At 38.3% G+C, this 72,089-nt stretch overlaps 1 protein-coding gene across 3 annotated transcripts; it reads right to left on the bottom strand.

Annotated features, from left to right (window-relative positions):
• Positions 1-32,320: 32,320 nt before the first annotated feature.
• Positions 32,321-65,706, bottom strand: LOC142336130 (uncharacterized). 3 transcript variants are annotated; one of them, XM_075384701.1, is made up of 5 exons: positions 65,635-65,706; positions 65,002-65,252; positions 55,827-61,574; positions 52,871-53,070; positions 32,321-33,345 (listed from the first exon to the last, which is right to left on the bottom strand). In XM_075384701.1, the coding sequence occupies exons 2-5, from the start codon at positions 65,240-65,242 to the stop codon at positions 32,455-32,457; spliced, it is 7,080 nt and encodes a 2,359-aa protein (XP_075240816.1). In that variant the 5' UTR covers positions 65,243-65,252; positions 65,635-65,706; the 3' UTR covers positions 32,321-32,454. The 3 variants fall into 3 exon arrangements, with proteins under 3 accessions (XP_075240816.1, XP_075240817.1, XP_075240818.1); XM_075384702.1 differs by having other exon boundaries at positions 65,002-65,243; positions 65,635-65,705; XM_075384703.1 differs by lacking the exons at positions 65,002-65,252; positions 65,635-65,706 and adding an exon at positions 64,858-64,988.
• Between the last annotated feature and the right edge of the window lie 6,383 nt (positions 65,707-72,089).

Below are 72,089 nucleotides of genomic sequence, written 5' to 3'. Positions count from 1 at the left end.
GTTTAGACACCAGAGTTAGGGTGTTGTTTCGGTGCAAATGGACAGTGTTTTTCTGTGCATTATTGGGTAGGGGAATGTATGTTGCAGTGTTTGTTTGGATAGAGGACGGAATGATGGGAAGCTCAGGATTAGCTAATGTTTTAAGCAAGATTTAGGGTGGCGGTTTCTCGAGTGGTTCCGGAGGTGAAAGAACCTTTTGCTTGGGATGGGTAATAGGGAGTTGTGATTCAAATGGAATGTTACTTCGATGTTGATTCTGTTGTTGTAGAGCACGAGGGTTAGAAATATGAAACTGACCAGGCATACTAGAGCTTTTCGGACCCAAGCGTCCAGTGGGTTGATCCATGGTATGATTTGGCTGTGGATTTTCTGAAACATCAGGTAAAAATATGTTAGTGTTCGTTGGTGCCATAATGGTTGTCGGTGGCCGGGTAATTCGCATAGGTGACCGAAGTGGTGGGAGTGCGACATTCTGTACGTCGCCTGGAACTTTGTTCATCGCACTTTTACCTGAGGCCTTCCATGTGCCTGTTCCAGCCTTCGATCACCTAGAGCTTGCTGCAGTTGGGCCTGGAGCTGTTCCCGATACAAGGCTCTGCTGAGCCATACAGATTGCAACTCCTAGTTGCGGGTACTGATATAGCCTTTCAAGGTGATTTTTAGTTTACGTCAACTTTACTTGAATTTTCTGGGGAGTTAAGGGCGTATACCGAACGGGATGGTCTGCGGTCGCTGAACCAGGACGAGAAAAATTTAACACACTTGCAGCAGTCAATGAATTACCGAGTTGAAAAGAATTGACCCAATCATGAACGAATTTCTGACTTCTATTTGATCCCTTGTCAATAAACAAATTTAGTTCACTAGAGCAAAGAATGAATATCCATTAAATCAACCTCATCTGTTTTAGCTGCGGCAACACGCTGGCGGTGGTCTTCCTTCAATTCTTGACGTGCCATCTGCTCCATTTGTATCTGAAGCTCTTTTTTTGGGCATTGCAATTTCGTGTTTTTGCTTAGCGAGGCGCATGGCAGCTTTTTCTTGTTGCTCAGTCTCTTCGGCTTTTAGTTTGGCCATGAGAAAGTCATGTTTATACTAACTAGACATTGATGACGTAGTGAGGCGAGAACTGCTCTTATTCTGGCCTTGAGTATTAACGCCCTCGCATACGTTGTCTCGGTCAGCAACTGAGTCAATATAGCCTCTAGCCGCAAACAAGAAATTATCATTGTTCGTAGTTACATCATCCTTACATTGCTCAAGGACAGAATAAATTGAATCTGGGTTCACGGTTTTTTTGGCCTAGTCATAGAATTCTTCATTCTTCTGCACCAGTTTATTGAAAAAATCCTGCAACTTAGAAACCAACCGCTCAACTTTATCCCTCCGGTCCTGCCGATCTATGGCATCAGTAATGTCCTTTTGGATGGCACACAACTCGGATTCTAGATAAGATCTTGCATTATAGAACTTTTTCGATTTTTCTTGCTATTCGGTCATGATCTTGAGATTGCTCATTTCTCAAGGTAATGAAAGTAACTTCCAAACGAACAAGTGGAGTGTGGGTTATACCAAACCCAAATGACGACGACTTGATAATCAAGACGCCAAGGTGCAGTAAAGAAGGAACCGAGTAACGAATTACTCGGCGAAGGTACGTAACAAAAGTGAGAGAACAGCCAACGTGCCTTTTACCAACGTGAGACTATACAGGAAGACAGTCGACCAACTAAAGAGGGCCAGGTGAACGAAGCATGACGGAAAGGAAAGGGAAACAGAACGAACGGGGAAGGAAGGTCCGGGGACCAACACGCAACGAAACAGGAAACGGACGGAACGGCTACGCTGAGCGAGCGACGCACGACAAAACAAGTAACGAAACGTACAGAACGGGAAATGTCGGGCGACGGGCGCTCAACTTGGCGGGAAAACAGACAGAGTGAAAGGAAACGTTGAGCGAGTAGCCCGCAACAAAACGGGAAGACGGGAAAGAAAGGGCGGAAAGCAAGCGAGCAGCGAGCGGGGAGTTGGCAAAGCATTATGCTAGCAGATCATAGCGACAAGCTAAACCAAACAAACTAGCCGTAACTCTAGAATAACCTTAAGTCACACTCTAGGAAGGTGTAGAGAAGCAACTGTAAGACAAACTAGCACAATACATTATGGGGTTTAATATACTTATAACACTTAATTTGCGGCAACGCAGTAGCATACCAAAAAGATGCAGAGAGCAAGAAATTTACTAGCCATAACTCCACAATAAACTTAAGTCACACCCTAGCAAAACCCAAATCTAAACAACCAATCAGCAGACTAACAAAAATAAACAAACTGCAGCAAAAGTGAAATAAATTACAGTAGTGTACTTGTAGACTATGACAGCTAGAAATGTCAGGGAGCGGTCCAGAGGTAACTCCAGAATAAACTTAAGTCACAGCAAACCAACTAGCAATCATACAGATACACACGAATATACAGCAGCAGAAGTTAATATGCTACAACAGGAGAGCTAGTAATTTAGTGAAATTGAAACAGTCAAGAGACGCTCCAGCCGTAACTCGTGAATCACTTAAGTCTCACCCTAGACAGCTACAAGACCAAAACAACAGAACAGCAAACTATTATAAGCAACATACTGCAACAGAAACAAAAATATACTTCATCAAATATGACAACATACTACATAGAGGGAACAAAAAAGAACAAATTACGACGTTGAACCCAAAAAAAACGAAAACATTGGATACGAAAATGAAAAACGAAATTTTGGGAGGCATTTTTATGGAAAAGTAAATGGAACACGGATATTTGGAAACTTAAAGGACGAAAAATACGCAGTTGGTACGATAATGAATCGAGCCACGCGAAAAACATGGCAATGCAATTTTCTTCTTAGGCCAGAGGTTGTGAAATTTTTTCGCACCTTTCTTGAATTGAGTTTCGCTCAATTGACGAACCTTCAAGTTGGAAACGAGGTAATATTGATAATTTGTCAAAAACATACTTTTTGCCCCATTTTTTCTGTTTTTGGTCAATTTTGTTGCAAGTCCTTGGATACGAAACGGTAATCCATTAAACTGAACGGTCTTAGGCTCAAAAATACTGTTTATCAATAATCGGTATTGATTTTCTAAATCATTTAGAATTGCATCAAAATGGATCAAAAATTTTCAAAATTGGTCAATTTGGCACTATATTCTTTCATCTTTCTCTTAACTAAGGTTTATTTTTGTTATACAACCCAAAGTAGACAAATTTTTGTCAATTTTCTAAACTCTCCCAGAATTATCTGATTCAAATTTTTCTCAAAAAATTTTGTTTAAGGGGATTAATGGTGACTGGTAGCTATGTTAAACCAAATATTGCTTCTTTAGGAAATTTGATTTTTAGGGGGATGGTTTTGCCGTCTAAAATAGCTCAATATCGATTTAAGACATGCCAAATTCAAAATATTTCAAGTCAGTCTTACAGTTTTTTTGAGGTATTTGTATCCGGATGGTGTATTTATGGTGATTTGCCAATGTCTTGCAACCATGCTAAGTTCTTATATCATGAGATTGCCCGTTTGTCCGTCATTGCTAAATCTTTCTAAAGTTTTTGTGTGTGTGTGTGTGCAGTCTTTTGCGATCACATGTGGGCCGCCGTGTTCTTAGATCTTCGTTGAATTTAGGTTCTCCATTACTAGCACTATTTGCGACACTTTTCACGGCTGCCGATTTTTTTCAAGCAGTCAGTACAACGGCTGCTCGGTTTACAATTTCAGCTGCGCAATGAGGAATGACTGTTCATAAATTAAGTACCCTCCAATTTTTCTGCTTGTACGTTGTAGTTATGATGATGTAGACTGCTGTTTGAGGTAGACTGTCGAGTGGAATATATATTTGCCGAGGATTGCAAAGAGACTTCGGACACGAAGTCGCTTTGGATACGGATTTTTCGGGGTTCTTCAGCGGGGTTTCCAGTAGGGTTTGACTCGTAACCGTGAGAGAGCGTTGTTCTTTGAGTCTCTTCAAGCGTTCTCTTCTTCTCAGGTTGTGACTCACAATCGGACATCGGACATGATTTGAGAGGGTTTTTTGTCGAAACGGTGTCTCGAAGATGGAGCGGCACCAATATAAAGGTGCAAAACACTCTTTCACATAGATTCAATTCAGTTTTGCTGTAGTATTACAGCGGTAAAGCCACGTATAAGAACACCGTATTAAGATAACGACGATCGAACTAACAAATGGTTTTTCAGACGGCAATTTTGATGCTCATTTGGGCGGTACTTTGTCTGATAACGAATCAGTTCAATGAGAATCGCCCTTTTGTACCGTTAATTCTAAAAACCCGAAAAAAATAGAGCCGAATCTTGTCTCATTTGATAGATTTTGTGATTAGCATTACTTAAAATTATGTTAAACGAACAATTTCCGATCACTCTACGTATATTAGAACGCATTTGATTCTTATTTTATAAGCTAAGAAATACTCGATTCCTATTGGATAATAATCTCTCGCCTACGTTTATTTACTCGGTAACAAGGTTGATGTAAGTCAACTTCACTCTAAGTTAAATGCTCCGACCAAGCAAACAACCTTTTTAGGTGTAGAAACATCAGACAACTTGATTTGGACAGGGCACATCAACAAAGTTGAACAGAAAGTTTTCGCCCTAAAGGAATCAGCTGTAAAAGCCTAATCAAACTATACAAGATGACTATCAGACAAATCATGGAGTACGCCTCACCAGCCTGGGCCAATGCTCCGAACTCAATCTTACAAAGACTACAGATATTACAAAACAAAGCACTGAGGACAGCACTATATCTATCAAGTTGGACATACTCGAAAGAAGTACATAGCACAGCTAACATACCGACCATAACTGATTACTTAACCAGACGCAACATCGACTACTTGAAGAGAGCATCGAAGCACAACTCCTCTATAAGAGAACTCATCCAAGATGAACTGAAGACAGTACAGGCAGACAGAAACCTCAGGACTCCGATACAGACGATACTGTTCCAAACAGCACTTGAGCGGCTTACGACTCATCCAACTGACGTTGCAATTAATGGTCAAACCTACATATCTTTAAAAATTTAATTCAACTTTTTCTTTTCGACTGTGATACATATGGATACCTAAATATATATCGAAACCTTTATGTGTACTAAATTATTTACCCTCTATATATATAGTTATATCATGTGTTTTATAAACTAAAAGTTATGACTTCGATTTATTCACCTATACTAATATTCCCGATAGTCTACTAAATTATTTCATATTTTGTTCATATCGATTTATTACTAGTAATCATAATCTCAGTTAGTCAAGCTGAATTCAAGTTACTCTGCATTTGTTCTTCATAATCCTAAGTTAATCTTAGCAGTGGATCCGCGTCGCGTTTCCAATAAACATAATTTACGCTACACAAGTAATTGTGTATTTGACTAGCACTTGCTACTCAATTAGTAAGACAAAGCATTCGCACCGCGAATCCTAACCTATTCAGTAATAAAAGATATAACATGGCGCAGTCAGCGACAAAGGACAGCGGCAAATCCCCACTTGGAATTCAACCCTTTTGGGAAAAGGCGACACTAGAACCCCCAATTTGCTGGGAGTTTTGGAGAAGACAATTGAAACTCGCAATCCTCGCTAGAGAAGGAATTGAAGTGGATCTTCTCTTGGTAGACCCTCCAGAACATGTGCTCCTGCCTCCTGAACCAGCATATGAGGATGCAGTGGACAATCCGACGGCGCAATCAGAACGAGACCGACGTACCCGCAATGAGCAGGCAAAAACAGCGTGGAAAAACCAATGTCAACGTGTCATGACAATCGGTGTACTTTGTGGTGATAAACCATGGAAGTTATGTGATCGAAAAGCATCCTCTCTGATGTATTTGAGCTTAGGCATGGAGGGGCGCCGTGTATTCAACTCAAAAAATTCAACCATTAACCTCGAAACAATCTCAACGAAGGATCTTTGGGACGTTCTAAATACAACCTTTATTCGGATCCATAATATAACCTTCGATAGATACCTCTTCCTCACAAGAAAACAACAAAAGGGAGAACCTATTGAGAAATTCTATGGACATCTCAAAGAACTTTCGGAAAACTGTGACCTAGGAGATAAAGGGGACACTATCATTCGGGATGTCTTTATCGCGAATATGCAAAATGAAGACATTCAGAAGGAACTTCTTAAGGAAACTGTAGACCCAGAAAAAGCATTGGCAATAGCAATTAATATTGAGATGGGAACACTCAACCAACTAAAAATGAACGCAAGCAAAACTGAATCACAGTTAACGGTTAACCAAGTACAACGGACACGTATCGCAAATGCTAACCCCTTCTCCAATATGAATACAACCGCACGAAAAAAGCCTACAACCTGTCATTTCTGTGGATCTAACTGGACCTCTGACCATCGCAATAAATGTCTCGCTCGGGGAAAAAGATGCAACAACTGCGGTATTGAGAACCACTTCGCAAAGGTCTGTCGCAAACCTAAAGATCCCAATTCGTACTCAAAACCTAGACCGCGAGTCAATAACGTAGAAAAAGACGATCAAAATGAAGATGTCAATCAAATTTCGGCCAATTTTGATCCCGATTTGGAGTCAAACTATTCTTCAGATGAAGATAACTGTGTAGCAGTCATATCTTCAACGGATTCCGCAACTTCGGTGGACGCAACCAACCTTCCTGTAACTCTCGGCAATACACCAACAAAGGTTTTGGTGGATTCGGGTAGCGTATGTACAATAATCAATGAATCCTTGGCGAACTCAATCATTTCCCATGATCCAAAATCAAAGTGGATACGCGAAGCGAATCCTAAACAATTAAAAACATTTTCAAATGAACCTATTCACACGGTGGGCATCCTCCAAACTTCCATTCAAAGCAGCAATTGGTACGCGAATCCAATTGAAATTCAAGTAGTGGCGGACGGACATCGCTCTCTATTGGGTAGAGATTTGTTTCCAGCTCTTGGAATTTCAATACATCAATCTAGTAATCAAGTAACAATCAATCAGGTTGATCAAGAATATTGCCCAATCAAAAAACAGATTGCTATTGATTACCCTGACTTAATCTCCAGAATTGGTAAGTCTAAAGTACATACAGTTCGTTCAAAATTCCACAAGCATTATACCCCATCACATCAAAAAGGCCGACGTGTCCCTATAAATTTATTGGACAAAGTATCCGCAGAACTAAAGAAACTTTCTGAACAAGGACACATTGAAAAATTACAAGAATGTTCGGATAAAAACTTCATTTCTCCCATTGTAATTACGGTCAAAAAGGACAAATCTGTAAAATTAGCTCTTGATTCGAAAATATTAAACAAAGCAATCCACAAAAACAAGTATCAAATGCCAAACATAGATAGTCTCATTGATTCAATTTCACAACATATTAATAACTAAAATCTGGGAGATAACGTATATTTTTCAACAATCGATCTAAAATACGCGTATAGTCAATTAAAGCTACATCCCGACACGGCACGCCACTGTAATTTTAACATCATTTGCGGCGAAGCAAAAGGTACGTATCGTTTTAAAACGGGATTTTATGGCCTTACAGATATGCCGGCCGAGTTTCAAAAGGCAATGGATTACACATTGGTTGGGCTGTCTAACACATACTGTTTTCTGGATGACATAATCGTAGTTAGCAAAGGCACCCAGGAATCGCATCTCAAATACGTATACAAATGTCTCCAAAAACTTGAAGCAGACAACCTTAGAGTTAACTTAAGTAAATGCCACTTCGCAAAACATCAAATAAATTGGCTTGGTTTTACATTTTCACAAAGTGGTGTTAAACCTATCGAATCTAAAACAGCGGCAATTGCGGAAATTAAAGCCCCAAAAACATTGAAACAACTACGGTCATTTTTAGGTAGTGTTCATCATCTAAGCAAATTTATACCTAATCTTGCCAAAATATGTCACCCTCTTCGACCCTTATTAAAGAAAAACGAAAAATTTATTTGGAATGAGAATCACCAATCACATTTTGAACATATCAAAACTGTTATTGCAAACGCTACGGAAAATACTCATTTTAAACCAACACTGGAAACGCGCATCAAATGTGATGCATCCCGCCAAGGTTTAGGCGCTGCACTCGAACAATTAGATTGCGAAGGGTGGAAAACAATAGCTTTCGCATCTCGTTTTCTTAATAGCAATGAAGAACGTTATAGTGTAAATGAACTCGAATTACTTGGGGTGGTTTGGGCCATTGAATATTTTAAATATTATTTATTTGGGAAAACTTTCACAGTTTTAACAGATCACAAAGCACTTCTTTCCGTCTTAAAATTACACCGCTCTAATAAATCTTACAACAGTAGATTAACACGACGGATTGACCGCTTGTTACCATTTGATTTCAATATTGAACATATTCCTGGTACCCGAATGGGCTTAGTTGATTACATTTCGCGACAACCAAATCAGAACGCTAAAAGTGTCAATCAATATGATGAGGAATTTATGGTAGCAACAATTTCCCGTATTCGCGACGCGATTACATCTTTATTTAGTAACGCAAATAAAATTCCTTTCCAAAAGCGGCACATAACTAGTAATTATAAGCAACAAGTACATCCGACGCGAGTCCACTCTTGCAAACCTGCTAAAATTAGCGCGCATAATTCAAATGCCTCAATTAATCCACTCATTCCTCGAGCACAAGTAAACAATTACAATTCTGAATTCATTTCTAACTTTAATTGCCGTGCAAATCAACTGCTTCAATCTGATACCACACCCGCAGCAAAATCCAGTCGCAAAATTCTAATTGCAATTTGATAGCTAGCTCCACACAACAAGTACTCCATATCAACATGTCAGCAAAAGAGGCACCACAAAGCAACCCATCAACTTCACCACACACCCCAAGAGTGACATTTCGCACCCAATCCACCCCCATTTCATCTACCAGAGCCGGACCCAGCAACACCCAAGCATCATCATCACCAGAGGACTATGACATTGAGCTTTCACGGGAAGAGGTATTCGAAAACAACCTAAACCAACTCTTCACCAAATCCTTCCTGGCGGTACTCACAAGCAAAGACGCGGTGCTGAAAGAGATCCGCGATTGTGTAATGCAGGATGACGAAGCCCGCTGTAAAGAAGTGAGCACATACATCCACTCCTTCTGGAAGGATCTACACGTAAAATCTGGGTGTCTGTGTGTTGACCAACGTGTGGCCTTTCCGAATTCTATCAAGGAGGCGGTGCTCGAATCCATTCATATGACGCACCCGGGTAGTTGGGGGATGATATCTCTCTCTCAATATGCATGGTGGCCCTACATGCATAGGGAAATTTTAGCAAAAACATCCGATTGCGCCCCGTGTACGGATATTGGTAAGAATTTGAAACCTATTATACCAAAATCTAAATGGCATCCACACAAAGCTTGTCAAGAACCAAACGAAGAAATACAGATTGATTTTGGGGGTCCGATAATTAATGATAAAGACAAAGATATTTATTTCTTAACATGTATTGACCGTTATTCAAAATATCCAACTGTTAGAATATTCGAAAATGCTAATGGGGTAAACGTAGTAAAATTTCTTCGTGATTATGCCTATACTCATGGAATCCCGCGAACGATACGCTTAGACCAGGCAACTTGTCTTGTAGGTAAACAAGTTACAAATTATTGTAACGAAAATAATATCGACATTCTTGACGCTCCGGTCGGTGATCATAGAGCTATTGGATTGGTGGAGCGAATGATCCAAACAATTAAAAGACGTTTAGCCTGCATGAAAGCCGAAAATAAAGATACATTTTCCACCGCTAAAGCAATAAAACAAATAGTCTCTGATCTACGATTAACTAAACAGAAAACAACAAAGATAACACCCTTTGAAGCTCATTTCGGTCGCCCTGCAAATACTCCTTTACGGAATATTAGCACACTTCCATCAAGTCAAAATCTAATTTATGAAAAAATTGTTAATCACTATTTAGATGCTGAGACAGTTTCTGCGGAGGATTTGCTCGATGAAAATGGATGGGTCAGTGCCAACCGAAGTGACACTGAGATAGAGCATAAGATGTGCCAGGCCTCTCTAGACGCAGGACAACGCTATCGGGAGTCAGACATCAAAGAGTCCCGCTTTATAACGCATCCGCAGATCACAGACCCTATCCCCAGGACAGAACAGTCCCTGAACGTCAAATTGGCTCGTAAATTACCGCAAAAGAAAAGAGCAAAACGACAACTGGCGGGCCTGTACGAAGTGCTAAAACCTGGATCCTTCGTCACCAAATCGTCACCAACAACGACGATAATTAACGAGCCTGGCAGAACTCCAGTGAAAGTCCGAGATAGTGATCTCGCAAAATTTGGGACCAAAGCAGAACGATCCACCAACTTGTGGGTATACGCCCAACGACGCCCTGCCCCGTACGAAAAAACCACAGAGTTTAAGATCGCGAAGCATAGTAACGATCTTAAGAAACAAAAGAGGGGCGAAATCAAGATCCGACATCGCCAACGTGATACTACATCAGTAGTATCCTCTGTGAATTCAAATGTCTCGCGTGCATTAACAGTCCGCAAACCAAATAAACCACAATTCAAAAGCCGCCTTACTGCTCCCACAGCTGATATCCAAGAAGACGTCGCAACTCAAAACCAGCCTCTCATTTCAATTGTACCGGCCCCACCTACACCTACACCACAAGTACCCCCCACACAAACACAGGACGACCAAACAAAAGGTCGCAAGCGCAATCGGCCACAATTCTACGGCTTCACAGATGCTGACATCTCTCCTACAAGCTCTCTAGCTTCAACAAGTTCAACTCAGCCAAAGAAGCGCAAGAACAAAAAAGAGAAGAAACAATCAAAGCAGTCCGATTCGGTGGTAACCCTCATACAAACGGCGGAACAATCTCGAATCCCGTCACCTCCCAGACCTGACTTGCAATTGGGACAAGTTTCACCACCGGATCCCAGAGTTCGATATTTCGAATATGAGCAAGAACGAGAAATGTCAGTGTGGGATGCTGAAAATGAAATTTAAATTCAAAAACTTAGTAAAACTGTCTTAAACTGCATTCATTTATTTAGTCTTGTTCCCGCTCTGCTGATCCAAAAATAATGTTAATTTTACTTTAAACTCATTACAGTTCATCCTCATTTGTTAGCTTTTAATTCTTTCAGTATTCGCCCTGGGAATCCAATTATTTCTGTTTGTGCAATTAAATAATTCAGTACAATGTATTCATTTCACACGCTTAAATTATGACGCGTATTCGCTTCACATTTACACAATTATTTAACAATAGTAGTACTTCTACATTTTGAGTTAAATTATGTTCGTCTTATTCAATTTCATGTTTTGTGCAGATACTAAAAAATTGTAAATACATTAAAATTTTTTTTTGTCACGAGGGAAATGTGATACATATGGATACCTAAATATATATCGAAACCTTTATGTGTACTAAATTATTTACCCTCTATATATATAGTTATATCATGTGTTTTATAAACTAAAAGTTATGACTTCTATTTATTCACCTATACTAATATTCCCGATAGTCTACTAAATTATTTCATATTTTGTTCATATCGATTTATTACTAGTAATCATAATCTCAGTTAGTCAAGCTGAATTCAAGTTACTCTGCATTTGTTCTTCATAATCCTAAGTTAATCTTAGCAGTGGATCCGCGTCGCGTTTCCAATAAACATAATTTACGCTACACAAGTAATTGTGTATTTGACTAGCACTTGCTACTCAATTAGTAAGACAAAGCATTCGCACCGCGAATCCTAACCTATTCAGTAATAAAAGATATAACATCGACATTCAAGACAATAACGATCCTCTTCTCTTTTGGTGGCCTTAGATGACAAAGCAATGCAAGTTGCAAATCGACAACACCTTCTCTTCTCTTCCCCAACGAACTTTTCGACTAGACGCACAACCAAGTACAGACCAAACAATGACTGCAAACTGCAAAGCAAGACGCGGAAAAAAATCATTTATTTTGTCTTGGGAGATATGCATAACTTATTCATCTGATGTTACTTGCATGCGTGGTGGCCCATATTAAAAGGAACGTCATATCAAAAGCATTGATGTGCAGAACCACTTTAATTATGCAAAGTACATAATGGAGAAACATAGATAGACTGTGGTTGACCCATTTCTAGCAAAAAAGATCGCGAAGTCTAATTACTTACGGTCGCAATTTTACGACTTTTTTCTGTTCTTCAAAACAAAAACTTGATTTTTTAAGGAACAAGAGAACGTATGTGACAGAAAGATGCATAGCGTCTCAAGAGGAACTAACTATTGCAAAGGTGTTGCAATAACAATCCAGATTAATATTAACCCACCTGGCTATCTAATCTTTCAAAATTTAATCGCCATGAAGCAGTCACCCGTTGTAGTATCGGGCATTTATTATTTCACAGTAGTGCCATGCGTAGATTGTTAGTGAGAAAAGCAATTATTTCCAAATGGAAACATTTGTTGGCAACGTGGCAACCTTGTTGTTCCAACGTTTTTTTTTGAACGAGGAAAGATATCTGTGAGGCTGCTTTTATTTCTTCATTCAATTGTTCACTTTTTGTTCTCGCATCGCAGCAAAAGGCATTTTGTAGCCCTATTTTATTTTATAAATTTAACAAATTCATTTCATATTTTGTTCATATCGATTTATTACTAGTAATCATAATCTCAGTTAGTCAAGCTGAATTCAAGTTACTCTGCATTTGTTCTTCATAATCCTAAGTTAATCTTAGCAGTGGATCCGCGTCGCGTTTCCAATAAACATAATTTACGCTACACAAGTAATTGTGTATTTGACTAGCACTTGCTACTCAATTAGTAAGACAAAGCATTCGCACCGCGAATCCTAACCTATTCAGTAATAAAAGATATAACATGGCGCAGTCAGCGACAAAGGACAGCGGCAAATCCCCACTTGGAATTCAACCCTTTTGGGAAAAGGCGACACTAGAACCCCCAATTTGCTGGGAGTTTTGGAGAAGACAATTGAAACTCGCAATCCTCGCTAGAGAAGGAATTGAAGTGGATCTTCTCTTGGTAGACCCTCCAGAACATGTGCTCCTGCCTCCTGAACCAGCATATGAGGATGCAGTGGACAATCCGACGGCGCAATCAGAACGAGACCGACGTACCCGCAATGAGCAGGCAAAAACAGCGTGGAAAAACCAATGTCAACGTGTCATGACAATCGGTGTACTTTGTGGTGATAAACCATGGAAGTTATGTGATCGAAAAGCATCCTCTCTGATGTATTTGAGCTTAGGCATGGAGGGGCGCCGTGTATTCAACTCAAAAAATTCAACCATTAACCTCGAAACAATCTCAACGAAGGATCTTTGGGACGTTCTAAATACAACCTTTATTCGGATCCATAATATAACCTTCGATAGATACCTCTTCCTCACAAGAAAACAACAAAAGGGAGAACCTATTGAGAAATTCTATGGACATCTCAAAGAACTTTCGGAAAACTGTGACCTAGGAGATAAAGGGGACACTATCATTCGGGATGTCTTTATCGCGAATATACAAAATGAAGACATTCAGAAGGAACTTCTTAAGGAAACTGTAGACCCAGAAAAAGCATTGGCAATAGCAATTAATATTGAGATGGGAACACTCAACCAACTAAAAATGAACGCAAGCAAAACTGAATCACAGTTAACGGTTAACCAAGTACAACGGACACGTATCGCAAATGCTAACCCCTTCTCCAATATGAATACAACCGCACGAAAAAAGCCTACAACCTGTCATTTCTGTGGATCTAACTGGACCTCTGACCATCGCAATAAATGTCTCGCTCGGGGAAAAAGATGCAACAACTGCGGTATTGAGAACCACTTCGCAAAGGTCTGTCGCAAACCTAAAGATCCCAATTCGTACTCAAAACCTAGACCGCGAGTCAATAACGTAGAAAAAGACAATCAAAATGAAGATGTCAATCAAATTTCGGCCAATTTTGATCCCGATTTGGAGTCAAACTATTCTTCAGATGAAGATAACTGTGTAGCAGTCATATCTTCAACGGATTCTGCAACTTCGGTGGACGCAACCAACCTTCCTGTAACTCTCGGCAATACACCAACAAAGGTTTTGGTGGATTCGGGTAGCGTATGTACAATAATCAATGAATCCTTGGCGAACTCAATCATTTCCCATGATCCAAAATCAAAGTGGATACGCGAAGCGAATCCTAAACAATTAAAAACATTTTCAAATGAACCTATTCACACGGTGGGCATCCTCCAAACTTCCATTCAAAGCAGCAATTGGTACGCGAATCCAATTGAAATTCAAGTAGTGGCGGACGGACATCGCTCTCTATTGGGTAGAGATTTGTTTCCAGCTCTTGGAATTTCAATACATCAATCTAGTAATCAAGTAACAATCAATCAGGTAGATCAAGAATATTGCCCAATCAAAAAACAGATTGCTATTGATTACCCTGACTTAATCTCCAGAATTGGTAAGTCTAAAGTACATACAGTTCGTTCAAAATTCCACAAGCATTATACCCCATCACATCAAAAAGGCCGACGTGTCCCTATAAATTTATTGGACAAAGTATCCGCAGAACTAAAGAAACTTTCTGAACAAGGACACATTGAAAAATTACAAGAATGTTCGGATAAAAACTTCATTTCTCCCATTGTAATTACGGTCAAAAAGGACAAATCTGTAAAATTAGCTCTTGATTCGAAAATATTAAACAAAGCAATCCACAAAAACAAGTATCAAATGCCAAACATAGATAGTCTCATTGATTCAATTTCACAACATATTAATAACTAAAATCTGGGAGATAACGTATATTTTTCAACAATCGATCTAAAATACGCGTATAGTCAATTAAAGCTACATCCCGATACGGCACGCCACTGTAATTTTAACATCATTTGCGGCGAAGCAAAAGGTACGTATCGTTTTAAAACGGGATTTTATGGCCTTACAGATATGCCGGCCGAGTTTCAAAAGGCAATGGATTACACATTGGTTGGGCTGTCTAACACATACTGTTTTCTGGATGACATAATCGTAGTTAGCAAAGGCACCCAGGAATCGCATCTCAAATACGTATACAAATGTCTCCAAAAACTTGAAGCAGACAACCTTAGAGTTAACTTAAGTAAATGCCACTTCGCAAAACATCAAATAAATTGGCTTGGTTTTACATTTTCACAAAGTGGTGTTAAACCTATCGAATCTAAAACAGCGGCAATTGCGGAAATTAAAGCCCCAAAAACATTGAAACAACTACGGTCATTTTTAGGTAGTGTTCATCATCTAAGCAAATTTATACCTAATCTTGCCAAAATATGTCACCCTCTTCGACCCTTATTAAAGAAAAACGAAAAATTTATTTGGAATGAGAATCACCAATCACATTTTGAACATATCAAAACTGTTATTGCAAACGCTACGGAAAATACTCATTTTAAACCAACACTGGAAACGCGCATCAAATGTGATGCATCCCGCCAAGGTTTAGGCGCTGCACTCGAACAATTAGATTGCGAAGGGTGGAAAACAATAGCTTTCGCATCTCGTTTTCTTAATAGCAATGAAGAACGTTATAGTGTAAATGAACTCGAATTACTTGGGGTGGTTTGGGCCATTGAATATTTTAAATATTATTTATTTGGGAAAACTTTCACAGTTTTAACAGATCACAAAGCACTTCTTTCCGTCTTAAAATTACACCGCTCTAATAAATCTTACAACAGTAGATTAACACGACGGATTGACCGCTTGTTACCATTTGATTTCAATATTGAACATATTCCTGGTACCCGAATGGGCTTAGTTGATTACATTTCGCGACAACCAAATCAGAACGCTAAAAGTGTCAATCAATATGATGAGGAATTTATGGTAGCAACAATTTCCCGTATTCGCGACGCGATTACATCTTTATTTAGTAACGCAAATAAAATTCCTTTCCAAAAGCGGCACATAACTAGTAATTATAAGCAACAAGTACATCCGACGCGAGTCCACTCTTGCAAACCTGCTAAAATTAGCGCGCATAATTCAAATGCCTCAATTAATCCACTCATTCCTCGAGCACAAGTAAACAATTACAATTCTGAATTCATTTCTAACTTTAATTGCCGTGCAAATCAACTGCTTCAATCTGATACCACACCCGCAGCAAAATCCAGTCGCAAAATTCTAATTGCAATTTGATAGCTAGCTCCACACAACAAGTACTCCATATCAACATGTCAGCAAAAGAGGCACCACAAAGCAACCCATCAACTTCACCACACACCCCAAGAGTGACATTTCGCACCCAATCCACCCCCATTTCATCTACCAGAGCCGGACCCAGCAACACCCAAGCATCATCATCACCAGAGGACTATGACATTGAGCTTTCACGGGAAGAGGTATTCGAAAACAACCTAAACCAACTCTTCACCAAATCCTTCCTGGCGGTACTCACAAGCAAAGACGCGGTGCTGAAAGAGATCCGCGATTGTGTAATGCAGGATGACGAAGCCCGCTGTAAAGAAGTGAGCACATACATCCACTCCTTCTGGAAGGATCTACACGTAAAATCTGGGTGTCTGTGTGTTGACCAACGTGTGGCCTTTCCGAATTCTATCAAGGAGGCGGTGCTCGAATCCATTCATATGACGCACCCGGGTAGTTGGGGGATGATATCTCTCTCTCAATATGCATGGTGGCCCTACATGCATAGGGAAATTTTAGCAAAAACATCCGATTGCGCCCCGTGTACGGATATTGGTAAGAATTTGAAACCTATTATACCAAAATCTAAATGGCATCCACACAAAGCTTGTCAAGAACCAAACGAAGAAATACAGATTGATTTTGGGGGTCCGATAATTAATGATAAAGACAAAGATATTTATTTCTTAACATGTATTGACCGTTATTCAAAATATCCAACTGTTAGAATATTCGAAAATGCTAATGGGGTAAACGTAGTAAAATTTCTTCGTGATTATGCCTATACTCATGGAATCCCGCGAACGATACGCTTAGACCAGGCAACTTGTCTTGTAGGTAAACAAGTTACAAATTATTGTAACGAAAATAATATCGACATTCTTGACGCTCCGGTCGGTGATCATAGAGCTATTGGATTGGTGGAGCGAATGATCCAAACAATTAAAAGACGTTTAGCCTGCATGAAAGCCGAAAATAAAGATACATTTTCCACCGCTAAAGCAATAAAACAAATAGTCTCTGATCTACGATTAACTAAACAGAAAACAACAAAGATAACACCCTTTGAAGCTCATTTCGGTCGCCCTGCAAATACTCCTTTACGGAATATTAGCACACTTCCATCAAGTCAAAATCTAATTTATGAAAAAATTGTTAATCACTATTTAGATGCTGAGACAGTTTCTGCGGAGGATTTGCTCGATGAAAATGGATGGGTCAGTGCCAACCGAAGTGACACTGAGATAGAGCATAAGATGTGCCAGGCCTCTCTAGACGCAGGACAACGCTATCGGGAGTCAGACATCAAAGAGTCCCGCTTTATAACGCATCCGCAGATCACAGACCCTATCCCCAGGACAGAACAGTCCCTGAACGTCAAATTGGCTCGTAAATTACCGCAAAAGAAAAGAGCAAAACGACAACTGGCGGGCCTGTACGAAGTGCTAAAACCTGGATCCTTCGTCACCAAATCGTCACCAACAACGACGATAATTAACGAGCCTGGCAGAACTCCAGTGAAAGTCCGAGATAGTGATCTCGCAAAATTTGGGACCAAAGCAGAACGATCCACCAACTTGTGGGTATACGCCCAACGACGCCCTGCCCCGTACGAAAAAACCACAGAGTTTAAGATCGCGAAGCATAGTAACGATCTTAAGAAACAAAAGAGGGGCGAAATCAAGATCCGACATCGCCAACGTGATACTACATCAGTAGTATCCTCTGTGAATTCAAATGTCTCGCGTGCATTAACAGTCCGCAAACCAAATAAACCACAATTCAAAAGACGCCTTACTGCTCCCACAGCTGATATCCAAGAAGACGTCGCAACTCAAAACCAGCCTCTCATTTCAATTGTACCGGCCCCACCTACACCTACACCACAAGTACCCCCCACACAAACACAGGACGACCAAACAAAAGGTGGCAAGCGCAATCGGCCACAATTCTACGGCTTCACAGATGCTGACATCTCTCCTACAAGCTCTCTAGCTTCAACAAGTTCAACTCAGCCAAAGAAGCGCAAGAACAAAAAAGAGAAGAAACAATCAAAGCAGTCCGATTCGGTTGTAACCCTCATACAAACGGCGGAACAATCTCGAATCCCGTCACCTCCCAGACCTGACTTGCAATTGGGACAAGTTTCACCACCGGATCCCAGAGTTCGATATTTCGAATATGAGCAAGAACGAGAAATGTCAGTGTGGGATGCTGAAAATGAAATTTAAATTCAAAAACTTAGTAAAACTGTCTTAAACTGCATTCATTTATTTAGTCTTGTTCCCGCTCTGCTGATCCAAAAATAATGTTAATTTTACTTTAAACTCATTACAGTTCATCCTCATTTGTTAGCTTTTAATTCTTTCAGTATTCGCCCTGGGAATCCAATTATTTCTGTTTGTGCAATTAAATAATTCAGTACAATGTATTCATTTCACACGCTTAAATTATGACGCGTATTCGCTTCACATTTACACAATTATTTAACAATAGTAGTACTTCTACATTTTGAGTTAAATTATGTTCGTCTTATTCAATTTCATGTTTTGTGCAGATACTAAAAAATTGTAAATACATTAAAATTTTTTTTTGTCACGAGGGAAATGTGATACATATGGATACCTAAATATATATCGAAACCTTTATGTGTACTAAATTATTTACCCTCTATATATATAGTTATATCATGTGTTTTATAAACTAAAAGTTATGACTTCTATTTATTCACCTATACTAATATTCCCGATAGTCTACTAAATTATTTCATATTTTGTTCATATCGATTTATTACTAGTAATCATAATCTCAGTTAGTCAAGCTGAATTCAAGTTACTCTGCATTTGTTCTTCATAATCCTAAGTTAATCTTAGCAGTGGATCCGCGTCGCGTTTCCAATAAACATAATTTACGCTACACAAGTAATTGTGTATTTGACTAGCACTTGCTACTCAATTAGTAAGACAAAGCATTCGCACCGCGAATCCTAACCTATTCAGTAATAAAAGATATAACATCGACATTCAAGACAATAACGATCCTCTTCTCTTTTGGTGGCCTTAGATGACAAAGCAATGCAAGGTGCAAATCGACAACACCTTCTCTTCTCTTCCCCAACGAACTTTTCGACTAGACGCACAACCAAGTACAGACCAAACAATGACTGCAAACTGCAAAGCAAGACGCGGAAAAAAATCATTTATTTTGTCTTGGGAGATATGCATAACTTATTCATCTGATGTTACTTGCATGCGTGGTGGCCCATATTAAAAGGAACGTCATATCAAAAGCATTGATGTGCAGAACCACTTTAATTATGCAAAGTACATAATGGAGAAACATAGATAGACTGTGGTTGACCCATTTCTAGCAAAAAAGATCGCGAAGTCTAATTACTTACGGTCGCAATTTTACGACTTTTTTCTGTTCTTCAAAACAAAAACTTGATTTTTTAAGGAACAAGAGAACGTATGTGACAGAAAGATGCATAGCGTCTCAAGAGGAACTAACTATTGCAAAGGTGTTGCAATAACAATCCAGATTAATATTAACCCACCTGGCTATCTAATCTTTCAAAATTTAATCGCCATGAAGCAGTCACCCGTTGTAGTATCGGGCATTTATTATTTCACAGTAGTGCCATGCGTAGATTGTTAGTGAGAAAAGCAATTATTTCCAAATGGAAACATTTGTTGGCAACGTGGCAACCTTGTTGTTCCAACGTTTTTTTTGAACGAGGAAAGATATCTGTGAGGCTGCTTTTATTTCTTCATTCAATTGTTCACTTTTTGTTCTCGCATCGCAGCAAAAGGCATTTTGTAGCCCTATTTTATTTTATAAATTTAACAAATTCTATCGCAGACTGAAAAAGGGGAGATATTTTGATGGAAAGGAAATATGGAACGCAAAACAAAAATAAAAAAAAACAGTTTACCGCTGCAAAGAAACAATTTTTAAAAAAAGAAAAACGGAAAAGAGTCACAACTTCATCGTTATTTTTTCGCGGTTTCTTTCTCCTAGTTACAACTTTAAGTTGTTGTTTTTTTTTAAATTTTCCGGTTGTTCGAAGGTTCTATTATGTAACCAAAACAGATAAACTTTATAAAATGTGGAAATAAAATTAAACAGAGGCTAGAAGTTTGTAGAAAAAGAAAAAAAATTTTCCCTTGTTCATTTCAACTCATAAACTAATATCTTAAAAATAATGTACCTTGTAGTTTTTTTCGGTCATTTTAGTTACCTGAAAAAAATTTCTAGAGAACAACGTGAAAAATAATTAAAAGTGAATAAATTCGTCCATATTTGTGCTTTCTTTCTCTGGCTACCTGCTCAATTTTTTTGAACTAGTTAGGGCCTCTATTATTAGAACGTTTGATTCAATGGAGGCTGCATTTGAACATTATTAATACTGATATTATTTGACATCCGACAATTTAATAAAATCATATTTGACATTTTCTGTGATTACTTACGCTCGGCCCACATCCAACACTTTAATTGACGATTGGAGTTTTTGAAATTTCTTACAGTTGCACAAATTTGGGATACTTGAGACCATCAGAAGTTTTAGTTTTCGTAAAACCAAATTATTTCAACTGGTGCTTTTCAACTTGAAGTTTCTGTGAGAAGCTGTTTCTCAGTGCAAACAAATTTACGCAATAATTTTTTCATCTTAGAACATTATATTGACATGTGAATTCTGAATTATGTTTTTTTTTTCAAATAAAGTCTTTCTCAAGGTTGCTGCGGAAAAATTGCTTAAATTTGAGCTTTGAAAAATTGAAAGTCTACACAGTTTTTCAACTCATAAAAAGCTTTTGAAAAACTTTAGACGTATGTTGGAATATTCTGTACTAGTCTGCCGCGAGCCGTCTTGTTAAGAGTTTGAACTTGACATAATATTTTGCTGATTTTAGGTAAGCCAGTTTTAAATTATTGAAGCAATAAAGTTTTTTTTTTGGTTTTTATTTGCCAGCATTATTTTGCTATTGTTCAGATGCTTGAAAACGGGTCATAGGCCCATTAGTGCTCCCCGCTCCATTTATTAATAAAAATGGTTAATTTGACGAAAGAACTATATGACCGGTAGAAGAGCAACATTATATGCAAAAGGTTTTGCTTAACTTTTGACAATAGATGAAAAAGAACCCTGAATGGTATCGGCGATTTCTGAGCTCAACTTCCGTTATTATCATAAACAAAAACGCCTCCTGTCAATCATGGCAAACTGAAACAAGCCCACTTTGCAGCCGAGATTAGACAATGTGTCCTCAATATGGGGCTATTATTGCAGTTCTTACAAAACGATACAAATTATGGCACAACAAAAAGGGGAGGGAGTGAAATTTGGAAAGAGACAGAGATATAAAGAACTATGGAGAAATAGAGAATAGGGAAAAGAGTGGAGGGAATAGGGGGATAGGATTAGCGTGACAGGTCGTAAACATGGGAAGAGTGGCCACAGAGCGAGCAGTGATCGAGAGAGCGAGAGACAGAAAGAGAGAAAGTGTCTATGTGCATGAGTATGAGTGTATGTGTATATATGTATAGATGTGTGAAGACAAGCAAGTTAGAATATAGAGTAAAGTAATTGAGGCGAGGCTGTGGTGGCTTTGTGTTAGTGTTGTGAGAAGCTGTCAATCATTCTGTCTACCACTCTCTCCTAACACACACAATGCCACATACCACCCACAACACCAATCCATTGAGACGAAGGTTAAATTAACCTAAATCTCAGAGACTTCGAATCTGTTACGGTTAGTAGTTATTACTCTACTGCATGCGTTTGTACTGCTCGAAAAAAGTTCAATGTCTTTGGAATTGGACAATTTCTGCTATAAATGTATACAATCAGCAACGAAGAGGAGTCAATCTAACAATTCACAAAAATATCGAGCAGCTTTCTACATATAAGTATTCGGCTCGTTGGGTTAGTTTTATGACGAATTGAGTAAGTGACTTGGTTATAAGTGAGAGCGTATTGTTGCAATGCGCTTCTTGCTACTGTAGTGTAGTTAGATGGATGGCAGCGGGCGATCGCCGAATTGGCCGACTGGAGGTTTAGCCGACAACCAAAAAAATTGGAAATTTCACCGACAACTTACCGAAAATGTGCCAGATTAAATCTGAAGCTCTGATTGGTCAATTCAAAACGGGATTTCGTAAGCGTACAAATATACGGAACAGTTTTGTTTTCATCTAGCGTAAAGGAGGTCTATCCGTGATTGTACCCACCCCTCGATAGTTGTGTGTGCTTTTTTATCGACCTGAAACTTTTTGACGAATAAGGATAAAATTATCGGCTAATTTCACTCTTTTCCTTTTCGGCTAAACTCTCTGTCGGCTATTCTTCGTAGCATTAGTTTTGCAGTTGCAGTAGTTGTAGTATTAGTTGAATAGAGAGAATAGAAGTGAAAGAAGAGGCTGTGCTTTTCACGCTGATCTGCGTCACTCACGGAGAGTAGGCGGGACTATTCAACACAATGACAACTGTCACTCAAAGCCCCTTAAGCGCTCCAGCTCCATTCACTTGACAATACAACAACATAACACAACATACAAACTCCCCCTCCCCGCCCCCACTGTGAGAGAAAGAGAAACTGAATATTGCTATTACATTATACACTGCTACACTGTGACTATAATATAACCACCAAAGGCCGCACCATTCCCTATCTTAACACGCACAGCCAACTCAAACCACATTGTGATTCACGCCGCCTCCAATTTGATCACACCGCCGAACGCATCGTTTAGCCGAATGCCACTATTTACGCAAAGAAGCCGAAAAAAACATCATGAGTTTTTATATGAGTTAATATTATACTCGTAATAATACACATTAAAAATATATACTTCATTTTTTTCATGAAAACTGCATCATTTCACGCATAAAATAATCTTAATGCATCATAAAATAATCGATCAACTGATCCATTCGGCTAAGGGGACAGTTTCTATGTGAGAGAATGTGCGTGTGTGCTGTGAAGTGTCAAAGTGTTCGGCTGAGTGAACTCTAGAGGGGGCAAGGAGGCAGGCAGTGAGTGTGAGTAAATGGTACAAGATACATAACAAAAGTAGCCAACCAAACAAGCCACGAACCAACCAACTAACTAAGCTCAAGTCAGTCAGCTCAAGAATATTGATAGCAGAGAGAGAGAGAAAGAAATAGCCAATACCAACAGAGAACAGTAGCAAGAGAAAGTACCACGACCACAATTTTAAAGCAACCATAACTCAACTCGTAATTCAACCTACAACAACCATATAGCTTATTGTGCTGCTACTGCCACCATACATAGTCAGGTCAAAACAGTGTATAGCAGCTATTGCTAGCTCTAGCTATTCATTCAATCGCTCAATCATTCTTTCATTCGCACTGATTAGAAAGGCCACAATACAAGACACGACAAGGGATACGCAGAAAGAGAACATTTTCTATAAATAACAATAAAACCAGGCAACATTGTCCTCAACTTCACTCAATTCATTCACACTTTAGTCTCTTTAAAGATTCATAGAAATAGGACAAAAATAAAAAATAACAGGACCCCAAAACAACAAAAACAAGGAACTTTCGAAATTTAACAATCAAAGACTCACTAAAAATAATATATATTTTGATTTTTTTTTCAAATTGCGAGCCTTCTAGGAAAATAGAATGATTACTTCAAAAGTTTTGAGATAATAAAAATTACCAAAAATTTAAATTAAAACTATGAAATTACGCAATTGTCTTTCCCATCTTCAACAATGTAAGTTTTAGTTCTTTAACCCTGATTTTGTCACGTGCCCTTTTACTCTTAATGCTCCCCAATTATTTTTGTGGTTCTCAAAATAGGACAAATTTGTCCATTATTTCCTCAAACGACACTCAAAAGGTTAGTACATTTAATTCTGATTGTCAACAGCATTGAAACTAGTTCAAATGTATTTGTCATAGTTTCTGTTTCCTGCAGTAAACAGTTTTTTGTTTTCAGACATACCTGATTAAAATTAATGATTGTTTTTGCAATGATAATGGTTTGCTCAGCAGAATAAGTGGCAATAGTCGTTTTAATTCATATAAATTTTTTAAAGGGCATTAAAGGTCATTAAAGGGATCTTTTCTGCTAGCGCCCCCCCAGCCTTATATAGCCGTTAAATTTGCACCCCCCAAAATTTAAGTTTTCGCGAATTGTGAGAGTGATATTTGCATTTCATTGAAACAAGAGTGTCTAGGTGGATTGAAGGCACTTTTAGAATAGTTGCCTTAAAAAGTTTTAAAAAATCAAGCCCTTATTGTAGCCGATAACACCAAAAATGATCTAATATAGAAATTTTTATTGATGCTTACGTTATATACAACAAATTTTGGTTGAATACGTAATACTTTCAAACCATAGCTGTGCTAGCTTTTAGTAAATGCATATTGCTCATATATGTTCACGTATAAGATAACTTAGCTTTAACAATATGTTTACACATTTATAAATGGGGGGTGCCTAACTAAGCGGGGGGGCGCTAGCAGAAAAGATCCCATTAAAGGCCGCCAGATTATTTGCTATCCTCTAAGATTGGTTTCTATGCTCTTATTCATTTGGGAGTCATAACGTGTATTTAATTGGTAACACTTGTCACAGAATGTCAAATGTAGCGTATACGATCAATATTGAGATTAAAAACATCCCAAAATTGAACTGAATGTGTTAGAATTTTGCGGTACAAATGGATAAAAATTTTGCCATTAATTGGTATACGCTGCTGGTATGATGAGTCTGTTTTAAATGACTAAATTTTTAAATTGGCAAATGACTTGGTTTTAAAATTCATGGTTATGTTGATAACTAAATCAGCAGTACATCTCCCAAAACGATTCATTAATTGATGAGATACTTTTCTTTTTTTATTTCTTTAGCAATATGAATGTGACGCTTATAATGGTCTGCCTATAGAGACACCATTTTGTTTCTAATGTAAGACATGATCAAATACTAGGAGATTTGTATTCGAATTTGCTCTCTTTGTCTGTACGTTTATCAGAACCCATTTTTTGTGAATACATAATTTTAGGGGCCACCGAACGAAGTGGAGAGAAGCATATATTGGAAAAATGTTGACGTTCTTTTCGGGATCCAATCTTTTCCCGACTTTCTCATTTTCAAAGCCTAAAACAAATATAGGAGGAGCAACTTTTCTGTTTGACTGGGTAGCGGATAAGTAGAAGTTGCAAAAATCCTCCAACTTTTCCGACCTGTTTCTATTTCCCGTCAATTCGCTTATAAGACAGTTTTTCCTGCAGATATCTTAGAACCACACGCACAGGAGGCAAGAATTTTTTCCTCAATAGGAAGACATTTGAGCAATAAGTAACATGGCTATTTGATCAAAAATACAGGAGAAGTTTAGCCACCTAGATATTTGAAAACTGTCCAACTGTTTTGCAAGATTTTTCCCAGCCGGCTTTCCACAGCAGCAATTAATTTGAATTAATCAGTGCCCTAAAGAGTGCATTTTTTAGTTTTCTTTCGAAATTTTAGTAAAAATGCAGGTGGACAATTCGTTTCAGATGAGCTAAAGACTAGTGGGATGGGAACGAAGTGGAGGTAGTAATAGTAGTCCAAACTGTCCCTGTTGTTGGCCATCAATTTATTTTTCCGTTCAGTCTCTTCCCAACATCGCAAACCCAAATGTTCTCCCATTACAAGAGTATATCAAAAACCCTCTTAGAGCTATAAAAACGCAAAACCCAATAATTTTTCAAAATTTATCCTTGGATGATTGATTTTTTTAAACATTACATTGCTGACACTGACTTTTTATATTTCATTGACTTTTTTAATTAAAATACATGTATTCAAAGTTAAGAATTTGTATCAGATACCAAAGAGCACTTTTTATTGTTTTTTTTTCGCCAACTATGAAATCTTATAATTGTTCAAAAAGTTTCATTCACCATTTACTGGAGAAAAATGCAAAAAATACTGTTTTTGAAACTTTGCTCAACTTTGTTCAATATTTTTACGAATTTAGTAACCAGTGTTTAATTAGATACATGAAAACTGTTATACTTGCTGTTAAAAAGCGGTCATCTTTGCTTCTGATGTAAAAATTTCAAATTTGTTGGCTCTTTTGCGCAAAATTATGAATTGCTCCCTCTATGAGACCAGCTGTGTTTTTCAAACCATTTTTTGCCATCTTTTTTGATAAGATTTATTTTAAAACGAATTACTCCACAAAAATTATTAATTCTCAGAATTTGTATTTAAGAATATTATTTTAGGAGGTAAACATAGTTTGGAAAAAGATATAGTTCGTGGCCCATAACAATATTCGTGGACCATTCTATACTGATAGAGTTAAAACCATCTTGTTTTTTCTGTTTTTAAGAAAAATTATTTGTTTTTGCAAAATATTTTACAAGTATCCTGGGAATTAGACAACCATTACTTTCTTTTTCCAATCTTGTTACTTGAAATATATTTTTGGTACAAAATGTGACTTTAATGTTCCAGGCACACGAATTGTTTTAGTCATATTTTTTGCTCTCAAGTTGTTTTTATTTAAAAAAATTGGAATAGATGTTTGATCAAGTTCTCAATATGATGAAATTTACACTGACGTTTAATAAATTAGCAATTAGCGGCGTCATTTGCTACTTGTGCCACCCTGAAGAAGAATTATTTTTCTGTTAACTTTTTGTACACCTGTTGGAGTACCGAGAATAGCTTTCCAAAAATTATGATTTATTAGCAATAATTTGGAGTGTTAGTTTTGTGGTGAGAATTTCAACTTTTTGGAAAAATGTTTCATTACAGACATAATAAAACGAGTAATATCAAGATTTCAAAGAAGAAATCAATTCTCTCAGCGTTTATTAATGCTTTGTTTTGCGTAGAGTCATAGGAGGTCTCAACTAGATGTTTCATAATCATAAAGTCTGAATTGAAGTTAGTTGTTAACGCGAAAATTGCACTCATTTCAAAAAGCGATCCCTTGTTTTTTCTTGCGAGTCTTTATAGATTTGAGATAAATTGAAATTTAGAGACATATAGTTAGTAACAAATATAGTGCAACTACTAGCTCATTATGTTGATTCTTTTTAACACAATTATACTGAGAGTAAAGTTTGGATCCTTTGCGGGTTGCGACCCCGTCAGCTCTTACTTGATTACAATCTTTTGCTCTCCACTGAGCTAACTGGTCCACACTGCGAGAGTCTTACAATGCTCGCTTATACTGAGCTTTTATTTCAAGCTCCATCCTATGTTCACAACTTAATTACTAGAGTGTGTACTCTAACAAGAAAGTTCAAAACTTGATAATTGTTTTTTATGCGGCCTTATGAATCAGAGTTGATATATTACCTTTTTCAACTAGTAGAGCCTTATCATGAGTTGGGAATTGAGCAAGGATTGCAACTTCAATATAGCGTTCCAGCTATTTAATAATCATTTTCAAATCAGATATTCGAATTTTTATATATTCAAGGGCTGTAAATTGATCGATGTTTTTAGATAATTTTGCTTGTCACCAAAACAATGAGCTTCGTCTAGGTTGCAAGTTGTTGTAGAAATCAATTGCATCTACATGTACGTTTAGAAAAGCAATAACTTATTCTAGGAATTTCTTGTGGCTTTTATTTTCTCGTTTTGTGGAAATGTGTTGGTGCTGTAAAAACAAGTGTAGTGTCATATATTGCCAAAACAGATAAATTTTGATTCCTTCCGATGAGTCTTCTGATGTTTTTAAAACGCTTATTTTTTTTACTCTAAATCTCATATCTCATTTTTTTAAGAGCAGCAAATGACTTTAATCCTTTCTTTTGAGGATTTGCTTTATGGGCTCTGTTGATTGACACTAAATCACAATTTATACGGTCTTTAGGTAACTTTCATTGTGTTGAGGAGTTTTTCAACGTTTTTTGGGGAATGCTTGCATCCATTTTCCTTGTTTTTTTTTAACCTGCGTGTTAGACTTTTCTCTCAGCTCAAGGTACCGTGGCTTTTCTTTTAAGCATTTGTACTTCTTTGGCTTGTTACAAAGTAGTTGTTAGTGGTGTTACTAGGTGTTCAATCTCACTCAATTATCCACACAAAATGACCCAATTTTGCCAGAACTGGCTAAAAATTAGAAATTATCTCAAAATGAGTCTATAATTAACTTGGACAGAAGTAATGCATACTTGACACTGTGTGGATTTCTGATATTAGTTGGAGAATCATTGGGCATATTGGAAGCGGACCATGTTGACAAGATATATTTTTTCTTGATGAGGGAAATATTGAAAAATGTTGAAATGTGTCCTTTTTAGTGGGAAGAACTCAAACTTGTTTTTTTTTAATTATTTTAGTTTTTAAATTGTTTTTAGTATGCATGCTCCTCTCAGCCCGCAGGTGATCAGAACCCAATTTTTTAGCTCAAATTTCAAAAATGTAGCGAAAAAAACGTAATTGCTAAAAACTTCGTTTGAGAGCAATTCAAAACAATTGCCCAGAACAGGAAGTTTTACATCATACAATTTTTGCAAGAAGGAAGCGTGCATTGGTGATTCGAGTTGAACTCGTGATAATAACAATGATCGTTTATGAACCAAGATTTTCGAATTGTAAAAAATACATAGAAATGGTCATTGGAAGTCATATGATCTAAACAATTTGTTTATTAAAAGCAATTGTACGAAATATGTAAACAAGTCACATATAGTAACTTCGGTTAATCTAGCTTTACTTTGTTAAAAAAGAATCAGTATCTTACCCTAAGTTGGGTGTCAAATGAGAACTTAGGAGAATAGTAACTAATTTTAGTTCGTTCGACCTCTTACGTTTAATTTAAGCTTTTGAGTTTTGTTCGGGGCTGCTATTTGTCATTCCCGGTTAGATATTAGTTATCTATGAAACAATAAAAAGAGCATTTGTCAGCGACAATTTTGAGTGATTGAGGAAAGTACCATTGAACCTCAACACTAATATTAATTTTTTAAAACTTGGAAAACTCAAGAAAAGGTGACTCAATTGCCATATTGGATATAAATGAGTATAACAGGGCTTAACTTTTAATAGACCTCCGGAAACAATTTGCTCCAATTTTGGTCTCCATGCTAAAATATAATGGTCTGCTTTGGTAATTTGTGTTTTATGTCTACTTGGAGAGACGTTCTCGTGATTGCTTACATTTCGCGCCTAGTTTTTAGCTAATTTTTGATTGCTGCTAGTCCCATACGTTGAAGCGGGTAGCTGGATACAAAATTTGAGTTCTGCAGGCCTTACCAATTGTCTTGCATTTGTCGGAAAATTATTTTTCGAGTTATAAGCAGCAAAAATTTTATCAGGTATTTTGTTTTCGACGCAAGAGTTTATAAGTGAAGCAACTTGTTTATTTTTAGACAATATTTAAATCTATCATGCGTCATTTTTTGAAGTCGGGCTCTTGAACTCTATCATGTTCGATTTATTGAATCCATTAATTCGGGTTTGCACTTTTTATCTTTTTGCAGTTTTGTTGGTACTGCTGCTTGATATGTGCCACTTTGTTCAATAAATCACAATAGCTTATTCATACCTGACAGGTTCTGATCACAATTGATGGTTTGAGTTGCGTAATCTTGATAGTGAACAAAGCTAGCAAAAGTAGAGAGAGCGAGTTAATCGATAGGTATGGTGTAAAATATTGAAAAAACAACAATGTAAAAGTGGTATGTATGGATGGATGTATGTGGTGGCTGAACAAGACTTGAATGGTGAAAAGGCAAGCAGAGAAAGTATATTTGACAGTGAAGCGACAGGTCTAAAGTGGGAAAGGGAGGGATTTAGGGAAGAGCGACAATTTCTACAGTAAACAAGACAACACAAACAGTAATCAAAACAAAACAATACAGTACAAACACAATAGTGAGCACAACAACCACCTGGAGTGAAAAAATTTGGAACAATCTTAGATTTGATTTTGAACATTTTCTGTTATTGTGATTTTTAGCCTCAATAGTGTCGCCACTTTGCTCTTTTGTCCAACTTCATTTTTTTGCTTAGGTGATAACCACTTTTGGCAATTAATGTGAATGAATTAATTCGACTTATCGAAATTGGTTTAATCGACCTTTTCGAATGCCAACCATATAACTCTTTTAGACTTCCGTTGTTTGAAACAAGATTTAGTAGCATCATTCAATTATTATTTTGATTTTTTAGATTAGCTTCTATCACTATAATTTTTGCTAGCTTAATTTTTTTTTAGCTTTGTTTCTGCGAGCGAACGACAGCAGAACTCGAGCAATCCATTGCAACTAAATCTTAGTTCACCCACCGCGGAAGCTCAATCATAATTTGGCTTAAAAGACTTGGACATTTTTTCACTTGTTTCATAGTTTGTTTTCACGCGTTCATTTTTCAAGTTGACTGATAATTTCGGCTTTTTTTTGTTTCCTTTTTGTTTTCTGTTTGTTTTGATGAGTTCTACTTCTTTTCACCCCGATTCAGTCAGCCCCTCTTAATTTAACATCATATCTTTTCAACCCTATATTATTTGCCCCACAAACTTTTCACCCCAAAAACCTTTCCACAAACCCTACGAAGCGCTCATTTTGAGTATTGTTCCCTAAACTCATTGCCCAAACCCGAATTTGTCCTAATTTTTGATGTTAATTGTGCCAATTTTATAATGAACTAGAATCGGGGTGAATGATGGGGGGGGGGCAAAACTAATAGGGGCGGAACAGCGGGACGCAGTTTTGATGTAAAAGGAATCCTTTAATTAAATGATATTTCTCATTTATTTAAAGTGGTGGGTGTGATTAATCTATCGGAGGTATTAAACGGAGTGGGAAATTTAATTGCAGCTTTAGATTAAATTGATGAGTTAATATCTGGATTAGCACTCTATTTGATTTCCGGTGATTTGGCCAGGATTATTTGGAACTCATCCTTTTCATCGCGGAGATTAGTATTAATATTGGTCTGATTGATAAGAGCAAAAATTAATACAATGTACCATAAACTCAATTTCCCTATTGCCAATTCGTGAGTTGGTTTCCTTTTCCCCCACAATTTTGTCCACAATTGCTTCAATTTTGTTCAGTATAGCCTTATTGGTTTTTCATATTTTTAATAGTAATTTTAAATTGAATTGAAATGTGCCGCTGTTAACTTAAACTTGGTCTAAACTTTTCAATTAAGTGTAGGTTTAAATTATTTTATTTTTCTTATTGTAAATCTGGCGAAGTCACCCCTCTCTCATTTCTCAATGATTTGATCACAATATTTCTGAAGTTTTCAAACGACGTGGGAGGAATTCTGCAACTAACCAACTCCTCCCCCGCCCATTCCCTCACGACGATCTTAAAAAAATGAAATTAGCCCCCACCCCGGCGCAATCCCATCGCCAACCACATACTCACATGCATGCTTACTTTCAAGGCAAATCTAACAAGTTTTGTAAGTTTATGTGCTGAAACTTCAAACAGGTAAGTCTATATTATTCTTTAATTCTAAGAAAACTGAGAAAACTTGGTGTTAAAAGCTTTGAAAGAGTCATAAAGTTAAACTTTGGTTTTTTGGTCTTGAGGTGCGCATAAGTGAAGCCTTGAAAGCTTTTTGCAAACAAATGCCTAAAGCTAGAAAACCAAAGATACTCAGTGACTCACGAATCAGATATATTCAGTTTTAAATTAATTTTGATCACCATTTTTATTACCAGGTATGATTTGGTAGATAACGTTAGCCAAAGCATGACAGCTTACCTGAGTTGAACTTTTCTAATACTAATTCTTGTGCATATAATTATTCCGGTCGATAAACTTCCTTAATTAAAAGTGTTGATTAATAATTTTAATGCTTAACTTGTTTGTATTTTTTTCTCAATTATTAATTGTCGAAGCATCATCTATGACCGAGAATTCTATTGAGTTCTATTGTCAATTGATAGAGTTATAGTTTTAACGAGTTTCCTTTTTTCAAAGCTATGGGCACGTAAACAACTGACCGTGTCGCTTAATTAGTCTTCAATTTTGACAGCCAATATTTACTGCCCTAGAATATTTCATACAACTTAACTGTAGCCCCATAGAATAAACTTATGATAAAAATCCCTATTCAGACTGATAATATAGAATAAAGTTCTAATCTCTCAATCTATCCATTGGAATTCCAGTCCAGCATATAATTAACTTCAAACTAACTTATAAACAGTTGTTCTGAACCGGTGTTTCAGTTTTGCTGATGACTCGGAACCGGAATCCGTTGAACGCTTTGATCCCCACCTTGTTCAGGTAACTGATTATTGCTCCCATTGACCGCATCCTCCTTATCAATTTGAATCGAGACCGAGTGTGCCTGTATCGACGCAATTTCAGCCGCTATGATCTGCAAAATTACATCAAAAGTTCCCGGTCGTTTCGGAACCCATATCAAGTGTACTCGTTTTGTTTCGCCCGATTGTAACGGATTTTTCGCATAAAAGGACTGTTTCTTCAATTTTGGAGCCAAAAATGCAAAACGCCAATTTGTCAAAGGTATCGGAAGCTCATTGGTGAACGAAAACTCAAGGTCAATTGGCCGACCAATCACATACGGCGGCTGTGACAATATTTTAAGCACAGGTTTTGAAGTCTCGAATTTGATTGGATAACACGGCGAAGCAACAGCAGTATGACTTTCACAGAAAATTCTGAACTCCAAATAGTCGCCGTTAAGAGCGTATTTTCCATACTGGTTAAATTTGAGTTCCCCTCCGAAAAACTGACTATCGGTTATGTCCTCCACAAGCACCTCAGCAGTTACAATTCCAGCGTAGGTTTTTGCAAAACACGAAACATTCCATTTTGATCCAGCCTCGACTTCGAACTCAAACGGAATATTATCGCCAATTTTAACAACTTTTGGAACTTCGGGAACAACAAATATGTCGTCTTTCAGAGGCTCTTCTTTTGTTTCTTTGTAAATATTCGGCATAGTTCCATGTGATACTGCTTCCACAACTTGACCTTTTTCTTCAGGTGATCCTTCATCTGGTTTGTATTTATTCGCGACACTTTCCACCCCCTTTCCACCCAACTGCTTTGTGTGCACATCAGTCCCGATGTCTGGATCATTCACAACCTACATCAATGAAACGTTGGTTATTGCAGAGCAGTGTAAATGTTACTAACCAAACCTGTAAATAGTGCTCCCCTCATTTCTAGGTTTTAGTGGGAAAAGTTTCATCAAGTTTATGAAAAAAATGAACATACTCACCCCTTTACATGTCTTAGCGGGTTTTATAGCAGGAATTTAGTAACAAAAACTTTTTTCACAGTTTAAGAAAAGGTAAAAAGAACATTTGCCAAAAAAGGAGACGTAACTCAATGGTGAACCCAAGAAATTATTTTGTAATAATTGCATTGTCCGCATAGATGGAAATGTAATGCAATTGCGTAAACAAGAGTGTATTGTCTAATAAATACATACACCATTATCATAGAAGAATAAAACAATGAAAGAAATTTAGCTCAATGGTGTAAACAAGAGTGCAATTTTTAATCAACCTGCTCCCATTTACATCCTTTGCAAAGAGTACAAGTAAAGTGTAGTTACGAGTGTCATTTAGGTGATTTTTTAATCAGTATACTAATGCACGTTTTCCCAGTATACAAGAGTAGAATCAGCATTACACCTTAATCACTCTATCTGGAGTTCTGTTAAGGTTATGAACTAGGACCGGGTGGAAATGGAGCAGTTTTATGGAAGAAAACGGCAGAACAATGACATAGCAAATAGACGTGGAGCAAAATATACACATTTACAATAATAATAATAATAATTGAATTCGTCTTGAAAAATTAAAATTACAAAAGTTAACATCGATAGGTATATACATAGTCAAGACTGGACTAGCCGGAAAGCCTGCTAAAGGCTTGTTGAATGCAGCCCAAGAGCATTTGATTCAATTTTAATTATCACAAAATTTAAGCATTATTATTAAAGTTACCATGAAAATTGAACAAAATATGAAACATCATGAGGATGAAGATAAACAGAGAAACTAAAAATAAAACGAGAAAAAAACAGACTAAGGTTAAATAAATTCTATTTCAACGATGCAGTCCCGGACAGCCTCAAGCCTGCGAGAGACACCTCCCAGCGCAATGAGGATGAGTAGTCTAAGTACAGTTCTTGAATGATAAGAATGACTTTCGAGTGCTCATTAAAGGCCCTACAACAGTAGTTAGTTCCACACCTTGAGCACTGAAAGGCATCTCACACAAGCAAGAAGCTGTCCAAGACTGCAAAATCACAACAATATGATAGAGGCAATTTGATACCACGTGGATTAGTTCTTATTTAAAGATAATATTTGCCAGCTCTAGGTTCCCTATTATGAAATTATCACGGAAGTCGTGTAAATATGCGTTTTTTGAATTTTCACTTTTAAAGCTTGTCTGGATTTCTATGTTTGCTTTTTTCAACAGATTCGCAAGACAAATTGTTCTAAATTCTACAGAGAGTTGTTTCGCTTTACATTTGTCTATTGGCAGAGAGTTGATCCCGCTTGATTTTGCCCTAGTTACATAGCGCTTACCACATTGTGAGATTTCTTTTTTATTAACCACTCGTTTGAACAACTCGTATATGTGTAATTCAAACACCGATGCAATTTTTAATTTCTCCAGTTTATCAGAAATGCTGTCGCAATACTTTTTACGAAAAGCTATTCTAAACAACCGTTTTTGACTTTTGTGAATTACATAGAGATTGCTTTTTTTCACGCAACCATATATAAGAATCCCATATTGCAAGACCGGTTGTACATACGTTTTATAATAATTTATAAGCTGATTAATTGTCATTACGTCGCGCAACTTATAAACAATTGCGCAGAATTTATTCATCTTTTTCAGTATATACCCAATGTGTTGTCTGAAAGCAAGTTTGTTATCCAACCATATTCCTAAATATTTGCGAGAATCCACACTTATTAAAAATTCATCAGAAAATTTTAGTGAAATGTCGTCCTTAGCAATGCAAAATCTGAGCAATTTAGATTTCGTAGCCTTTACGGTTACTTTGTTGTATTTCATCCAATGATCAACTCTTTCGATATCTTCCTGAAACTCCTCGTTGCTTGCAAGTGGATTTTTTACTATTGCTGTATCATCAGCAAAGAGTGTTATTGAAGAATTAAAAACAGCATGCGGCAGATCATTGATATATATCAAAAACAGTAGTGGACCCAAAACTGAGCCCTGGGGAACCCCACAGTTGACCCGGCGTTTTGTACCTACAGTGTTTTTAATATGTATATATTGATACCTCTCTGACAAGTTATTTTTGAGCAGGCGAAAGTTACAACCTCGAATTCCGTAGTTCTCAAGTTTTCCTAGTAAAATAGAGTGATCAACGCTATCAAATGCTTTCTGCAGATCAAGTAAAAGCATCAGTGGATCTTTTTTCAGATTTTTCATATTTCTGATCTCTTCAACTAACCTAAGAGCGGCATCTACAGTGTTCAATTTAGACCTAAATCCAAACTGATTAGCATTGAGCAACTCAAAATGTTCAAAATAATTAATAATTCTGTTATAGATAACACTTTTGCTAATGATAGGAGTAATGAAACTGGTCTGTAATTTCCATACTCATTGACATTACCATCTTTGTGGAGGGGATTTACTTTTGCAACTTTAAATTCGTCCGGGAAAATTCCAGTTTTAACACAGTTATTGAACACATTAGTTAGTGGTTCAATTATAAGGGGACAACAAAGTTTTAGCATTTTGGAGGATATACCATCGTGACCATAGCTGTTTTTACTTTGCATGTTTATAATTACGTTTTCCACCTCATTATATTTAATTTCACTAAAAAACAAAGATTGTGGTTGCCTTTCTATGTGTAATTTTTCTAATTTTTCAATTTTGGCATTCAGTTCTGTGCCAATGTGTGCAAAAAACTTATTCATATCATTTGCGACATTTGAGTCAAAATTATCCGGCAAAATCAGTTTTCTTTTTGGTCCAATTATATTACTGATGGTAGTATGATATTGTTTTGGGTCTGCATTTTCCAATTTAGTTCTCCAGTAAGCTCGATATGCTTTACGAGATAGCGCATTACATTTATTCCTTGAAATCTTAAACTGCTCAAAGTTGTCTATTGTCGGATTTTTAATATATAATTGGTAGAGCTCATTCCTTTTCCTTGTTGCACGCAGTACTTGATTTGTTACCCAGTTCTTACGCGCCCTTTTGATTTTTGTAAGTGGACAAAATCTGTCGAAACAATAGGTAATTACCTCATTAAGCTTTACGATTGCCGTATTGGGATCGATATCACTAAACGCGATTTTCCTTAGCTTTTGGCTCATTAGAAACTCCAGTCTTAACCTAATATCAAGGTTATCAAAAATCTTTAGATTTCTTGTGAAGAAACTGCGTTCATTTTCTTTTAATAATTTTGGAAGCATCAGAACACATTCACACAAATAATGATCGGCTGGTCCGAAACTATAGTTCATGGCTCTCTTACTTAGAACATTAACCCATATATGGTCTATACAGCTTGCAGAAGTTGATGTTTCTCGGCTTTGACTTCGTTGCGATAGTAAATTCATACCGAAGGATGTAAATATGTCGGATAACCCCCTACACTCCTTGTTGTCTCTTAAGAGATCAATATTAAAATCTCCTGCAATTATTTGTTTTCTCAAAAAATTAAGTTCCTCTAGAAATTTCTCCAAGATATTAAAAAAAAACCATCAATGGACTCGGAGGGTGACCGATACAAAACTGTGAAAGTAATTTATTGACCATTTTCAGTAGCAATATCAATGCTTAAAATCTCTGCGTCCGAGTTTTCTTTAAAACTTCTTACTTTGAGCTTAGCAGATACATGAACTCCTACACCTCCTCCTCTTGATCCGCGGCACCGTCAGAAAAACTTATAGCCATCAAAAGAAAAAATGTTTTCATTTTCAGACTTGTTTAGCCAAGTCTCCGTAATGGCGATTATATCTGGTTTATTAGTGAGTTGCTCAATGCATGCTTCTAGATTAATAAAGTTTTTCCTTAGAGAACGTACATTAGTTGTAACACAAATGACAGCCTCAGAAGAACTATTGTGTTGCTTAGACGAAATGGTGGAAAAGGTAGGTTAAGATGAAGTGAAGCATTACGAATCAATAACTTCTTCGACAATTAAGCCGTTTTCAGAATCAATATCATTAATTTGATCAGTAGTAGTGTCGGTTACAATGGTTTCAATATACTGATTGAGTAGATCTTTGTTATTTTTCAGCTTCTTCGGATTTCCGACAATTTTTCCATCACTAGGGCTGCTCATTCCTCGTTTGTTTGCTTTTTCTTTTCCATTAACTTGTTTTTGTCCTCCTTCAGTAAAATTGAATAAAGCTGTTCTAGGTGCTGATTGCAATGTTTTTTCGTTCTTAGAATAAAATAAAAGGGAGCCTTGCGCGAGTAATGAATCCTCTTCCTCCATGTCAACAATGTTGTGTGGTTTCGGCTTACTTCCATGCTTTTTAATAAAAACTTGAGGTGCGCAGTTGTAGGTCGATGTTTTTAAGCCCAATCCTTTTAGATAATCCATTAAATCGGCATCTGTTTTTGTTAATCGTTCGTTGAGGACGATCGGTTTTGCATTTGTCGGGTTAAGCTGATTTCTCAGGAAATGTTTTCTTCCCCATATTCTGTCTTTCACATCAAAGTAAACGAACTTGACAATGAATGCTGGTGGTTGGCTAGGGTTGTGGATCGGCCCCAGTGGATGGCATGCTACAATGCTGTCCTGCTCTACTTTGAGGTTCAGGTAGTTGGCAAAAAACGTTAAAACGTCCTCCCAATAATCTGTCCCATGCACAAGGGGTAGGTTGTTGATAATAATAGTCTTTTGATGAGTATCTTTCAATATCGTTCACCTTTTTCTCCAGGAATTGTACCCTTGATACTAGCTTGTTGATAGATGCTTGCTTCTTCTCGAGCTCCCCAATAAGCTTTTCCATAAAATTCATTAATGTTATTTTTTAATTAATGTAATTCATTATTTATCCTTTTATAGTTCATTAAAGAAATTTTTTTAAAAAGATTTTTTTTTCGTGAACATTGCGGTTTAATAGCTCGAAAAAAGCCGCCATATATCATATCTCCATGATCTCAATTGGAAATGAAAAAAGAAAGGAAAAAAAACGATAAATTGACAGTCACTGCTGTTCTAATTCTAAGTTTATGATTCGATGTAAATGTTTTATAACACAAGAAGATTATTAGAGCCCTTATAAATTTTAGTTGTTCGATTTGGATTTGGAAGTGTTACAGAGATAAGGTTTAAGGCAAGGGTTGAGATGTCCTATTGGCTTTTGTTAAGTGTATGCTTAAATTTTGAACTCTAATTGAATGCAGAAGTCAATTTTTTTAGTGAGTTAAGGCAAAATTCAACTGCATAACGTTGGAGTTCACTGAAAAATGAAGTCAGATGGTTTCAAGTATCGATGGAAACGACTTATTAATTGAAAACTACGGCAAGATCAACAATAGCCTCGCTATTGTTTCTCGGCTATTACTAAAAAAGAGGGTCTTTATATATAATTTCCACTATCAGATTAACAAGCAGAGTCAGTCACTTGGTTAAGGAGCAGAAGAATTCAGTGAAATTTAAGTGAAGTTTTGAGACAAACAACTTTCACAGAGAACTTACGTATAAATCGTATTTAAAAAATTAGGAACATTCAAATTAAATATATACGAACGTTTCATTTTTCACTTCAATCGAGATTTATTCTGTGTTGATTTGAATTTATATCGTTTTTGCGCTCGCTTTTTTCTAAGCTGTAATTGGTGAAAACAATCTACCGTTTTGGAGTTTCAATTCATAGTATCTACTATCGAAATCATATCGACCACGTATAAGCATCACAACGTGCAAGCATCATAACGTTCTAAGCAACGTATAGGTATTAACGATCAATGCATCAAGTGAAACTTAGACGGAAAGGTTTTTTGATGCTCTTTTACCGGTTTTTAGTCTGATGTTATTGACGTCAATTTGGTTCGTATTCAATCAACACTTGTTTAGAAAGCCTGAAAGTATTAAGCCGAAAACCAGCTTAATCGATATATATATATATATATATATATATATATATATATATATATATAGTGGTTATGTTTACTTAAAATTAGGTTAAATGAACTTTTTCGCAATTTTCTATGTATATTAGAACGTACTGAAATCTTATTTTAAAGATTAGAAATACTCGATTTTGATTGGCTAAAATTCGTTTTTTTATTTACTTCGTAACATTCTCCGGCCCGGAAGATGTTGGGAAAACTGGTACAAGTTTTACAAGCGGACGGACGAGTCAGCGTACGTAAAATGGCAGATCGCGCGACGCTATCGGAACCGTAACGGAGTTGCACAATCCGAGCGGTTGGGTAGTAACCCCTAGGGGTTGTTTCCTCAACTATCCAAACCAAGTCACTGGTATTAAGGTGTTGCTCGGCAGGCGTCTGCCACTTAGAGCGTCGGTTCAGCATCGGTACGTACTCTCTGCTCCAACGGGACCAGATCGCATTAGCGTGCGACTGCGCACGGGCGTAACGTTTACGATGGTCAAACTCATTATTGCCGACAACAGACGGAATACCGGTAGAGTATTCTCCTAAGAGAAAGTGGTTAAGCGTTATAGCGTTCAAATCGCATGGATCAGCGCTTACGGTTGTTAGGAGACGCGATTTGAGAGCATTCTCCACGAGACAAAAGGTAGTATGCAGTACCTCACCCATGAGGCGACGCGTGCCAAGAATAGTATGCAACACGCGCTTGAAGCTGCGTACCAACCTCTCCCAGATACCACCTTGATGTGGTGCGCTGGGTGGATTGAACTTCCACTTTTTACCTTTGTGAGTGAGCTCGGCTGCAATGTTAACAACGTTCCACTTTTCAGTACTTTCTCGGAGTTCTTTCTCCGCTCCCATAAAGTTCGTGCTATTGTCGGACCAAATCATGGCAGGTGTACCCCTATGTGACACAAACCGCTCAACTCCCATAACACAAGAACTGGTGTCCATGGATGTAACTATCTCGACATGGACAGGGCGAGTAGTGAGACAGGTGAAGAGGAAGCCCCACCTTTTCTCAGTAGTACGCCGGACAGTAACATAGAATGGCCCAAAGTAGTCAACGCCAGTGTTCAAGAAGGGAGGAGACTGGTAAGCAAGTCTCTCCTTAGGTAAGTCAGACATGATTGGTTGCATAGTTACAGCTTGGAATTCTCGGCATCTCAGGCAGTGTGCTTTGATGGAACGCAAAGATGATCTTATTTTCAGTACTGTATAGTGTTCCTGCACAATTGATCTTAGGTATTCAACGCCTTGGTGGTAATGCTTTACGTGCGTGTGTTAAAGGAACAGTTTCACAAACGGATGATGTGCATATAAGATGATTGGGTACTTTACGCTAAACCCAACTTCCATTAACCGCTTGATGCGGCCCGAGGAACAGATTAGCCCATTTGGACTAAGGAATGGTGAATGTGGAGCAATTGGGCTACTCCGTTTAACAGATTTATTGTCAAGAAGATTTTTTCTTTCGGCTTCAAAATACTCTCCCTGCAACAAATACTGTAGATGACGCTCAGCTTCGTCAAGCTCAGTAGGGTCAGAAATGCTACCATCGAGGTTACGGTAGCCGGTATGTTTCGGCAAAAGCCGGAGAAACGTATGCGGCAATGCGCAAGTACTTTTGATAAGAACTAAACTTATCAAACGGAAACAATGAAGGAACGGAGGTTGTCTGTTCTTTTGACAGATGTAGCCAGATAAACAGTGTCTTCTATAGTGACTGCTTGGTTGACGCCAAGCTTGATGTTATTAATGACGTCTTTGTTCGGTACGAAAGGGAAACTTGAGTTAGTTAAGAAATGTGGTCCTTTGACCCAACTGCTTAGTTGCAAAATCTCAGCGGACATTCCACGCGTGCCAGCGTGAGCTGGATTATTCTTAGTTGCGACGTGGTTCCATTGGTCAAGGCTGATATACTCCAAAATATCACAAAGATGGTTTGCAACAACGATTGGTTGCTTTTCATTAGAATTAATCCATTGGAGAGCTTGGTTAACAGTTACAGTAAGTGCTTGTGTAATTTCCCTTTTCAGTCGAGCGGCAAATAGAGCTGCTTGTAATTCGAGTTTTGGGACAGTCATTACTTTCATGGGCGCCACGCGCGCTTTCCCTAAAACAAACCCAAGCTCTGTTTTTTCTTCGACCGTGGGAGCTTGCGACTGCACTGAAAAAATATCCTGGGAACTGTCACCGAACATATGCAACTCTATATTATCAAAGCGTCCATTAAAGCAACTTCGGGGACTTTTCAAGCTTTGGTATGTCCGCACTCCAAACCAAAAATCTTTGAACCATGTCCTGTGGGAGCTCGTCATCCCATTGTTGCCCTGTGATACGCCAGATGTCCTTTAAGAGCAGTTGAGTACCGACAGTAAACGTTGCGACAAGACCAATTGGGTCAAAGACTTTCGAGACAAGACTTAGTACTAAGCGCTGCGTGAGTGACTTTGTGATAGCGCAGCTTGTACCTCTACTCACAACTAAAGTGTCATTAGGGTGGTCCCACTTTAGCCCTAACACAAGCGATGAATCCTACTGACATGACACAATAACCTTGGGCTCAGTAGATTGAGGAGAACAATCAATCCGATCAGCCAGATTTGGCACATTGCTTACAAACTTTGTAAGCTTGAACCCACCGAGGTGGAAAAGGTGTACCAATTTCTTCGATCTATAGATGGCTTTCTCAGGAGACTCCACTGAGTCAAGGTAATCGTCCAAGTAAAAGTTTTCAAGGACGGCTTTTGCAGCTTTGGGGTAAAACTTGGCATTGTCTCTCGCATTGCGTTGTAATGCATAGTTGGCGCAGGTGGGCGAGTCTTTAGCCCCGAATAATATCGCGTATATTCATACACTACAACGTTAGTTGTGGGGTCCTACCGCCACAGAAAGCGGAGTGATGGTTGATCTGATGGTAATACACCAACCTGTAGAAACAATCCCTCGATGTCGGCAGAGACGGCATATGGATGTTGTCGGAAGCGAAGAAGTACGTAAATAAAGTCTGTGAGCAGATCAGGGCCAGTGAGCAAAGATTTATTCAGTGAGGCACCATGAAATGTTGCTGCTCCATTGAGCACCTTACGCACCTTATCCGGTTTGTTCGGGTTTAAAATCGGATGGTGGGGTAGGTACCACTCTTTATCGGACCGGCTCTCAGCCTTGTGAGCGTCTGGAACCTCAATTACATACCCCTTATTTAGGTCTTTCTTGATGGTACTCGTATACTCTCTAAGGTCTTCATCCTAGGCCAATCGTTTTTCGAGAGATTTTAGTTGCACAAGGGAGGAGAAGTAATTATTTGGGAGCTTGGTGTTGTCTGCTGCCCACAGCATTCCGACATTGTTTCTCAGGCCATTGTGTATGGTGGTAATCTCAAGGATTTCGTGACCACTTGCGTCTGCTGCAAACCTTGAGTCGAGCTGCTTGTCTGCCCCGAATGATTCAATGTACCATGACCCTATTTGACTTGTTAACTCATTGTCATGTTCGATATTCACTTTAAAGCACGTTGAGGTTAAACAAGAACTTGTTGGTAACGGACCGCTTAAGACCAAACCTTTGGGTAAACGTACGGCAACGGGTGAACGCTTCTCATCGGCAGAGAAGTATTCTAACGGGCGGATGGCATGATAGACATCTTGTCCGAGTATCATCTCAATGTCTTTATGGGAATATGTCGTGGGATCAAGGACTGCTAAGTGTGGGTAAGTCTCTTGCAGGCCCTGTACATTAATTATATCAGAGCCGACGTTCAGACTCTCATTAACGAAAAGGTTGATGGTAAATGGTTCGAATTCCTGATGTTCTCTTGGTTTCACAGTAACTTCAACAACTCTAGTATCAACTACTTCTTCGGTATTAATACCCTTGACAGTTAGCTTTAGTGCTTTACCGTGCAAACCGGGTCTATCTGCGACACTACAGGCCACCCCAGAGTTACTGCAGGCAGTATCACACAAAACTAAAGCCTTGGTATCTACACCGAACGAATTGACCAACTGCAATTCCGTTACCTGAAGGAGCCCCTTAACATCAGTAACAGATGACATTGTTGTGGTCTTATTAGACGGCTGTTGACTAGTGGTTTCTTCCTTTTGACCTGTGTTGCCAGAAGGCTGAATGATATTGGAATCTGTTGACTGTTTCGTTAGGAAAACCCTATCTGCTCCATGCAATAGTGTGTTATGCGAACTATTACAACCTTTTGCTCGGCACTTTCTTGGTTGAGGGCAGTGGCGGAATGTGTGCTTGTCCCGTAAGCACGAAAAGCAAAGTTTGTTATCCGCGACCAACTTATCCGCCACCAGTTGTTAAAGTGAAGGAGGGTAGGTTTAACTCAGTGCTTCTTAACCGTAAAGAGCGACCACGACTCTTTCATGTTTGGTGGTAACTTCTGTACCACTTGGTTAAGTAGGGAAACGCTCTTCAAGTCAGCATCATATGATAGCGACTTGAAAACTCCAACGAGGCTGGATATGGTTACAAAATAGTTAGTTACGTTATCACTATTGTGCATTTTAAGAGGCGGAAAATTGCTTAGCTTATCCAAGTGTGCACATAAGACTGCCTGTGGCGCTCCAAAGTCCTTAGTGCTTCCTTGTACAATAAACCGCAGTAAGCAAACTCGGCATTGCAATCTTTGCTTTACCGGTCACGAGTGTTTTAAGGTAGGCCAATTTAACGTCATCAGTGAGCAATTGCGAGCCAATCGCGCCTTTGAATTGACCATACCACTCGTGCCATTGTAAAGGATCGCCATTAAACCGAGCAAGTTTCCATTCTGGCAAAGGCTCATTTTTCTTGCTGGTTATTGCATCAGCTAATTTCCTAATCAATGACGCATTGTCCGGTATCAGAGGGGCAGGTGCAGACACCTGCGGACCACTCCACCTCCACGGAGTGGGCCCAACATAAGGTTATGTTAGCTGAAAAACCGGAGTGGCTAGAACAGGTGCAACATTACTAGTAGTTGCGATCGGGTTTTCCTGTTGTGCGCCTGATGGTGATTGCATATCAATCAAAAGGGGTGAATTCTGATGTATTCGTAGTGGAACATTAGTGCTTGAGGGTGCCATATGTGTCTGTACTTTTGGAGGCACACTATGCACGGTGGTAGTGTCTTGGTTGACTATTTACGGTCTGTGCTGCGGAAAACGCCAATGACTCATATTTGGCACAAAGTGTTGACCAAGAGGAATATTGGGAATATTTGGGAAAGGAGGAGCAACGGAACGTACGACTTTGTGTACTTGGTTAGTACTATTGTGAAAAGTGCTGTTGACGAGAGGCTGATTAATCAAAAGGGCGTTTGGGATGGGAGCAGTGACGTTAGGTGCAAAAACTGGGTTCGGAATGGAGAGGTCATTAGGACGAGAGGGTTCGGAGTTGTGCTATTGAGTGTTTGGACTTGGTGGGGCGCTTGGGTGCACGGGAACGTTTTTTTGCGGAGGCTGAATGATTTGTTGTCGGAAAAGGGGGAAGAGTGGCGCTTAGTGCTCGCGGGACAAAATTAATATTTTGTCGGGAGCATATACGCTCTGCGGGATTGTTCTTAGGCAGACTTGATGTTTCAGGTCCCCTGGATTGTGAAGATTGAAGCTGTGCGTGTGGAAAAAAACTCGGATGCATTATTTTCATTTACTTGCGGTGCCAACGGCTGTGGTAGAACGGGCTGTTGAATGGGTGGTGAAGAAGCCCCTGAGGCGTGTACAGAAGGCGGGTGAATACCTGTGGTTCCTTGGTTAGTTATTTTCGGAAGCGCCGTGCCTTGTTGACCTATTTGATTCAGTTGCGCCCATAGATGCGCCTGGTACAACGCCTGTGTGGTTAACAGCAGCCAAAAAACTTTAAGGTGGAGTGTAATAAGGGTCGAGTTGCTGCAAGGTCTCATTGCTTAAAATGTAATTGCCTCGACAATTTTTGGAATAGAAGGCCTTGCAATTTCAGTAAACTGATCTTCCACTGTTTTGCCGTTGTTGTCGCTAGGGCATTCTTGAGGGTCAATCGTAACCTCTGGTTCACCAGTTTTCTCCTCATTGTTAAGACTTAACGCAAGTGAGGTGCTGATCCAGTCCTGGACAGCATTTTCACATCTCATTGAGCTCCTAGCACTTGCAGTTGTTTCAGATTGGCTACCTTTAGAAACGGCGTCTAGTAACACAAATTCTTGCAGGGTTGCCTCTGCCAACCTCTGCCAATCATATTCACGCTGACTAGATGTTTTTTGACGAGGCCATCAGTGAGGGAACTCTAGAACGAATGGAAGCCTTCGATTCCTGAAACTCGCTTACTTTATCATCAGCAGAGTTGATTTAGTTTCGTGCTGAAGTGAGTATCTTGTCGTTCTTAAAGGTCATTGCCTCCAAGTATGACTCTAATGAAGGAAAAAGTGCGCTTGGATCCTCCGTTTTTTCAGCAAACGCAATCAGGTCCTCATTTTTGTCTACAACAGTCATAAATGCTTCGTTGCACTTTGTTACTGGGCGTTCAACTTTCACTCGCCTACTTTGACTATTTATACAATGAAGGATATCATCATGTATAGCATGCAATTCAGCCTCACGCTTTGACCTGGCAGCGTACAACTTTTTGACTTTTTGATCAAGACCATTAGACATCACGATGTTAAAATTTCCAAAAACCAGCAGAACTACCACTGCACACGCTTATCTATTATATGCACACTTCAAACAAACCAAATCCAGGCAAAACAAACCAAACGCAAAAGGCATCAAACACAGCACACTGTAGACGATCTGTAAAACAAACCGCCCAAAGAGCAGAAAAGGTTGTCTAGTGCACAGTGCCCGACAAAAACAGAAGTGGAGCGCTGAACGCTACGCGCTCAACGCGGAGGGAGACAAAGGACACACGGGAAGTTGAGCGAGCGTGTGTCCTTTGTCTTAACCTATTTTTTTCTCAAAGAATAGTTAAATTTTACTACCCAATGAGATATCCAAAAATAGTTTACGGGTTTGGATTCTTTCCGTCTGAGGTAACTGAACATCAAAATATTTTTTTTCATTTTGGAAGAGTCTTACAGGTTTTTTTTTCGTGACTCTTTCACGTGAAATCCAGCAGCCCTCTTTTGTAGTCGTTGTGCCTCTTCTGGTGTTCAAAAATTTCCTCATCGTGTTTTGTCTATCTTTGGCCTCAGACACACTCTGGGAAAATTTGGGAAAGCTTCATAATCATCAATAATTGTAAAAAAATCATTGATATTATTGTCTTCTTGCTTCTCAACTTTCGATAATCTTAAGCATATGAGATGAAACAGCCGGAAATTGTTCGGAAATTATCTTGTCCTAGTTTGTTAAAGAATAACTCGCTATGAAATCGAGTGATAATTCCTTTCAAAGGAAATTTAATTCAAAGTTTTAATTGATGTCAATTTATCCAGAAACTAGAAAGTAATAACAACCCAATCTCTTGTTGAACAAATGTTGGGCAAATTAAAGGTTCCAAGACATCAACAGAAAACTTATCTGAGAAAAGGGAAAATAATCAAGTTCAAGCTGACATGATGGAATCAGTGTTCGTAAAGCCGGGAGCGGTACCATTATGTAGTTGGTGAAAACAATCTACCGTTTTGCAGTTTCAATTCATAATATCTACTATCGAAATCATATCGACCACGTATAAGCATCACAACGTACAAGCATCATAACGTTCTAAGCAACGTATAGGTATTAACGATCAATGCATCAAGTGAAACTTAGACGGAAAGGTTTTTTGATGCTTTTTTACCGGTTTTTAGTCTGATGTCATTGACGTCAATTTGGTTCGTATTCAATCAACACTTGTCTAGAAAACCTGAAAATATTAAGCCGAAAATCAGCTCAACCGATACATATAGTGGTTATCTTTACTTAAAATTAGGTTAAATGAACTTTTTCGCAACTTTCTACGTATATTAGAACGTATTTAAATTTTATTTTAAAGATTAGAAATACTCGATTCTGATTGGCTAAAATTTGTTCTTTTATTTACTTCGTAACATATGCCACGAAGTTTACAAATCTGGAAGAAATAAAAAAAAACGTTTTGCTCACTCAACAGTTAACAATTCTAAAAAAGAATTTTAAAGGCAACATTGTTAACAGTAGGGAGAATTTAAATTGGGAAGGAAAACTAAATATTGAAAGACCTACAGAAATCAGTTGTAACAAAGCCATTTTAAAAAAATTTTCTGCATAAAAGTCAACTATGTTGTCCTAAAACTTTTTGGCTTTCACTTCAGATATGTAAAATAAATATACTTTGTATATTTTGGACGGCATTTTTCAGTTTTTGCTTCGAAGTTCCAGAAAAGAAACAATTTATTTCGGAATAAAATGTAAATGATAACAGTGTGAAACTCAAAAAAAAACGTGAAACCTAAGAATTTCAATAGCCAATTCAGGCCTGCCTCTCTTCAATGTCAAATAAAACTTGTCAAAATTTACTTTTTATTATAGAACAGCCATGGTGGATCAGCACAGACAGCATTGTCCCGAAATATTGATCAGAGACAGTTGGGATTTTTTTAGTGAATGAAAACGAGAAACTAAGACAAGAACTACGAATTCAAGAAGTTAGAGATTATTGTTTTGGAAAATTTCTCTCTAAAACTTGGTGCTCGAAATTCGAGAAATGTCTCTTGGTGTATGAAAACCAAACAGATGCAAATGAGACAATTAATAAGAAAACTGGAAAAACTGGCAGAAATCACTAAATTGCTGAACGTCTCAATAAAACTTTTTTTTATGTAGTTGGTGAAAACAATCTACCGTTTTGCAGTTTCGATTCATAATATCTACTATCGAAATCATATCGACCACGTATAAGCATCACAACGTACAAGCATCATAACGTTCTAAGCAACGTATAGGTATTAACGATCAATGCATCAAGTGAAACTTAGACGGAAAGGTTTTTTGATGCTTTTTACCGGTTTTTAGTCTGATGTTATTGACGTCAATTTGGTTCGTATTCAATCAACACTTGTCTAGAAAACCTGAAAATATTAAGCCGAAAACCAGCTCAACCGATACATATAGTGGTTATCTTTACTTAAAATTAGGTTAAATGAACTTTTTCGCAACTTTCTACGTATATTAGAACGTATTTAAATTTTATTTTAAAGATTAGAAATACTCGATTCTGATTGGCTAAAATTTGTTCTTTTATTTACTTCGTAACATATGCCACGAAGCTTACAAATCTAGAAGAAATAAAAAAAAACGTTTTGCTCACTCAACAGTTAACAATTCTAAAAAAGAATTTTAAAGGCAACATTGTTAACAGTAGGGAGAATTTAAATTGGGAAGGAAAACTAAATATTGAAAGACCTACAGAAATCAGTTGTAACAAAGCCATTTTAAAAAAATTTTCTGCATAAAAGTCAACTATGTTGTCCTAAAACTTTTTGGCTTTCACTTCAGATATGTAAAATAAATATACTTTGTATAGTTTGGACGGCATTTTTCAGTTTTTGCTTCGAAGTTCCAGAAAAGAAACAATTTATTTCGGAATAAAATGTAAATGATAACAGTGTGAAACTCAAAAAAATCGTGAAACCTAAGAATTTCAATAGCCAATTCAGGCCTGCCTCTCTTCAATGTCAAATAAAACTTGTCAAAATTTACTTTTTATTATAGAACAGCCATGGTGGATCAGCACAGACAGCATTGTCCCGAAATATTGATCAGAGACAGTTGGGATTTTTTTAGTGAATGAAAACGAGAAACTAAGACAAGAACTACGAATTCAAGAAGTTAGAGATTATTGTTTTGGAAAATTTCTCTCTAAAACTTGGTGCTCGAAATTCGAGAAATGTGTCTTGGTGTATGAAAACCAAACAGATGCAAATGAGACAATTAATAAGAAAACTGGAAAAACTGGCAAAAATAACTAAATTGCTGAACGTCTCAATAAAACTTTTTTTAATGACAATTAGTCAGCTTTTTTAGCCCAAAACGAAACTATCAAACCTGCTGAACAGCAAAAAAAAACGTCGCCAAAAGCCAAAAACTGTAATCCAGCAAACTTAAACATCAAAAACTGTTGAGGATGGATAGAACAGAAGTTGTCAAGTATTAAAATTTGATAAAAATTTTCTTCTGGTAAAGTTGGCACTAGCTGTAAGTTAGCAGTTTATTAGTCCTTTCTCAACACCACTTGACAAGAGCTTCGAACAAACGCAATCCCAATGCAACAACCAATTTATTGGAAATCTCAAGGAATCTCAAGGAAATTTGGTAAAGTGAATAGCAGAAATGGAAAAAACGTCCTTTGGCCTCTAAATTATGGTTATATAGCAAATTCTGCGCTCTCTACAGATGCTGAATGTTAGAACCAGCTTATGAACAGCACATTAACTTTGATAGGTAATTTATATACGGTTTTGTAGTTGACGTCATCTCAGCAGTAAGGGAGGACATTCCAGAAGTTGAGACAACTATCGGAATCCTGTCATTACATTTGAATAGTTTACCTGCGTGGCGTGATATTGGATGGTCTGCCAGTCAAGTGTCTGGATATTTTTTTGGAAACAATCGACCATTTGAAGCGTTATGTATTTCCAGACCAAAATTACAGGGTCTGAAACAGGGCATGACAGACCAGGAAAATTGTAGGGACATATAGCTACAGACAGCCCTGTTTCAGACCCTGTAATTTTGGTCTGGAATACATAACGCTTCAAATCGTCGATTGTTTCTAAAAAAATATCCAGACACACTTGCCTGGCAGACCATCCAAATATCACGCCACGCAGGTAAAATATTGAAATGTAATAACAGGATTCCAATAGTTTTGTCTCAGATTCTGTCGGTTTTTCAACTTGACTTGAGATACTTTCGACACTATATCAGCTAATTTTTGCCAAAAACCGATGTTTCTTACGTTTAAAACCGACGAAAACCGACGTTTTTTACGTTTGAAACCGACGAAAACCGACGTTTTTTACGTTTGAAACCGACGAAAACCGACGCTTTTTCCGTTTAAAAACGGAAGAAAACAACGCTTCTTACGTTTCGAAACCAACGAAAATCGACGATTCTTACATTTAAATACCGATAAAAACCGATCAAAACGACGAAAAAAAACGCAAGGGCTTTGATCGGTTTTGGCGAAGTAAAACCGACGAAAACCGACGATTTCTTATGTTTGAATCCGACGAATTTCTCAACGCGGGAGGTCACCTAGACGAAGAACTGACTTATTTTGAAACCTTGCATTACTGAAAACATACGATGCGTTGGGAGGAACCAAAATGAGCAAAGTCGCAGTTGTGGGCGGAAACTGCAGCAATCAGCGACTTATGCAGGCGTTTTACTGAAAGGTGCCAAAGGGCTCTGTTGCATCTAAGAACTTTTAGATTTCAATGAGATGCATTTTGCAATTAGCCGCTAAAAGACTTCCAAATATTGGTCGCACTCTGCGTATATGTTGCTGATAAATCATTTTGGATGAGAGAATGATATTTTGAACTTTGCCATACTTCCCTCAAATTCAACAAATTGATGTCGTCAGAGCAGTATTTCATATGCCTAGCCTGGGACACCCCGTGCTCAACAAAAAAGTGGGTCTGGAGTCTGCGTGCTTCACCCAATTTTTTTAGAGCAGTCTGGGGTCAGATTTCAATCTGGGATTATCTATCTTAGTTACGGGAGTAAGATCCAGTTTAATTTCTCAGATATGTTGAGCACATTGTTAGCGCTTTTGATCACTTATCCTACATACTTTCAACGTTCGCCTAACGTATTTTGACCTTACTTTTCACTTAACTTCCATAATTTTAACTGTCCGTACACAAGAAGGGCTCTTTTCAGAAGTTATTACAGTTTTGCGAACACTTTCCTGGCACATTTTAGTTTTTTCGAGTCTTTTTTCGTATCGTGATCTATTAGCGCAATTTAAGCATCTTCAGCATTTTTACTACATATTTCTATTGCTCTATGTCCAGTCGATCTTGATTTAGATAAGGAATGTATTTATGTACACCATGTTACCAAAAAGCTACGTAGAGCATGATGTCTGTTTTCAGAGCATGAGTAGTGATTCATACGCATGATTTGCACCTAGTCGTGGAAAAAGGTGACAAATTTAGAAATTGCCAGAGATATTTCATTCTCATTTCCTCCGCTTAAACATGAAAAGATGATTAAACCGCTTAGTTCTTTCACTGTTTGCCTAGTTTTTACGCTACGAGACGTCGATTTTTCATGGACGAAAACACAAAACAACTCAACTTGAAATCATGATCTAGTGCACAGTATGCATTTATACGTTAGTTGATAAATAATAGAATCAAGGCCAAAAAAGCGAGCTGCAGACCCAAAAAATTCTCAAATAATCCAATAAAGTTATTTAAAGTTGTTTTAAAAGACCCCAAAACCTCATTGGGTGCGTAATAGATTCATGCAAAATGAGTCCTGTTGCTTCGATACAATTTCCAAAGGTACAGTTAGACGAGTTATATTAACATGTGCTGTTTTTTGATTAAACGCTGCAAAATTCAGTTTCAAGAAAAAAAAACAGGTAGAAGGTCCTGAAATGGCCGGCATACTGTTCAAATCTGAATGCTATTGAAAATTTAGGGGCGATTAAGAGGAAGCGATTACGAAAACAGACGTTTTTTGATACATTTTGAAGAAAAACTGTCTGAACTTTGTAACGAAATTGATGCAGATATTTTGAGAATCATGTATGCAAACTATAGAAACCACCTGCTAGACATTAAAAAGGCTAAAATGTAATGGCGCGTTATTAGTCAACAATTTTGAACACAGAATGCTGTCTTTTTAGATTTGTAATGCTTTTTAAAAAAAAATCTTCAGGTTTACGTAGATTTTTGGTACCATAGTGCCTTTAAGTTCCAAATTGACAAATTTTAAAAAGATCGCATAATTGTTGGTCTGAAATTGATTCTAAAAACCATCAAGGTTTCTGATCTGATCATCATAAGAACTAAGTTAAGAAAAACTTGATAAAAATTATGTTCAAATTGACCTAAATTGAGTCTGAATTTTTTTTAGATAAAAGCAAAAATCCTGAAATTTCTGTTTGACATATTCGACACGTTGCTGACACAGTTTCCAGACGTTTAGCGAAGTTCCTACAAAATTTTCGCTTAGTCCCACTGACATCTCGAGTCATTGTTCAGAGCGTGGAATTGATGCCTCTGATTCCACTTGTTCAAGCTTTACCCACCTGTTTTCGGCACAAGATGATGTAATAAGAGGTTTGTGCTGTGCAATTGAGTCTGGGTAACTTTAAACCAAAGTTATTTTTTAATAAATGTGAAAGCAAAGAGATTTTTGTCAAATTTAGACGATCATTAACCTGTCCCGGAAGAGAGCTAAAAATTACATTTCTGTCACATCATAGCTAAATGCGTCGAAACAAAAAATCACAGTTTCTGGTGTCGATCTTATAAATTATGTTTCATTTTAGCGTCGATCTCATAAATTCAACGCTTTAATTTTTAGAATTAAAATTCTGAGGATGCCTATGGAGGTATGATTTGCCTTGTATAGTTTGAGATCTCCAAGTTCATCATAAACCCAGAGTGCAGTGTCCGCGTTCACTTCAGAGTACACGTGACCAGTGTCGTATTTCATGTCCGATCTACCCTGGAGAATTGCATTGAGAGAGGCTGGACCGGATTGGTATCTTCCGTCACTCTCTATTTGAGGTGTCGAATCAACTGCTTGCCAACCATCAAAGCCTACAACACGTAAGAATATATATTCTCTAGTTACATGTCTCTTTAAACAACATTGGCCATTCGCAACATTCTCCCCACTAAAATGAAACTTTGAGTCTATTGATGAAGTCTCACTAGGATTTCAAAAGACGTGCCAAAAATTATAATTTAGCTCAACAAGATATTGCTAAGGCATCTTAAGTTTTGTGAAATAAGTCAAAATATACAGGTACAAAATGTCGTTAAGCTAGGAAAGTCATCAGTTGAAATCACGATATGAAATTGAACCATTACTTGCGACACAAATTGAAAATGCAGCCCATTTTTGTTGACATTGAGTTTTCGATGGCAACAAAAATGTGGCCCAGGCCTAGGCCTTGACTTATGAAAAGACTTTAAAAGTCTAGTAGGGAGGGGGGGCAATTTTGACTATAATTACACGGTCGAGCTTCCTAGTTAAAGTCGAGCTAATATCTTTTCATGGGTCGAGCTAAAGTCTTTTCATAACGAAGAAAGTCCAGCTAAGATTTTTCATGGGTCCACCATTTGTCTTTTCATAAGTGTGTTTTTTTCAGAATTCGAAATTTTTAGTTTTTTTCCTGCTTTTGTATATACAGAAGCAGAACCGGAGCAACACTAAATAGCTTTGCACCAGCGTAGTCCATAATTTAAGAATCAGTTGGAAACCTGCCAAAAACCTCAAGAATTTTGTCAAATTTTAAGATAAAAAGTTATGGCAGCTTGGGTATATTACCACATTACTTGATTCAATGAAACCAGCTAGCTTAAGTGTATTGGTCCTAGTCCCATTAACCATGAAAAAATTTCGGCGTAAGTCAGTTTGTTTCCCTTCCAAAATTATGAGCCATTTTTTTTAAAAAATAGAGCAGGTTTTTGAGGGAATTCTGGTTCTTCTGAAACGTAAAAGGTAAAGCAACATACATGCTGACTGCGTTATATGTATTATTGCACGCAAAATATTAATGGCAAGAACGCAGACTTATGAAAAGACCAATGATGGACCCATGAAAAGACTTTAACTCGATTTCGTTTGCAAACATTGTGTCGAGCTTCAGTCCAGCACTTATTTTTGGTCGTGTCAAAGTCTTTTGTAAAACGAATAGCTCAAATGAGTCGAGTATGGTCTTTTCGTAGCACATTTTTATCGAGCATTGTCTTTTCATAAGTCTGTACATAGACCTGGGGGTCTTTCCCATTATAGCCCTCCCCCATCTCAGTAGTCAGATAAACTATAGCCCCTTCCCAAGTGCAAAGCTACATAGTTTGAACCAAAGAAGCAACCTGTCGCGAAAGGAACAAAAAGAACAAAGTCAAAATATTTTTAACCTAATCAGCAGAAGTTTGTAATGTAAACCATGTTGCTTAAACCGCGTTGCTTAAAACAATAATGAGTTATAGAGATTATCAACTTACCCCAGTTAACGCAGCAGCCAAACGACCATGCGAGACAATAAAACCACCTCAAGCACTTCAAAAGAACAACGAATTACATTTGCCGGTCGCAATTCTCCCAAACACCAGACGATTTTCATCTCATGCCAGCAGTCAGAGTTTACCCAAGACCACTGCCAAAACTTAGTGCAAATTCCTAAAAGTATAAATGGACTGTATTTGAACAATACTTAGTGCGCCATAACGCTCTATTCTGCAGCAACTGCCTCCACATACAAAATAAGCTCAGCAAAAATTTTTCTTTATTGTGGAAAGCTAATTGAAGCGAAATCATAAACATAGCATTTCGAATTTTTTTTAATACCATTGAAATATTCTTCAAAGTCATGCAAAGGATAAGCCGAATGTCAATATGAACAAACAACAGGAATTTTAAACAATTTTCAGCCCAAACAAATGAGACATCATAAATTTATCTTGCAAAGTTTGTAAACGGTCCGTAACCGTTTAGCCCCCCAATCCTTCCCCTTGTTATTTAGTTCAAATATATTGAGTACATATTCATAATCGCTGTAAAAGTCATATCTCTAATTTTGAATTTTCATGACTTTCAATGCCAAACCTTTTCATTCATTATCATACATGAGTTTCATCGTGCCACACTTAACTTTAATCGTAAATGCGGGTATAAACCACACCTTTGTAAGCTATTATTTAACAAGCATACAAGCTTATAGAAGAACAAACAGCAAAATAAACTCTTGAAAATCAGTCGTTGTCTCTGAAAGCGGATCAGACTAAAGAAAAGATAACAGGGGCTGTAATTTTATGGGGAATGTCGCAGTAAATTATTCATGATTGTGCAAGGGAGTCTGAAGTTGGTTTTCAGGTCTCAATCTTAAATAGAATCGTACCAGTGACTCAAATACTATCCTCAGATTGAGGGAAGAATGCACCTTCTTGAATACAAGTGCTGCCATAATAGTTTTTTCGTCCTTTCAAACATTTTTGCCCAATATCCTCGACCCCGCCCGCCTACGGGTTCTGTTTCTAGCATGTAACTCAAACTGTATATTGTAAAACCTTCATTACCACTACACTTACTATTCCAGTGCAGGCCCAAAATCATTGATTCTTATGGATCTATCATTTTGAACCCCCCTCCCCTAGGTTTAGTGGGCAATGCCGCAAAGAAATCGCACGTGCTATTTTGTAACGGGTAACGCGCAATTTACATAACATAATTGAGTAATAACGTAATGAGTGTGGTCATAAAAACACGTGGGCCGATCCATTCTGTGTTTATTAAAGAATACCAAAAATCGCGAAGAGAAATCGGCGAGAGTTTAGTGATTAATTTTTACCTTGTGGCAGATCAACTCGTTTAAACCACGCCTCATTCCATACATGGAAATTCCACTTGGATTCCTCCTCACTATAAACCCATCGATGGTGACTCGTATCGAAAACCATGTCAGCTATGAAGTTTCCATCGTGATCGGAGAACGCGTCGAAACACGACACAGTTCGATTCGGAATTCCCAAAGCTCGTAGAATTGTACACAACAAACCCCCGAAGGCATAACAATGTCCATATTTGACGGGTTGGCGACTGTTAAACCATAAATAAAGGATGTCACGCGATGTTCGCCAAGCGGTGGGCGCAATTCCATCTTGATAGTTTCCTGTCCAGTTGCCGACCAGAACTCCGTCGGTTTGCCGTGGCCGCTCTGTTAAATGCTCGCAGTTTATGATATCTGTTATAGCTCGAGACACTAACAAACAGCTGCTTTTATCGTTTGCAGACAGATAAGTCATGTCTAGGAGTTTCAAACAGATATGTAGAATTTTAGGCTCAAATTGGGCATAGAACCAGGGGAATGTTGATTTTTTATCATAGCTTATTAGTCCATTTTCACACATCACGTATTCCTGACGGTCATTTTCTTCGGGCATGAAAACTCCGTCTTTCTCACACCATGGGTTGAACAAAACTGTGATGTTGTAAGGACCCTGGCCGTTGATGTACATCTTCCAGTATCCTATGATGCAGTTTGAAGGTATAAGTACTTGGGACGCATCCTGGGAGGCATTCATTATCCAACCACCTTCTTTGGGAGCCTTACTGGTCAATTCAATGCTTCTCAGACCACGAGTGGGGAATTCCTGGCCGGGGTTCCGAGCGTACTTGTTCGGGATTTTGTAGAATTCGACTGTGTTAACTTGTCCACGAATGTAGAGCGGAAACCCGCGACGTGTGATCAAGGTATGCTTGTCGTGAAACTTGTCTGTTCTGTGTTCTTGCAGTATTCGGTCATAGTCAAGTTGTACTTCTGAATAATCGCGACCACGTAATGCCGCCTTCTTAGTTTCTTGATCCATTTGGTTTATGTCTGTTATCGGTTCTGGCAGAACTCCGTCATCAGTACTGTGGCTGTCAAAACTCCCGTCAGCAACGGCAGTGTTTTCAGAATAATGAGGTTGTATGCTTCTATGTATATCAGCATCTCCAGAAAGCAATCTTGCTCCATGCGCTTTAGCGGAGTCAGCTGACGAATAGTGAGCATAATAGGTTTCCATAGTTCCCCGACCAGAATGATGATTCGAGGTTTTCTTAAAATCTGGAACAGCCACCATTTTAGATTCAACAATGCTTCGCGAAGATTGCGAGTCATCGATAGTGGGTGCCTGCTGACTATCATGGTCTTGTCCATTGCGTGAGCCATGAGTGAATATAGGTTCTCCCGAACGCTTCAATCGCGACTCCAACTGACTGCCGGGTAGTGACTGCTGCTGTGACCCACTAACAGTGCCTGGCGTTGCTGTTGATTGCTGCTGTCCGCTGGCAATACTTTGACCAGTTGTTTGTGCCTGACTACTCATTCCTGTGTCTTGTGATGGTTTCTGTGAGTTAGTTATAGAGTGAAACTGGCTGCCAGGTTGCGACTGCTGCTGTGACCCACTAGTAGTACCAGTAGCCGCTGTTGGTTGCTGCTGTCCACTTCCAAGACTTTGGCCAGTTGTTTGTGCCTGACTACTCATTCCTGTGTCTTGTGATGGTTTCTGTGGGCTGGTCAAAGAATGAAATTGACTGCCAGTTTGCGACTGCTGCTGTGATCCACTCGCAGTGCCAGGCGTCACTGTTGATAGCTGCTGTCCACTTGCAAGACTTTGACCGGTGGTTTGAGACTGACCAATCATTCCTGGGTCTTCTGATCCTTTCTGCGAGCTGGTCATAGACTGAAATTGGCTGCCAGGTTGCAACTGCTGCTGTGATCCACTAGCAGTGCCAGGTGTCACTGTTGATTGCTGCTGTCCACTTGCAAGACTTTGGCCGGTTGTTTGAGACTGACCAATCTTTTCTGGATCTTGTGATGGTTTCTGTGAGCTGGTCATAGAATGAAATTGGCTGTCAGGTTGCGACTGCTGCTGTAATCCACTAGCTGTGCCAGGTGTCACTGTTGATTGCAGTTGTCCACTTGCAAGACTTTGACCGGTTGTTTGAGACTGACCACTCTTTCCAGGGTCTTGTGATTGTTTCTGTGAGCTGGTCATAGACTGAAATTGGCTGCCAAGTTGCGACTGCTGCTGTGATCCACTAGCAGTGCCAGGTGTCACTGTTGATTGCTGCTGTCCACTTGCAAGACTTTGACCAGTTGTTTGTGCCTGACTACTCATTCCTGTGTCTTGTGATGGTTTCTGTGAGTTAGTTAAAGAGTGAAACTGGCTGCCAGGTTGCGACTGCTGCTGTGACCCACTAGTAGTACCAGTAGCCGCTGTTGGTTGCTGCTGTCCACTTCCAAGACTTTGGCCAGTTGTTTGTGCCTGACTACTCATTCCTGTATCTTGTGATGGTTTCTGTGAGCTGGTCAAAGAATGAAATTGACTGCCACTTTGCGACTGTTGCTGTGATCCACTCACAGTGCCAGGCGTCACTGTTGAAAGCTGCTGTCCACTTGCAAGACTTTGACCGGTTGTTTGAGACTGACCAATCATTCCTGGGTCTTGTGATCCTTTATGTGAGCTGGTCATAGACTGAAATTGGCTGCCAGGTTGCGACTGCTGCTGTGATCCACTAGCAGTGCCAGGCGTCACTGTTGATAGCTGCTGTCCACTTGCAAGACTTTGGCCGGTTGTTTGAGACTGACCAATCTTTCCAGGGTCTTGTGGTTGTTTCTGTGAGCTGGTCATAGACTGAAATTGGCTGCCAGGTTGCGACTGCTGCTGTGACCCACTAGCAGTGCCAGGCGTTACTGTTGATTGCTGCTGTCCACTTCCAAGACTTTGGCCGGTTCTTTGTGACTGACCACTCATTCCAGGGTCTTGTGATGGTTTCTGTGAGCTGGTCATGGACTGAAAATGGCTGCCAGGTTGCGACTGCTGCTGTGACCCACTAGCAGTGCCAGGCGTTACTGTTGATTGCTGCTGTCCACTTCCGAGACTTTGGCCGGTTGTTTGAGACTGACCAATCTTTCCAGGGTCTTGTGATGGTTTTTGAGAGCTGTTCATGGACTGAAATTGGCTGCCAGGTTGCGACTGCTGCTGTGACCCATTAGCAGTGCCAGGCGTTACTGTTGATTGCTGCTGTCGACTTGCAAGACTTTGACCGTTTGTTTGAGACTGACCAATCATTCCAGGGTCTTGTGATGGTTTCTGTGAGCTGGTCATAGATTGAAATTGGCTGCCAGGTTGCGACTGCTGCTGTGACCCACTAGCAGTGCCAGGCGTTACTGTTGTTCGGGGCTGTCCACTTGCAAGACTTTTACCGGTTGTTTGAGACTGACCAATCATTCCAGAATCTTGTGATGGTTTCTGTGAGCTGGTCATGGACTGAAATTGGCTGCCAGGTTGCGAATGCTGCTTTGACCCACTATCAGTGCCAGGCATTAGTGTTGATTGCTGCTGTCCACTTCCAAGACTTTGTCCGGCTGTTTGAGACTTACCAATCTTTCCAGGGTCTTGTGATGGTTTCTGTGAGCTGGTCATAGAATGAAATTGGCTGCCAGGTTGCGACTGCTGCTGTGATCCACTAGCAGTGCCAGGCGTTACTGTTGTTTGCTGCTGTCCACTTGCAAGACTTTGACCGGTTGTTTGTGACTGACCACTCATTCCAGGGTCTTGGGATGGTTTCTGAGGGCTGTTTATAGACTGAAATTGGCTGCCAGCTTGCGACTGCTGCTGTGACCCACTAGCAGTGCCAGGCGTTACTGTTGATTGCTGCTGTCCACTTGTAAGACCTTGACCGGTTGTTTGAGACTTACCAATCATTCCTGGCTCTTGTGATGGTTTCTGTGAGCTGGTCATAGATTGAATTTGGCTGCCAGATTGCGACTGCTGCTGTGATCCACTAGCAGTGCCAGGCGTTACTGTTGTTTGCTGCTGTCCACTTGCAAGACTTTGACCGTTTGTTTGAGACTGACCACTCATTCCAGGGTCTTGTGATGGTTTCTGAGGGCTGTTTATAGACTGAAATTGGCTGCCAGCTTGCGACTGCTGCTGTGACCCACTAGCAGTGCCAGGCGTTACTGTTGATTGCTGCTGTCCACTTGCAGGACTTTGACCGGTTGTTTGAGACTTACCAATCATTCCAGGCTCTTGTGATGGTTTCTGTGAGCTGGTCATAGATTGAATTTGGCTGCCAGGTTGCGACTGCTGCTGTGATCCACTAGCAGTGCCAGGCGTTACTGTTGTTTGCTGCTGTCCACTTGCAAGACTTTGACCGTTTGTTTGAGACTGACCAGTCATTCCAGGGTCTTGTGATGGTTTCTGTGAGCTGGTCATAGAATGAAATTGGCTGCCAGGTTCCGACTGCTGCTGTGATCCACTAGCAGTGCCAGGCGTTACTGTTGATTGCTGCTGTCCACTTGCAAGACTTTGGCCGGTTGTTTGTGACTGACCACTCATTCCAGGGTCTTGTGATGGTTTCTGTGAGCTGGTAATAGATTGAATTTGGCTGCCAGGTTGCGACTGCTGCTGTGATCCACTAGCAGTGCCAGGCGTTACTGTTGATTGCTGCTGTCCACTTGCAAGACTTTGAGCGGCTGTTTGTGACTGACCACTCATTCCAGGGTCTTGTGATGGTTTCTGTGAGCTGGTAATAGATTGAATTTGGCTGCCAGGTTGCGACTGCTGCTGTGATCCACTAGCAGTACCAGGCGTTACTGTTGTTTGCTGCTGTCCACTTGCAAGAATTTGACCGGTTGTTTGAGACTGACCGGTCATTCCAGGGTCTTGTGATGGATTCTGTGAGCTGGTCATAGACTGAAGTTGGCTACCAGGTTGCGACTGCTGCTGTGATCCACTAGCAGTGCCAGGAGTCACTGTTGATTGCTGCTGTCCACTTGCAAGACTTTGGCCGGTTATTTGTTCCTGACCACTCATTCCAGGGTCTTGTGATGGTTTCTGTGAGCTGGTCATCGATTGAAATTGGCTGCCAGGTTGCGACTGCTGCTGTGACCCACTAGCAGTGCCAGGCGTCGCTGTTGATTGCTGCTGTCCGCTGGCTGTACTTTGACCAGTTGTTTGTGCCTGACTAATTCCTGGGTCTTGTGACTGTTTCTGTGAGCTGGTCATAGACTGAACTCTGCTGTCGGGTTGCGACTGCTGCTGCCGTGATTCACTGATAGTACCAGGTGCTGTTGGTTGCTCGTTAGAGTTGACTGCCGATGCAGATATAAGACTTGATTCAGTGGTGCCGTTTGTTTTAGCTTTTTCGGTTGCGCTTTGACCACTTGAATTTTGGTTACTGGCATTGCTGGATCCATATGTGGCTTCTGAGGGTCTAGGAGGCTGACTCTGGATACCAGAAGGTCGCGTCGATGGATGTCTTGCCGGTGTCTGAGCTGAGGGCGCGTGATTTGTTTTTTGGGGATTTTGAATGCCAGCACCTTGAGAAGCTTCATTTTGGGGGTATCCATTTGTTTTTTCGGACTGCTTTCCAGTCTTGATTTCGTTTGATTCCTTTTGAAAAGCCTCTGCTTCTGAGTTCGTCTCATAAGGAGGAAATTCAGTTGGCCAAGAGCTTTTCTTTTCCTTGTTGTCCGTTGTTTTATTCGTATTGTCTTTTTCAGTCGAAACGAGCGATTCTTGAGGCGGCATAACGTCTCGTTGGGCTGGAAAATGTAATTCGCATTAAATTTTGAACCAATTATTCGGCAAATTAAGAAATTGAGAAAAAAAGCAAAATTTATGCCAAATACAGCGTACATATTTTACCCCATACAGAATTTAAATGAGGCTGATGGTTTGGTTAAATAAAGCTGAAACTACGGCATTGCAACTTTTCCTCAATCTTAAATGAAAATTACACTGTAGACATGGCTAGGGGGTGAGACAACTCAAAAAACTTTTGGCTATTGCAATGGTATACTCCTTCTACGACTGAGTTTTTCAGGATATGACAAATTAACCCCCCCCCCCCCCCAGAAGTACCTCTTTATTAGTTGATGGAGCCAGTATTTAAAAACAAAATCCAACTATCTTAGTTTCTTCAGGATGAACTGTGAAAAGTTGAAATCCCAATTTGAGTTTGTAAACCTTTTGGGGCAAACTTTTGGAAATTGTACCAAAGAACATATTTGTCGCAGTCTCTGAAATTTGTTTGAATTCCAACAAACCGCAATGCAAATTATTTTTCAATCATCTCGTCAATTTTGCGGTAATACTAGATTTGGAAAAATGTTCTTATAAGGAAGAAGACTCCTTTCGCCTAATCGAGTTTTGGCCTATTATACCATCCCCCAGATGGTATAATAGGCCAAAACTCGATTAGGCGAAAGGAGTTTTTGTAGCCATTAGGCAAAATTCTTAACTAAAGTTTTGTGGACATTAGGCAAATAACAATTAAAAACACTTAAGGATGGTACTTCAAAATCCACTTGACGCTATAAAATAATCAAGTCCTTTTAACAAACGTCCTTCCATGAAAACGAGTAAATAAAGCACATTTAAAAAGTATCAAATTTGCAAATTATTTTTGCTCCTCGGTAACATTCCAGTAGAAGTATTTGTCGAAAAAAAACAAAGGAAAAGTCCTAAACATGATAAAAAATATTCATTTCTTCATTCTAAATAGTTTAGAGTTCCGGACGCAAAAATATAAGAGAAAAACGGTCTCATAAATGCTGGAGGGACAAGTGCTACAAATGCTCAGTATTAAAAAAAAACTTGTGACCTTTTTCGTCAGCTATTATTATGTAGAGTCATCTGTCAGCAACACTTGAGTACTCTAAAACGTAAAGTGGATTTCGAAGTACCGCCTGTATGTGTTTTAATTGGTATTCTCCTTATGTCCACAAAATTTAAGTTGAAAATTTTTGCCTAATGTCAACAAAAAATGTGTTCACCGATTCGAGTTTTCGCCCAATATCCTACGCCTCATTGAACTTTTAGCCATTTTTGAATAAATTTATGAAACCATTGAAATGAATTTCTTTTAATATATTTGTATTAAAGTGTAAGATCCACTTTAAAAGATGTTGCGGATCTATTCTGTTTCGGCCCCCCAGCTTAGTGAGCATAAATTTTTTATGACCCCTATGCGCACGTGCTATTTTCTTTCATAGTAACGTGCAATATAATCAAATATAATTTGTAACTGGGGTCATAAAAACACTGGGGGGGGGGCGAAACAGAATAGATACGATGTTGCAAGTAAATTTCAAATTTCTCAGTCAATTTTTCGAGAGACTATTTGTTAGTCCACCTTAGCACTGAATTATCAGGAGCATTTGATATAACTGATAACGTAATTTTACCCGGTAAATTGTTAAAATGTATCTGCTTGACAATTCAGACACTGAGCGCAATTATGATCAGAAGAAAATTTGATGCATGTTCGAATTTTTTGAGCGACTACAAATTCAATTATTATGTCAAATTTTTCGCAATATCCACTAAAATTAGTAATTGAGAAGTTGTAAAATATAGAACCCGGATCTTTCCCATTGTGACACCCCCCAAATTATAGCCACCATTTTGTTTTATTTAGGTTAATTGTGGGAATTTTACGTTATATGACCACTAAGCTGGAATCGTGCGCAAAAACGAAAAATAAAAATATCACTATAAACTCGATTTTGTTATAGAAAAATAAAACGAAAAGGTTTAAAAACACGATTTTTAATGTTACGAAAAATTTCCTAACAAGCAAAAATTCACATCAATTAAAGATTTGATCCTAAATTTAGTTTTTATAGCAGTGTATTGAATGTGTTTTTCGTCATATCTTTCACAAATTCTTTTTTAAAATTAAATCAAGGGTATAGTTGTAAATATTGGAATCTTCTTTTTATGTTCGAAAAGTGGCTTCTAGTTTGAATTTAGGCATCTCTTCTGTTTCGACAACCTGCTTGGTGGGCATCTTTTACGCTCTTCAAGCGCACATGCTATTTTTTTACATATTAACGTGCTATATAACAACTCTTTATTTATAACGGGGGGGGGGGGCACAACACTGGCGGGCCACAACAGAATATAAAAAAACACTGGCGGGCCACAACAGAATAAATCCAAAATTAACATATTTATTTCATGCAGCGGACCATGATTAGGAAGGAGTAGGTCAGAGTATGAGTCGCAGTTTTGGGTTGACTCTAACTAGCCAGCTCGGCAAAAAGTATGGTCCAGACCATGTATTCAATGTCTGGGAGACCCCAAAACAATGAAGGCCCAATTATACCATCTCATTCCTGGGGCAGTGTAGTTGAAGACCTTCAGCCTCCCCCATATGACCCCTAGCAACCAATAACCAATTACCTTAACTATACCATATGGGACTATAATTTTTTGGGAGAAGGCTGAAGGTCTTTTCATTGTAATTTTTTTTATAATGAAAAAAAAACAAAATACAAAATAGGTAGCAGGGTGGCCATTAAGGCGCGAAGGGGGGGGGGGGGGTTGGTGACAGAACAGGCGGTTGCAATTAATATGCAAACCCACTAAGTTTTGGGGGGGGGGGGGAAGGTCCAGCGGCTAAATTATTTTGTGGGAGGGGCCATAATTGGAGAGACACTTAAACTTTTGCAAAATTTCCGGATCTATTCTGTTTTGGCCCCCAGTGTTTTTATGACCCCCCATTACAGTTAATGTATTGTTGGAGCTGTTCCGTTTGTACCCCCCCCCCCCCCGTTTAGTGGGTGCATATTATTTGCAAAAGACGCAGTGCTTTCTTTTCACATGAGAAGATTTACTAGTAATGGCACGTGCTCTGCAACTGGGGGGGGGGGCACAAACGGAAAATATCCGTATTGTTATATAGCCCGTGACTATGTATAAATAAGCACTTGCGGCTGGGGGCGTAAAAAAAACTTATGCCCACTTAGCTGAGGGGGCCGAAACAGATTAGATCCAGTTTTCCTTCAAGTTGAAGGGATTGGAAGATGGTCAGCTACCGACCTAGACTCTGAGTAAATCTGGAGGGCTTTTCGGGAACTGGTGCCCCTAGTGTCTGTCCTCTGTATTGCACGGAGGAGGAAGAGGAGGGGTGAGTTGAGTTGGTCACGTGACTAACTCTTATACCAGGGTCTGATGGCGACTCACCATCTTGCTGTTGCGGTTGTTGTTGAGGCCCCCCTTGTTGGCTGCCCCCCGCAGTCCCGAACCCCCCGGACTCTTTGACCGATGTTTGGAACTGGTCATCGCCCTCTTTTTGGGCATTGACTGTGTACGCGCTTTGCTCGGGGTCAGGTGTAGAAGAATCTGTATCGCCCGTGTAGCTTCTGAAGCCCCCAGTAGAGCTACCATCGGTTGTATCTTTGTTATTTCTCTTCTTGGCAGGCATACTGATGCTTCTTTAGATGGCACTTTCTCATTATAGCCCACCACCCCCCATTTGCTTAGTGGTCATATAACGTATACCTCTCACCGTAACTATACTATTATGATATAGCGGGGGTTCTAATTTTATGGGGGAGGGGAAGGAAAACCCAATTTAGATTATGAGAGCTACATTTACGCCCTCTCCCAGGCGCACCTGCATGGTTATGTTTACAAAGAAACGAGCTGTATAACAACACATAAATTGTAATGGGGGCATAAAAAACACGGGGGTGGGGGTGTATTTTTTCTGCAGAATAGATCCAAAATCCAAATTATTATTCAGACGAGACTGTTTTTAATGGGCGCGGGCGTAAGGTCTATAATAAAAAAATTGAATAATGTAATTGAACGAACGGAGAGAATGAAATTGGTTGCGCTTTGTTACGAATATGATTTTAAGGTCACAGACAACTGGATTGCGCTGCGACAGCTTCAAAAATGACTCATTTAAACCATATTTGATATGAAATTTGAAATTTTTCACGTGTATAAAGGTGAAATTTAAATTTTAGTAGATCTTATCACGAAAATGCTCTCAAGACAAAGTTTACATCAATGATCAAATGACATGTTGGAAGTACTTACTCTCCCCGGTAGATTATGAACTCCCATATTTGATATAATACTCATTGGCTCTTTTCAACACCCCCCCCCCCCCCCCCTTGGTAACAAGTACAGAACCACCTCCATTTTATATGTTTTATAAAATACTCAAGATGTGCACATAAGGAGTCTCTCCCATTATAGCCCCCCCTCCCCGTGAAATTATAGAACCCCATTATGGTATATTTACCATGAAGGCGGGGGGGGGGGGGGGCTATAGGTTATCTGACCACTAAGCTGGGGGGGGGGCTATAATGGGAAAGACCCCACATAATATTTTCTGATATTACTCGCAGGATAGCGAACTGCTGTTCACGGCTGTGCGAAAAATTCTGCTCTTTGATTGGTCAATAGGAAATTTTCCATTGCTGTACCCCCGCACAGCTTATTGAGTGCATATTATAGATCATTTCTGTTTTTGCCCCCCGTCCTATATAACCAGTCGTTTGCACTCCCAAAAAGTATTTTTTGTTCCTACAGGTCCATTATTTCAGTCATAGTGATTTGCTGGAAGAAGTAGAAGACTAGGGTCTTTCTTATTATAGACCGCCTCCCCACAAACTTATAGCCCCCATTAAGCTATGTTTACAATGATGGGGGTATACGGGTAAAAAACACATTATTCTATATCTGCATACATAATACGGAGTCTGGCTAATGTGCGATGAAACACCTTGTTCCGACCTGACTGATCCACAACCTTTTCTCAATTAACTGAGATAGAATGGTCTAAGGAAATAGTTCATATTTTGTTATGTAAACTTCGATAGACTCCTAAAAGACCTCTATGTAAAGGTCTATTCAAAAAATGTTCATACCAGTAAGATCAATTTTTTATAATACTAGAATGGAGACGCAAAAAACGAAACGATAGACATGAAATCAAAACTAATGCAATTTCTCAAGTAAAAGCAAGTTTATCAACTGGACAACTAATTTTACCAAAAAAGAGAAATTGATATCCAAAAATCATCATCTATCGCAATTTCAAACTAAACCGCAAATGGTAATGTCTATTAAATAACAAATGGCCTCTGTTTAATTTTGATTAAATTTCGAATACGGATTTAGACATAAAAGTGAGTGCAGAAGTAAAAAAAAACAATTGACTTCTGCTCTCAATTTATCAATCTAAATCAAATCAAAATCAAATAGAGGCTCCCCAAGCTATCTGGCTAATGAGATTATTTCACGAGAAGACAAAACAATATCAAGGAGACACGTTTTTAAAAGATCATTACTTTTTCAGAACAAATATAGAAAAACCATTTGGTCCCACCGTTGTCAAATGGCTCCATCCAAAAGTTCCAATTAAGCTTCTTCAAGAAAGCAATTATTGCACTCTAAAGCAATCAAAATGAAAACCAAATGTCGTGAAAATAAACATCACTCAAAAGTTCTCAAAACTTGAAAAAAAGTAAGTGACAAAGATTTTGTATCTATAAGCAACTTCAATTCAAAAGAAACATCAGGTTCAGATATGTCTCATTATTTACCTCTGAAAAAATGAGATTGAAGGGCAAGACAAAAAACAATGAAAAAGTCAGAACTGCACTTTTAGTTGTTGAAATTAATTCTGTGTCAAGAAAACGATTAGTAAGGAGTTTAAGTCATTGATAAGCTTCTTCTGTTTCTTCAGATCTAACAATTAGTTAGATGGTTCTTTACTCAGAATGTAACAAAACCTGTGGGAAAAAACATCTGAAGTCAAAAATCAATATTTTTTTTTCAAAATTACCACTAAAACATCATTTCAATGTAGCCAATATCCTAAACTAGTAAAGTATGAGTTTTTTTTGGAGCTGAGTAAAATTTAAAATTTCAACAAGACCTCTCCGTAATGAGATTTAGGTTGCAATACAAAACAAGAACAAAAATTGACAAACTGTACACTTTTTATCTTTCAGGCGAATAAAGACAACAGCATACATTTACCTTTGGAAAAATAGCTGCGGAATTAGTTAACATCGTCAAAACGTCACTAGAAAACGTCTAAAAGATCTACTCAGATTTATGAGCGAAGGTAGAATTAAATAAATTGAACTCTACACTCACTTATAAAACTAAACTGAGAAAGCAAAATCAATAGGGTTCACACAAGCTAGATGATCACAGCTGTCATGAGTCATGGATGTCATTATTGCCCTTGGATGTTACCGAACGCTTAATGTAACGAATAAATATAAATTCCCAAAACTACTGGTATGCGAAAAAAGAAAATGCGTAGTAAAAATCAAAATCATTTTTTAAAAAGAAGTTAAATGTTAAAATTTGAAAAAAACAACAGATGAAACATCGGAGAAAAGTGCAAAGTTTCAAGCTTCAAGCTTTTTAAAACAGACACACCGGTTTGGTTTAGAAGCAGCTATAACCTCATTTTATTGAGAAACCTTTATTAGTCGCAATTCTGAAGGGCTAAAATGTTTTCCAATTTTATGTGAAACGAAGTTCAAGACCTTTCTTTGTCAAATTAAAATATTTTAAGAGTTCAATTATGCTTCGCTGCAAGTAGAGCTGGCCTTGTGAATTATCAGAAAATGGTTAAATTATATACAACAAATTTTATCGAAAAAAAAACAAGTGAGTGAAAAACCAAATATAGATAAAATTCTATGAAATTAAAAAGGCCAGTTTTTTCTATGACTAGCTACTTTCGACAATAGAAAAAATGTTGAGATATCTTTAATTTCTGGTTTTTGAAAACTCTAACAAATGAGACAAAATTGTCAGAACTGAAAACTCAAATATACTTTCATGAAATAGTTACGTGTCAAATCATGTGAAGGCTGAACATAAATTCCTCAAACTTGAGTCAATATATGTCAACATTTTTGTTCCTAATTGTAATAACACAGAGTACAATTTATCTTAGCTTAGAACATTACGTCAATTCTACACTGAATTTTTGACGTGTATGTGTAGTGTTCTGTGGATAATCTACATGGTTAACCAACAACTTACGTCAGATTTGCATGAAAAAAGTGACGTTTTGGAAATATGTCGACATAGTTAGGTTTAACCAATCAACGGCTGAAAATTGAAATGTTTAACAAAAATAGAGGACTATAGACAAAACTGAAACAACAGCCAAAGAAAAGCGGAAAACTTCAACTTTTGATGTCAATTTTGCAATTGAAATATTATCAATCCGCAATTGACATAAATTGCGAATTCTCGCACTCTCACTCGAGCAGTAAAATACTGTGCCGTGGAACTTATTTTTGAAAATTCACTATCGATTTGGGCATGAAATGTTTAAGTAACTTGAGAGAAAGGAAATCATTGAACCTCTGATATCTAAACATTAGGGCAGTCAATTTCTTTCATCAGACAACCAATTCATAATCAGGCGCTAAAAACTTACTTTGTCATTGATAGCAAAACAGCCGTTACAAACAACAGAACTACTAGCTATAAACACCAGCCAGCTACTGATATCTTTTATTCCACAACAGCAACCAATAAGTTTTTTTTACTCAGAATGTAACAAGTCTGCAGAAAAACAAACATATTCAGCGAATACTGAAATGAGATACCTAATTATTTGTGTTTTCTTCTAATACAAAATAGGAACAAAAATTGCAAAAAAATTACAAATCTTTAAAAAGAACACGTAGTGTCAACGTCAATAAAATCATTTTTTGACCACATAACAACGCAGACAAAGACAAAAGAATCAAGCATCTCGGCATTTTTCAGACAATTAATTCGGGTATTTTGGACTGAGTGGTTCATGTTTCGTAAATTAGACTTGATTAGATTAAAAAAACACACTTGTATACAAGAAGCTGTTAATAACAATGAGATCGAATTTATTTATTTCACTAGACTGAATACCAGAGTAAAGTGCACAACAGACCATAAGTTCAATCTAATTTATTTTTTAGTCACTGAAAAGGCAATTGCAGCAAATAAATTTCTCAGGTAACCAGGAAACAAAAAATTGAGAATCAGAAGTTAAAATTTATTGTGTAATCAAGCTAAATTTCACACTATGAGGACTTTAAGTCACAACTTTATTATTTAGATAGTTGGGCCTCAAATAAGTTTTGATTACTCCCTAAAAGGTCAACTAAGATTCATATCTGTACACAGAATGTTCTTTGCTATGACTTGTAAGCCTAAATTGAAAAAGTAAATACGAATAAAGTTCCATAAGATGGATGATCACAGACTAAGTCATGAGTAATTTATGTCATTATTGCCTTCCAAGTTTTACAAACGCATGTTCTACCGAAAATTGCAATTTTTGTGAATCCTCGTTTTACAAGAGGAACAGAAAAAAAGGGAATAAAAGTCTAATTTCTCAAATATTTGGGTGTAAAAATTAAAAAAAACAAAAAAAATTTTACTGAAAACTCGAAAAACTGAGATCTCCAAAGAAGCACACATTTTTGAGTATGAATCAGTAAAAATCTTGTATTAATTTAACAGTCTTAATCTTATAAAATTTTCAGGTCGACAAAACAAAACTGTGGGGCCAGTTTTTCCATAGTCTCTTTATACCTTTGAAACAAGATTTGAAACAAGCTGTAAAATGTAAATAATCAATGAATACAATAAAGTTTCTTGCTTCTGTAGAGAGCTAGTTGATCTTGTAAGCAGGTAAAAAAAAATGGTTAAATAATATTGCAAAAGACCGAGATTAGCCAAAAAACAAGTGAGTGAAAAAAGTATGCTTAGACAAAACACAAAAGTGCTCCAAAACTCTGTAAAAACCAAATGTCGTCAGTTTTTCATTTATGTTTAGCTTTGTCTGAACAGAACAATTATCTTCAGATATGTATCATTTCTGACCGATGAAAAATTCAATGAATGGGGTTCAAAGGCACCAGAACAAAAAACGACAAGACGTTCACAACACCAAACACCTATAATTTTTGAAATCATTTAGTTTCCGGTCACAGAATTCATTAGCTATAAGTTGAAGCCATTGACGAACACCCTGTATACAAGCAGCTATTAATACCAGTGAGATCAAACTTATTTATTTCACTAGACTGAATAGCAGTCTCTTTTACTTTTCAACAATCGGTTAAAATGTTCATTACTCAGAATTTAACAAAACCTACAGAAAGGAGAAATCTAGAATTACAAATAGCATTGAAAACCAGTAGGTACCTAATGCTGTAACTAGAAACATCTAAAGTTAGTTACAAAAAACATCAATAATACTACAAAATCCTCACCAAAAGAATTGACTTCAAATTAGCCAATACCCTTAAATAGGAAATCAGATTGCACAGATATTACAAAAATTTATAAGAACCCGTACTGTCAACATCATTGTGGTACGGTTGTACCATATTAAGTTCATGTTTATTAATTTGTACTAAATCATTTTATGTTTGCCCTTGTCAGGCTATAAGTCATAGTTCAACTACAAGTAATTTACCGCCGACTAAAAAGTCAATATTTCAGATTGTTCACATCCCCCACTTTTGATTAATTATTCATTCTCTTGAATCTTGTTTCTGAATTCAGTTGCATTCAATCTAGTCTGTTTTGCACTAACCGAGATCCTGTTGGATTTGAGGAGGAACTCCACTCTCACTAATTTTGTCTGCAATCGCAACACGATTGTAACTAAAATCTAAAAGTGGTAATCCAATAACTCAGTAAAACTTGGATTCGCACCTCGAATCCATTCATCTAATTCTAAGTGGATTTGTGACGCGAATCGTATCTCTACAGTCAGGGATATCACATGGCGCAGTCAGCAACTAAAGAACGTGCACTCTTGGGAATCGAGCACTTTTGGGAAAAACCAACAATTGAACCTCCATTACGATGGGATAGATGGCAGATCATGCTAAAATTGGCTATCATGGCTAAAGAAGGAATTTCAATTGACATTCTCCTTGACGACCCTCCGGACAAGGTCACCCTACCCCCAGAACCTATTTACGAGGATGATGTCGAAAATAGCACAGCTCAAAGTGAACGAGATCGACGTACCAGAAACGAACAGCTCAAAATTTCGTGGCTCAATAGATGTCAAAAAATAGAACTTGTTGGCATACTGTGTGGAGAAAAACCTTGGAAGTATTGTGATAGCAAATCAGTCTCTCTAACATACCTCAGCTTGGGAATGGATGGGAGACGAATATTTGGTTCGCAAGAACCGAACATCCAGATCGATAGAGTGACAACAAAAGTTCTTTGGGAATGCCTTGATAGGGTGTTCACTAAGCCAAGAAATATCA

Source organism: Convolutriloba macropyga, chromosome 3, assembly GCF_964194025.1.
Source record: "Convolutriloba macropyga chromosome 3, txConMacr16.3, whole genome shotgun sequence".
Classification (NCBI taxonomy): Eukaryota; Metazoa; Xenacoelomorpha; order Acoela; family Convolutidae; genus Convolutriloba; species Convolutriloba macropyga.
This window is presented reverse-complemented; position numbering and strand designations above follow the sequence as displayed.

Excerpts from the sequence above, each read along its gene's own strand:
- LOC142336130 (XM_075384701.1), bottom strand. The coding sequence starts at position 65,242 with ATGCCTGCCAAGAAGAGAAATAACAAAGATACAACCGATGGTAGCTCT. Across the intron at positions 61,575-65,001 it reads ACAACCGCAACAGCAAGATG|CCCAACGAGACGTTATGCCG; the intron begins GTGAGTCGCCAT and ends TACATTTTCCAG. Across the intron at positions 53,071-55,826 it reads ACGAGTTGATCTGCCACAAG|GCTTTGATGGTTGGCAAGCA; the intron begins GTAAAAATTAAT and ends TACGTGTTGTAG.